At 39.4% G+C, this 72,089-nt stretch overlaps 1 long non-coding RNA gene across 1 annotated transcript; it reads left to right on the top strand.

Annotated features, from left to right (window-relative positions):
• Positions 1-62,729: 62,729 nt before the first annotated feature.
• On the top strand, positions 62,730-66,044 carry LOC138396737 (uncharacterized). The gene is made up of 3 exons (XR_011235721.1): positions 62,730-62,834; positions 65,185-65,301; positions 65,887-66,044. It is a non-coding gene; the product is annotated as an uncharacterized lncRNA (long non-coding RNA).
• Positions 66,045-72,089: the final 6,045 nt, after the last annotated feature.

Here is a 72,089-nt window from a genome sequence, read left to right as displayed (position 1 = left end):
ATTAGGCCTCCACTGACTGTCACAATTTATGGTACTGCCTCGAGCAATGATGGAAAAATGAATTCACACTCCTTAAAAACTTTTTCACCTGGGGAGGTCATGGACCTCTAAAGTGGTCTTTTGAAATGGTCTGAAGGGGCCCTTCAGGTATTTCATTCTAGAAGTTCTGGGGAAAGGGACCAACATTCCGTCTAGTACCACGGAGGGGCAAGAGTTGCTAAGTAAAGTCCTTGCAGGAAAGAATTCATGCGGGACACACACCTGAGGGGATAGGTGCTTATCAAAGGTGCCTGTGTTGCAAGGGTAGTGCCAGCACTTGACAAAACCATGAAGCTTGTTTTGGGGTGTTCCCGCAGCTGTGCAATTGTAAAGGCTGTGTTTTGCACAGTCCCAGGGGGTCCATTGTCTCGTAGGCATAGGGCAATCTGTACGTTAATACCTACAATTTTCCAGCAGATGGCAGTAAAGGGTCTTGAGGAAGGCGTTCTTTCTGAAATCGCATCAAGTTACAGTTTGGACTAGACTGGAGGCTGGTTGGCCTTCCCTTTCACAGTCCTCTGTTTTATGGGTGGTGGTGTTTGAGGAAAGGGAAGATTTTAATTGCTTAAACTAATTCCCTGCAAAGTGTTAGCAGATGAGGTTTAAATATCATCTTTATTAAGGCTGCTAGAGATTTACTAGCCACCAAGATATAAAAGAGAGAATTTAATGGTGAAATTTCATGTACCAAGACAAGCAGAAAAGTTTATTTTTTTCCCCCTTCTTTTCTTTTTTCTTCAAACCCACCTTCCCTCCAAGGCAATCCCTCAGCCAGAATGTTGGCTTTGAGGTATGGAGCTCTGCTCCCAGGATCTGTCCATGTGGCGTAGGGAGACACTTCTTATCAAAGGTTTGTTTATTATAACTTTTGGATGCGACAGAGATGGAAAAAAGCAAGCTGTAATCAGTTAACTCTTTGAAAATTATTAAGGACATCATATAAGCAAAGTAGGCCTTTTCCTGCGTGCAGGGTGGAAACAGGACTGTAGTTTTCTGAGTACCTACTGTGTCTCTCCCTTCACGGTTTTCATTCATCCCCCAGGCAGTCCGGTAAGGTGGTTCTCATTTTCCCTATTTTACAGAGAAGGGGTTGGATGGTCAGGGAAGTTAAGGGACCTACAGGAAGGCTCCCAGTTAACATGTGGACTCAAATCTTAACCCATCTGACCCCAAAGCCCGATCTTATGTCAGTAGAGTGTTCTAGCACATGACTACTAAAAATGGGACTAAAGTTGACTTCTTTTTTATTATTTTGGGGGTTTTGTTGTTGTTGTTGTTGAGTAGGGAAAATACATACATATACAATAAATTCAAACACACAGTCACAAATAGATGTCTCTCCTTCCATGCCTTGTTCCTGGCCACCCTCCCACAGGCAACCACAGTTATACTTTCCTGAGTAATCTTTCAGAAATATTTTGGACTTTTATAAGCATGTACATATATATTCTTTTTCCTTCTCACATAAATGGTAGTTCACTAAACACACTGTTGCGTCTGTCTTTTTTCACTTAATAATGTATCTTGGAGGTGAACTAAATAATTATTTTTAACAGCTTCAGAGCTGGAAATACTTTCCATTGGATGTATGTACCATAATTTTAGTTAGCTGAAATTGATTTATTTAACTGATATATTTAGTTAAATAAGCCTGATGAACCTTACAAATATTATGTTGTCAAACGACCATATTCCTGTCAGTGTAGCCAGCCTTTAAGACCTTATGATGAATAAATGCCTCAAAACTGGAATAAGCACTTGGATTCCCAGAGTGACTTCATATTGGGTGCATTTTTCAAAAAATTTCTTTTGTGCCTTAACAACGTATTATCATTTCTAACACATGCACGTGTGTACATGCACACACACACACAAACGCGTGAGTGCCACTTGAGCTAGAATTAAAGGTTATCAAAGACACCAGGGTCTCAAGATGGTCAAGAAAGGTCAGCAGTGCTCATAGGATCCTTTGCCTCTTTTACAGTAGTTAGACAATGAAATACAGTTGTGGTCTGTTTAAACCTCAACTCAACTCTTTGGAATAGGATGGGATTTGGATCAGTAAGAAAGAGGTAAGACTAGATCAGCTTTCCAGGAGAGAAAGAAAAGGAAATAACAAAAGAAGGAATTCTATAATCTCTATAGATAAAAAGAGAAATTCCTTTTTAATCCAGTAAACCTCAGGCTCCTTAGACAGAAAGAATTCTTTCATGGCTAATGTGAATATTCATCTGCTTTCTATGTTGGTGCCTTATTAAGATGAATTACAACACTAAAAGCACTCAGAAGTTCCCCAAAAGATGGACTTTATATGCCATTAACTTCGTATGCTCTCCAGAAGTTGTGAAGAGCTTGCTAGACAGAGAGAGGGAGAGAGAGAAACACAGCAATTAACCTCCTAATACACTTACATTTAAGGTCAGGCCCTGTCTAGGAATTTCCAAGATTTAGTAGGACATCCATCATGATGAGACTTTCAAATATTCCACATAGTTTCATTTTTTCCTCTATCATATGTTCTCTATTCAGATGGCAAATCTATTAAGTACCTATTAAGTATTAATATCTATCTAGTATTTCCAGTATGGTACTTTTATTTCTACATTTGTGCTATTAACTTAATTTTGCCTAATTTCCAGACCTCCACCCAATCTATTGCAAGCAGCCATTTGACCTGGAAGCAGAGGATAGGAGGCTGGCGTCTTCCAGCACCCACTGTCCCTTACTCTCCTCCCCACAGTGTGTGGTCACTCACACCACATCCCACTCCACCTCCACACTCATCTGTTTCCCCCTTATCTTAAGGCTGTAATACAGACCCTTGGAAATGCAGAGGCCTCTTGCATTTCCAGTTGCAAAGGATCTGAGAATGAATGATACTAAAGCAGAAGGGCAGAGAGTGACCTCCCCTTACCTTGAAGCAGAAGTCGCCAGAATGGAGGAGCTACATGTGAAGCGGTGAATGAATGGCATGAGCTGGATCATATAGAACCATGACATTTTAGAATTGGAAGAAATCTTAGAGGTTGTAGGGGCCGAAGGAAAACTTCCTCTTCACTCTCTGAAGGTTCACTGCAAATCACTGACAAAAGGAAGATTAATGGGAGCAAAGGCATCCAAATGTACTATATCATAGTTTTAAGCAACACAGGAGCCTTCAGAGTGAAGATCCAAAGATACAGGGGAAGCTGTCCATTTTTATGCTTAGGTTCAACAAAGTACGGACAGCCATGTGGAAACATGGCTAGACGAAAAGGTATGACCTAGTACTAATAGTCTGAGTGGAAAACCCAACAAGACCTGTCTGCTTAGATTCTTCCTGGCCTCTCCGAGCAGCATTCCTGCCTTCTGGGTGTGGGGCAGGGCCCTCCCTGGAATGGGGGTCTTATGACCTGCAGTCAAATAAGAGGGTCAGAGAATTTCTTTATGGACAGTTTTTACACAGAAAGGCAGGGGGAAAGTTAGAGAAATATTTTTAGGTTTTATGGCTGGTTTGGAGGAAAGGGGCTCTGGTTTCTCTGGCTAACCTTGGGGGAGAATGAGGAGCCAGAGATAGGAGGGCAGGAGAAGGTCAGAGAGAGCCGCTTCTAAGGCCTTCATTTTGGTGTATCGTTTTCTTCATCCCAAGAAGATTATCTAATGTAGTGCTTCCAGAGACAGACCATGAGCATCCGAACTGAGAAATATTAAAACACACACACACAGAGGCAAGAACAAGTTTTTGCCACATCATGCAGGTTCAAGAAATGTTACGTTTACTAAACCAAATGAAGGCATTTCTGACCAAGATAAGGGGCACCTCCTTCTCTTTGGGTGTTATAACTATCCCCGGGGGCTCTTGTGTGGTGATAATAGTTAGCCATTGCTGCAATGATGTTGCAGAGGAAGCTCAATGGCTTATAACAATAAGCCTGTAAGCTTATTATTGTGTTAACAGTAAGCCCAAACTCAGTGGCTTTTAAAAAATAAGCATTTCTTTCTTATGCTCACAGGTCTACGGGTTAGATGAGCCAGATAGGCTTAGGCTACAAGGTTGGTTTCAAGTGTGCCCCACGAGGTTTTCATTCTCCTTCAACCAGCAGCTACTCAGAACATGCTGTTTCCATGGAACATGCCAGGAATGCAAGAGATAAAACGAACCAAGCAAGTCCACTTGAAGCCTCTGCTCCATTCACACGTGCCGAAGCAAGTCACGTGCCCAAGCCAAGTGGGAGTGGGGGTGGGAATGTGTCTCCACCCACGGTGGGCAGGCACTGAAAAGTTACATGCCCCGTGGTATGGATGTGTGGTTTCACTATAGATGAGTGGATGTCTTAGTCTGTTTGTGCTGCTGTAACAAACTGCTGCTGAGACTTGGTAATTTATAAAGAACAGAAATTTATTTCTCATAGTTCTGGAGGCTGGGAAGAAGCCAAAATCAAGTCGCTGGCATCTGGTGTCTGGTGATGGCTGCATTCTCCAGAGGGGACAAATGCTGTGTCCTCACACTGCACAAGGTAGACAGGTGAGAGGGAATGAACTCCCTCTGTCAAGCCCCTTTATAAGGGCACCTAATCCCATTGGAGGGGACACATGCAAAGCATAGCAATGGAGAATTAGACCAATAATCCGCGTGTCTTCGTCTGGCTTCGAAGACACCTCACTCATGGGTTTCTGTCTGCCTCACTGGATATTCCCTCTCAATTTCTTCTGTGTCTCCTTCTTCTCTCCACAAATACTCAACACTGGGGAGTCCCAGGGCTCATTCCTTTGCATTCTTCTCTATTGACTCCGCTCACGGCTGTAAATATTAAGGACACCCACAGTTCCATCTCCGGCCAGCTCTCCTGAGCTCCAGATGCATAATCTTCCTGAATGCCTAACAGATGTCTCAAACTCGGTACATCTCTTCCGGAACTGCTCTACCTACAGCCTCCCCTCTTTCCACGAAGATGGAAAATCCATCTTCCTATCATTCAGGCCAACAACCTTGGAGTCGTCATTGAGTCTTCTCTTTCTCTGATATCCATATCCAGTCTCTAGGCAAATGCAATTGGTTCTACCTTCAGAAATAGAAACAGAATCTTACCACTTATTAGCACCCTGGTTACAACCTTTGTGTAAGCCCTGGTCATCTCTCACCTGGGGACCACTAAGACAGCCTCCAAAGAGGCCTCCCTGCCCTGCCTTTGCCCCCTACAGCCTATGCAGAGTGATCCTTTTGAAATACAATTCACATCATTTTATTCTGCTCGAAACCCTATTCCACCCAGACTAAAAACCCCAATCCTTAGGATGCCCTACAGGCCTTATATCATCTGTTCTCCACCTTTATGTCTTTGGCAATGGTCTCCTACCATTCTCTTCTTCACTTGCTCTGCTCCAGCCATACGGGACTCCTTGCTGTTCTTTGAGTACACCAGCTGTACTCTTGCCTTAGTAACGCACCTATCTCTTTCACAAACTCTTTTCCTCTAGATGTTTGCTTCTCTCAGATACCTGCTGCAGCTACCTCCCTCTCTTCTATCCAGTCTTTGCTCAAATGTTACTCTCCTAATGGAACCAACTCTGGCCCATATATTTAATATTGCAACCTGACACTCTCCCCAACTCTGATCCGGTACTCTTGATTCCCCTTAACCTGCTCTACTTTTTCTTTTTCTGTAACACTTATCACCTTTAGGCAATATATAATTTACTAATTTATTATCTTTATTGTTTATAGCAGGACAATTTGTCTGAAGGCAGAAGTAAGGCACATCTTTTTTGTATTCACACAAGGGTGCAACATTTGCTAGCCTTCACTTGATGCAAATTTATAAATTACTTATAGAGTCCACTTCTTTTTCTCATTAGCCAATTATAATAAAAGGAGGACTATTTGGTTTCTAAACAATTGTTAGATGTGGGCTCTGAAATTTCAAAAACAATTACAAACATGGACACTGAAATCACTCAGCTATAATATAATGTTGATAAAATTATATTAATTTTTATTGTAATTTAAATGAAAACACTGAAAAAATGATTCCAGTAAATTCTTGACTTCTAAGAATACATCTATGGACCCTAGTTTTGGGAAACACTGCAGTATGGAATGGTAATTACTAAGCAGTTTATAAGGCCACCCAAAGTAATGCACTGAACTTGAAGTTTCTGGGATGTTTCTAACACTGTTACTTGTTTACCTGGTGAAACCAAACATAAGTCTTGCTCTTCCCCTTGGCTCCCATAGATCAAGTTCAAAGTGTTAGATAAACAGGTTGAAAAGAAAAAGGAAAGTAGTATTTATCCATCATCTAATAAAGACCAAGTGTTTTCATATACACTGTCTCATTTATCATTCCAACAAAACTACTGAATTATTTTCCCAAAATAATTTCCCAAAAAACAAACTCAAAGAAGTTCAGTGACTTGCCCAAGGTCACAAAGAAAGTGGATGGATTAAAAAATTCTTTTTTTATTTGACACGTTTCAAGCTTAACAAGAATTTGTAAGAATGGTACAAAGAACTCTATATTCTTCACCTGGAGACCCCTTTCAAATTTTTCTAATTTTTCCAGCAAAAAATCCAATCCAGGGACACATATGTTATACTCTTCAGTCCCTTCATTCTGGAACAGAACCCTTAGTCTCTTCATGAAGACTGAAACATTTTTGAAGATTATACAGCCACCATTTTGTAAAGTGTCTCTCGTTTTGTGTTTTTCTCATGTTTTCTCATGATTAGACCTTGGTATGCATTTTTAGATAAGATATTATGGATACTGTGTTCTTTTCACGCATCTTACTGATAGAAGTGTGATGTTTATTTGTCCTACTACTGGTGGTGTTAACTTTGACCTCTTAGGATTGGGATGTCTGCCTGGTCTCTGTACTGTAAAGTTATTTTCCCCCTTGTTATTAATAAATATTGTATAGGTAGATACTTTGAGATCATATAAAATCTGATTCCTCACTCCATTTTCACCCATCAGTTTTGTATCCATTGATATTTCTTGCTAGAGTTAATTACTACTACAGTGGTTGCCAAATGGTGGCTTTCTAATTCCATCATTCTTTTTGTATTTTTGTCTTGCTTTCTACTTCAAGGAAGAGCTTTCTTTTCTCCTTTACTCACTCATTCATTCATTCATGCATTCATTCATTCATTAATATCAGTGTGGATTCATGAATTCCTGTTTAATAAATGGGTTATAATCTATTACTGTCATTATTTATTTTGATTCTCAGATTGTTCCACATGTGAACAGTGGGAGCTCCTATGAACTGGTTTTGAATCTATGATTTTTAAGGCTGGAATTTCTTTCCTTATACTGTTTACATTACTATAAATAGAGATAAAGGAAAAAAATACATGCAAAATTAGAAAAACGAGAAAGTAGGTACAATGCCTGATATAAGTTAAGTGCTTCGGCTTTGAAATCACCAAATTCTGGGTTAAAATTCTGACTCTGTCTTGTCTTAGTTGAATGATACTGGACAAGTTGTCTACCTGCTTTATTTACTTGTTTGTAAAGTGGCGAGGATAATATTTATCTTACTAGGTTGTAAGAATTACAAAAGATAATGTGCTGTGTTAAAAGACACGACACAGTGCCTGGCACACAATTAGTATGCAAGAAGTGTAGCTATTGCAAACTACTAGTAATTATGAGCCACAATTTTCTCATCTCTACAATGGGGCCAAAAATCTATCTCACTGAATTGTTAAAAAGATTAGATGAAGTAGCACATGTAAAACCATTTAGCACATGTAAGCACTCAAAAATGTAACTAGTATGATTGTTAATATTATTATTCTCTGAGCTTCAGTTTCATCATCTTTAAGAGGGCAACCATATGCATGTCACCAATTTGTTTTGAAGATTAAATGAAATTACACATGTAGAACTCCCAGCCCAGTGCCTGGCATTTAGAAAGCACACCATAAATAGAAATTAATGGTATTGAAAAGCAGACTTACGAACATCTGGAGAAGTTTTACAGAGGCAAAAATACCACTTCACCTGAGGAAAATCACACATGCACTTATGTGCCTGTGTGTGCGTGTGTGTGCGTGTGTGCACGCGTGCGTGCATGCGTGCACGTGACAAGCCAATGACTGTTGCTTACCTGTTTCAGAGTTTGGGTCTCTTTTCTGCGGGATCACCGTGCACGGGTCTGGATCGAGTGAGAAGGCGCACTTAAATGTAATTGGTTTGGTCAAGCGCAGTGATTTAGAGATGCACTCACATTGCCTAATCTCATTTTTATCCACTTGCCTCTAACGGGGATTCTAATCAGCCTCCCCACTGATTTACTTCACTTCCTGTAATAAAAGAGCACTCAGAAGTGACATGGAAGCCATGGCAGCGGCCACCGAAGGATCAGCACCTTAGCTGCAATGGAGAGAAGGCTGTTTTAATAGTGAAAGCAACAGATCAACATTAATGTTTGTCAGTTAATAAGTCCTGCCTGAGTTTACATTTTCTGTTTTCATTTCAAAACAAATAGCCTTCGGTGGCTCCGCAAGCCAAGCAAGTCCAACGCCACAATAAGTCTATACTTCATAACTAAGACTCGGGCCTGTGGACATTCAGGTCTTAAAACATGGGTAAATAGTGCTTAGAAAACCTCACTGCGTGGCAGTCTCAGAGAGAGGTTTCAGGGGCATGACGCCAGCCTGGTACTATCTCTTCTTATTTATTCACAATAAATGTCAAAGACGTTTCATAATGGAGCATTTTACAAAACCAAAATACAGTCAGTTCAATGCTTTAAACACCGCCAGGGGAGGGGGGGGGCGGGGGGGGCGGTGGTGAAGCTCAAATAATCCAAAGTGGGATCCAGGAACCCTCTGTGTTTGGTGTGCCGGGCACTGTGCTTCACACACTGCACAGATTATTTTATTTAATTCTCACAATATTGGCTGCTAAATACTATTAATATTTCAACTGAGGAAAGAAAACGCTTTCGCAAGGTCACCCAGTCAGTGGTTCAGTGAGGTTTCACACTGAGGCAGCCTGACCCTGGAGTTCAAGCTCTTATTCTCCCCTAAATACCAGAGGGATTAGATTTTTGTTATTCCTGCTCTTTTGTTTTTGATACTTCTATTTGATTATGGAGCTGTCGGTTGCGCTGGGAATTCACTTTGAGCCAAGGAATGACATCAGACGATGCTGAATAATGATTGCTTCTGAATTCTTTCTAGATACGGACCACTTTCTGGTACCCTGCGCCGGGTCCCAGCTCCCCCCAACTGCTAGCGCACAATGTCAGTCCATCTAAGGGGGTGCGGGTCCGGCTCTTCATTTTCACAAAGCGGCCTTTGAGAGTCTATTTGTTTGGTTACTATGACTTTTTCCAACAACAATATCTAGTTATGTGGTTTCCATCTTGTTATTTAACCTCCCTGGGCCTCTATTTCTGAATCTGTACTCTGAAGGCTTGGGCGAGATGTTCTATAATATTCCTTCCATCTCTGACCTGCTGAGTTTCTCAGTGGCTGGATAACTCTTTTATTATTTCTGTCCTTCAACCTCTCCAGGACTCTTCCTCTCCCCACCTGCCCTTTTGCTCTTTCAATTTTTTTCCTTTCCCTCTCTCTCTCTTTTTTTTTTTTTTAAAGTTAAATCAATTTAATTTTTATTTCTGAGTAAAATAATATCTAAATATTTTAAGACTTCAAAAATACATACCAGAAAAATCTTAGAATTATTCTCCAACCCTTCATCTATGGGTAATCAAGATGAAATTTAACTGAGATGTCACGTACACATTAAATTTTTCGATTATTTACATCCTGTATTTGCAAACTTAGCTTAATATAATTTCTTATCAGTTAGACTAGCTCCTACCTAGAACAGTGAAAACTACCAATCACACACACACAAAGAAACAAATGGAAGGAAGGAAATGACTTTGAACAAGTCTGATCTTGAAAAAGGCAAAATGCTACAGAGCATGAAGACTAAATCATACATTATTTAGAGCAAAAGTGAAGGCTTACTGAAATTAGCGTGGATCCTCACTCTTCACAAGTTGGGCAAAACAAAGAATGAGACTTCAGAGATTTCAAAAGGACAGGTGACTCCATGCCAAGCAATACACAAATTGACTATTTCAAGCATAAATGTGATGGTAGTGTTCACTGTTCTATTTCTCTCTTGACTTTTTTTCTCAGGTTCTATTCCCTCCCTCCTTTACTTCCTCTTCCTTCAATTTCCTTTCTCTGCCTCTCCTCCTCTCTTGCCTTTTCCCCTCATCTCTTCTTGTCTCCCTCTGTTTCTTTCTTTCTCCTTCTCTTCCCCTGTCTCTCTCTTTTCTCTGGGCCTTCGCTTTTCTCCCTCCCTTCCTCACCCTTGTCTGTACCTTTCTCTCACTGAATTCAGCAAGTCTGACTTTTCCTTTGCTGCACTGTTTAGATACAGGAGATCTTTGGAATAAAACAAGAGGATCAGCTGCAGGAAATCCAGAATGTGTGGTACATTTCTTTCAAAACAGAGCAGCGAGCACTTGGGATAGTAGGAAGTCGGGGCACTGCAAATGAATTACTTTAGTTCTCTCTGCTGCACATACGATTGAGGTTCCAGTTCAACAGAGGCATTTTTTCTTGGGTGTGCCGTGTTTCTTGGTGCTCTTGTAGAATAACCTGGGTTCCTTTTAGTAGCAAAAACAGCACTTACGAATTGTTAGTTTTGTTTAGAAAACTTGAAACAAGACAATGACCCTTAAAAGACCCAGACCAAAACCCACACCTCTGTTATGTTAGCATATAAAGTTGAAAAGTCGCAAATTTTATCAGTTGGATTTGGGCCCCAAATAGACACAGTTGAAGATGTGATCTTGTATTCTTTCTTTGTGCTTCACAAATCTGTTTTGTATCGCTTTCTTTTTGCTTAAATTATTGAAGACTAATTTTCTAAAAGAATTCTTTTGTAGTCCAGATATCTCAGGTAGAAAAACTACTGTTTTGTTTTGGGTAATGAATCCTCCATTTGCTCACTGACACATGAGACGTTAGTTGGGTTGTAGCAGGGTATCTTTGTTGTCACAAAAATCTTTCAGAACACAACCATTTTTTTCTAGGGTCTTTTCTTCTGTCAGCTGAAGCAAGCCAGGGTTTTTAAAATAAAACAATGTTTGTAAACAACCTTTATTTTTAAAATCACTCATGCTTATAGAACCTATTGTTTAAAATTTTTGTTGGGGTCCGGGAGTTTATGCTGTGTGCTCTTGGAGACACCTAGCTCCTTTCCAAGTTTGCATTTTTATTTCTCAGAGAGAGAGGCTGATTGCTAAAATGATCAGTGTACTTCTGATATTGTTGCATAAGTCATATGTGTATTTTTAAGGACATATAAGTAGACCTGTGTTTGACGTGAAGGGGTGAAGAAATTGTCTTTGATTCCTAATTTCTGCCAAATTTTTAAAATAATCCTTTTTAGAGACCTCAGGTAATCACAGCATTTTAAAGAGGCTAATTTGATATTTGAAAAGGAACCCTATTCTCCTCTCAGAATCTTGGATTCTAGCCTCAACATACATATCAGGTTTGGAAATTAATTTAATTCTTGGAAAATAGTTTCTTCATAGATTTTTTTTTTAATAAAAAAGAGATTTTAGAAGTACAATCAGGTGGTCTCCACACAGAGACCTACAGGACACTTCCTGATTTGTGGACGACCCCCTTGTGTAAAAGGACCATGGCTGCTCAGTCCCCAGCTTAAGGAACAGCTGGGGCGGCTTTGAAACCCTCCTGCTGTGGCTGAGGTGGGCTTACCTTCGAAAGCGTCCAGGCCCTTGGGAGCTGTGAACTCAGAGTAGCTCCGGAGGGGGCCAGGCAGGATGATAAATGGGCTCATTAGCGATGTGTGGAATGTCCACAAGAGCCTTTTGCACCTGAGATGCAGAAAACGTTAGCAGGGGGAACAAGCTTGGCTTCTGAAAGACAAATGCCACGAAAAGGGCATGCACTCAGTGGGAGATGATGAAGGAGGAAGACATTGGACCTGCTCTCGGAGGAGAGTCCTCAAGAGAGAACGTTCCAGAAAGTCGCTGGAGTAGGTACTCCGTCTCTTGCAGCCTGCAGCAGCCTCATGGCTCCTGAAGGGGAGGAAAAAGGTATCTTAATCGCTCTTTCCAGAGAGATAACCATTTTAGCACTGACACCCAACACCTCCCCTGTTTTCTCATCAACATCAGTCTACTGGAAACATTCTGTGCTCTTAGGTTGGTATTTCCATGAAGACACGGTAGGCCAGGCCTGCCTCCCCCCTCGATGCTCAGACAGCCCCAGACAGAGCAAAGCATCTGGCTGCAGTTAAATGACAACCTGTTGTTACTAGAGCAGAATGTAGCTCCGGCTTTGGATTATCAGAAATCTCTCTGTTCAAAAATGAGATGCCTTCTCATTCTGACAAGACTCAACAATTTGGATGTCTTTTTGTGAAAAAGGAAATCAACACAGATGGCATTATCCTAAAATTGGGCCACCAGTGGAGCTGTGAATAACTGGTAACATGGAGTTTGGTTTGTACAGAAAACAAAACTTTCCAAAGCCAGGTCTCCCAATCAAGAGTCAGTTAACAAACAGCCAGTAGATGGCACCATGAGCATCTGATTTAAGATCCAAGGCTGAGCGTATTTATCTTCACAAAGCTCTTCTCAAAATATTAAGCAAAACTTTGACTGAAACGCAACCGTATTTGGACAAGCAGGTTTATTTTACTTTAGTGCTTTGTTATTAGAAACATACATATGTGTGTATATATTTTACTATCAAACCCTAAAGTTATGGAAAATATCCTTGATGGTTAGGATGGTCTGTAAACTTTTACAGCATTATTTGCAGGCAGATTTTTCAATTTCTTATTTAAGCTAACTTTTTCTTAATATGAGGTTTAGTGGTTATGTGTCATGCTGTTGCTCAGTGAAACTCAAGAGAACATTTTTGGCCATCTAAATACCCCAGTGAAGAAAACATGCTCATATAGGAAGAAGGAGAAAAGCAGTGTGTGTGTGAGTGTGTGTGTGTGTGTTTAAAGAACAATGTAAATAAATGTTTTTATTTCTATATATGCATCCATATGGAAATATGAACACAAACACATACAGCTCTTGATCAAGATTAGCAAATATATGGAGTAGTTTAATTTAAGAATGCTACTCTATCTCAGATTCTACTCCACCCTCAAACCTGAAGACTAGAGTAGGAAATGACGTTTAGAATTCAGAGGTAGATAAAGTATTTGGAAAAGAAGCTATCCCTTAGCTAAACAAGACGTTGCCTTGGGTGGAAAGTCTGGACAAAACCTCCCACTGTCTGTGGATATTCTCTTACCGGGTAACCGGTGAAACAAGACGTGGTGGAGTACAAACAAAAACTAAAGGACACATTGGAGGATCAGAGACTCAAGTCATTTGTATTTGGGACAGAAGCAAAATTGGAGGTCAGTGATCAGAAGGGCATTCATGAGAGAAACCAAGGTTCCAGGGGTACATATAAGAGGAGAAACCGTGGGAGGATTCAAGACTCAACACTAAAGGTGCACACAAACTGTGAGCATGAGAACAAGGTTGGCTTCCTGGGATGAACGGTGTTTGCTTGTAGTTTTGTTCCGTTTGAAGACACATGTCACTTTGCTCTTCTCAACGGCACGCTTTCTTTTTGTATGTAGCGTTGGACAGACTTACGGATCTCTTTTTAATCACAAATATTGACTTCCATCATTAATTCGGAGTTTATTTAATTTCTAGCTTTGGCACAGAGTTATATCTTGCAGATAATAAAAATAAATAATCATTCTTTGAGGCAATCTGGTATCAAAGGGAAGGAGGAGTCCTGGGAATGTCCAGAGAGGGTGAGCTGGTGTTAGGTGTCTGTGGGAATTTCAATCGTTTGGGTTGCAAGCTGGTTTGAGGAAATCCTTCAGGAAGTTGAATGGGAGGGGAGGGCAGGCTGGGGCTGCAGAAGGAGAGAAATCCTGGTCACTGGCACCCGCACCCAAGGCCGGTGTTAGCTGTGATGGAGTCCCTGGTGTCACTAGGCGCTCGGACCTAAGGCGGGGAAATCCTCTGTATGTGGCATTGGGAAACATATTCAAATGTAGTCAGCCTTAGGAGTCTGTAGCACCCTTCCCTGAGGTAGACGTGTTTTCGTGCTCAGGGACCCTCCTGGTGCACAAGGATGAAAATAGTAAAAAGGAGGCCAAAAACAAAGCCATGTTAACTTCAGCTGAATTCCAAATATGAGGAGAAAGAAGGGTTTGCCAAATGGAAACAGAAACTCGTCTGTGGGAAAAGCAGTTTTATTTTCAGTCTTCCAAAGAGATATTTCAAATGGCAAACCATAAAAAGTAAATATGAAGACTATTGAGGAATTGTCTAAAATACACAAAAAGGGACCACGCTGTCGTTCCAGCAAACAGTTAATCATGAAATCAATATATTCCTGTAGCATCCACAGGAATGTTGAAGACTTTTAAGGGGAGAAAGCATAGGGAGAAAATATACCTAACTGCTTCTAAATGGCAAAAACAAGCTAAGTCTGATTCTTTCCACCTCACAGGGGAGTAAAAGATGTTGGAAAATCTGGGAGTTTACTCAGTTCATTCAACAAAGAAGATTATTGTACAGTGCTGGCTTTGGTATCAGATCTGGTTTTGAATTGTTTCTCCAATACATACTGTGTGATTTTCAGCAAGTTGCTTAACATCTCTGAGCCTTAGTTTGATTATCATGTCTACTCCAAAGATTAAATGAAAGCATGTTAGTAATGAACGTTATTAACATTACTAAATATTTATCAAGTGCCTATTATATTCTAAACACAACTCATCAATTTTTAAAAATTTTCATAATTATTTATGCCCTAGATGCTGGTTCTGGGCTTTGTGTAATGGGGAAGTAACTATTTTCCTCAAAGACTGAGGAAGTCAATGTGCCAGAGCTAATTTGCAGGGTCCTCTGAAGTCAGAGCTTATTCTTCTCTTAGCAAAAATGTGAAAAAGTAAAGGGTTATTATTACTATTTTAAAGGGAAAGAAAAGGAGAGAGAGATTGTTGGATTCTCCTTATCGGTTTTTTGTTGTTATTCTTTCTAAATGTTCATCTGGATCCATTCCTGCTACATTCTGAAATAAATTGCCTTATAGACACAAGTAGTTAGTGGGAGACTGTGGCCCAACATCCCATAGTGGAACTGCTCCTTAAAATGACTGTGTATTTGTCATTTGTCTTTACATTTTTCAGCCACTGCCTCAAATCATAGAACAGATCAATGGTCTAGACTTGGCTTTCTGCTCCAGACAACAGAAATAATCCATTCTTTAAAAGGGTGGGGGGGGGGAGGTGGGGAGAGAGAGAGAGAGAGAGAGAGAGATCCAAACCAAAGTCAGGTAAGATGCTGCTACTCGACAGAGTATTTTCCATGTTTGCACATAGGCAGTGTTTCTCTCATGTGACCTTGATTGTGCACCAACCATTAGAAATAGCTAGAAGAGTTAAAAGAATTACATGAATTCTCTCTTGGCTGAAAGAGTTATTGCTACAGAAATTTGTCAACCTGGAGGAAGGATAATGCCATAATCTGTCCTGCATCTGATATAGACATTATAGTTCTTTATGTTTGTCTGATATCTTGACTTTTATATTTTTACTATTGTGTTCTGAAATTGTAGAATTTCTATTTGTTCTTTTTCAAGTCTGCTCTGTCGCTTTTGTAGTTTCTAGTTCTCCAGTGACATTTTCTGACTTGGTTTTTATTTCCTTGTAAAAAATAAACATAATTGTTTTGTGATTGTCATCTGATAATTTCTACATTGTTAGTGTTTGTGGGTGTGTATCTGTTATTTCTTTTCAGAGGTCATTTGCAGTGTCTTGTTTTCTTGTGTGCCTGGTTATTTTTGGCTGTGTGCTGGACACCATATTTAGATAAATTATTAGTAACACTACTTTGAGGCATAAAAATCTATTTTCCTTTACAGTATATTATTTTGCTTCAACCAGGAGCTTGAGAACACTACCAGTCTAAAACCATCATAATCCACCTTCAAGGCTTGACATTTTCTGAACAATCCATATGATGCTAGCTGTAAAGCCAGGTGAAGACTGGATTACTTCTACTTCATCCTTACCTTGATCTTAAAGTAAGACAGAGTTTATCAGTCTTTGCCTTTGGTAGGCTCCAGGCTTTTACTTTCATCCTCTCAATCCTTTGAAGCCCACTCAAAGCAGTTTAGTTTCAAAACAGCTTCTTATGAATCAGCAAATGCCCTCAGAGCAAAGCCTCTTTGAATGCTGGGCTTACCTCTCTGGGGTCTTGTCTTCACCTGGATTTTGGCCCAGTAATTCTTCACTATTTTGCTAGCTTTTTGATGCTTTTAGGAAGATATTCTGTTCTTGCAGTTTGCTTCAGTGCAAAGCTTAGAGCTTGGTCTAAATGACTTATTTCTCCTAAACAGGTAGGATATAGGCGTGCAAAACCATACCCAGCTAATTTTTTTGTTTTTTGTAAAAACAGGGATCTTGCTATGTTGCTCAGGCTGAAAGCCCCAGTTTTATATCAGAGATTTCTTCAAAGGCCTAGTGATCCTTATTTTCTGCTGATATTTAATATTTGAACTTTGAAAAGCTGATTAGAATCTCTGTGCACGTGGGAGGGTCTTGAGGTATGTGGACTGGGAGCTGGCTGAGCCATTTTGTTGAGGATTTTTCTCTAAGGCTAACTAATCACATGACCTAAAGAAGACTTTTCCAATTGTTGCCTGGATCTCAGAGTTTTGGACACTCAATTGGAGAAGAAGACTATGTGGTCTCAACATAAAGAATGTCACTTTGCACTTAATCCTTATGTTTTCAACACAGTACCCTTGCCCTCAGCTGAGCCTGGTGTCCTCCAGTCTGGGGACCCTCTATCTAGAGATTGAGCCTCCTGACTTCTGCTGGGGTGGAAGCAGTGCACTCCATATGGGGTGGAGTATAGGGATCTGCTAAGGAGGTAATTACTTCTCAAACAAACTTCCAACAGATCCTTCTGTTTTCAGTTGCATCTTCATCTCTACTACCAGAGACGTTGTACCACGAATATTTGAGCCTTTTGTGGGTCCCCAGTGTCATTCAAGTTGCTGGTCAGCATTCTTAGTTGTCGGCTTAGGATTTACCTCTCAAGTCTGCCAAATGCATTTCTGTTTCTCCATCAGCTGTCTTGATTCCAAAATTTTGTTATGTTTTTTCTTTCTCTTTATACTTGGGAGTGTATGCTTTGAGATATTTTTCTCTATTGTTGTTTCAATTGAGTTTTGGGAGAGAGCAGAGGCTAACGCTATCTTTAACCAGAAGCCTATTTTACTTTTCTAAGTGAGGTTTCCCCTGCTTCCGCCTGTAATGTGTTTGTCCATAAATTTGTTCTCATTTAGGAGGCTTCTTGTTTCATGCTATGTTATCAGACAGCAATCTTGGTTTAAAGTGATAATTCCATCACTTTTGTGTCAAGGGCTACTCAGTTTCATCTTGTGTGTGCATGAACTGCAGAAATACTGCTTATTCCCCATCCCGAGTGAGGGTGGGGGCTGTAGTGTTGGGGAGTCAGTACTATAAGGCCAACTGATATGCTTAGAAATTTAATATAGATTTCTCTTTCTGAGATGAGGATGGCAAAGAAGATGCTAACATTACCTGTTTTTTCTATTAATTCAGTTATGCTGTGCTTGGAAGCCCTCTGCCTCCTCCTTACCAGGTATTACCAGTTGCACCCGAATCCCTCAGTTCTTGTCTACCCGCCATGGAGAAGGATAGCAGGCGACTAAGCCAGGGTAGAAAAAGGGCTTTATTGCAAGCTGAAAGGAGGAGAAAGCACACTCCGCAGTTCAGGGGCGGGCCTCTGTCCGCGTGGACTCTGGGCTTTTATCCTCTCCACCCAGGGAAAAAGGGCCACGTTATCTGAATTGTCCAATGGAGCGTTTGTCTCTGCCCTAGCAACTCGCAGGAGAGATTTTCTCCTTTTATGGCCTTGTCTGGAAACGTCATGGTGTCCATTCCCGGCTGGGGGTAGGAAACTGCAATGCTAACGACAGGTTAATTCTCTCGAGGTCACTTTGAGTTCTGGGGGGCAGGGATGGGGGGGTTGGAGAGGCATATATTGCAGGCACATCAAGAGAGTTCCCTGAAAAGGCCTTTTCTCTTTCTCATGCACTTGTCTCCTTGCGTCCCCTCCTCCCGCTCATATCTAACTAACCAGCCTCCTCTAACACATGGGTCTCTCTTCTCCCTCTTTCTTGCTCATTCCACTGTTTTATATATATATATATATGTGTGTGTGTGTGTGTGTGTGTGTATATATATATATATATATATATATATATACTGAATCCTCCCCTCTATCCTACCTGGGCCCCAAACACGGACCGCATATAAAGAGGGGCCCTTTGAGGTGGGGCCATCCGTGGGTCAGGGTAGGGTGGGGACATCCATCATTCTGTCACCAGGTGTTAATGAGCCTTATGTCTCTCACCGCACCACATCACCATCCTCTCCATCACCCCGGTACTTGTTGGCTTTCACTGCAGCTACAGGGTAGGGGGTAGAATTGAGCCTCCACATTGATGAGAAGTAGAGTAAGTATATGTTGAAGTCCCCTTTGTGGGGACTTACCCTGCATAAACCCACCCTCTATAGCCTGATTTTCAGTCCTCCAATCTTATAGACTGTTCAGTTTCACACTCATAGATAGAAAAACAAGGATGATGAAAAATTGGGGTGTTGATATGTTAAACCTTTAACACAATTAAGTGCATATGTTTATTTAGATGAATGATTCTAAACTGAATGAGATAAATCACCTGAGAGACTTATTCGAACCATGTCTTTCCAAATATCAGTATAACCTCTAAGAGATATGATCCTCAGGTGAAAAAACCCCGCCATAAAATGTCACTGTAATTGATGAGATACATTGTATCCCTCAGATATTTTAGGTTAGAAAAATCTTGAGAACCACTAATTCTAAGTGACTCACTTCTTGAGGTTTGAGAGGATAGTGTCCTTTTAGCTGAGAACAAATTGGTTTTAAAACACCTGGGTAAAGTTTCATTTATTTAAGTGATCAGAAAACTTCCAACTAAAATAGCCTTGCAGTATCATTTTAAGTTGGTAAATTGTAAAATGTTATTTTACAAATATAATAGAACTGGGTAGATTTCTTTGTAGATTAGTAAAATTTTCTGAAAGCAATATGGCAATTTATTAATATCATGAAGAGTCATAGGACAATAGCCCCAATATTAACTATAGCCCCAATATTAACTATAATTGTGGAGGTGTTTACTGTGTGTCAGACATTATACTAAATACTTTATGTGAATGATTCCACACAATCCTTTCAACAACGTTAGACATCTTCATGTCCATTTTACAAATAGGAAATGGAAATTCAGAAAGGTTGGGCAGGTGATATGCTTCAGGTCACACAGTAAATAACCAAGCTGAGATTTGAACTCAAAGATACCTGATTTCAAATCCCATGATTTTAACTCTCTTCATATACTTCAACTTTTTGTCCCAGTAATCCTACTCTAGGAAATGTAATCTAAGGAAGCAATTCTTAGGAAAAAACTGCATATACACAGATGTTTATTGCAGTGGGTTGTATAGTAGTAAATATTTGGAAACCACCTACATTTCTCACAATAGGCAAATGGTTAGGGAAACCATAGGAGATTTGCTCAAGGGAATATTATGCAATCACTTAACAAGATCATTAGGCTGTTTTTATAAAAATATGGAAAGATGTTTATAATTATATAACTTTTAAAAGATTGAATGCAACACGTTGTTTACCACCAAGATTTCAACTATAAAAATAAATGTGTGCATAAAAACAAGAACCTAAAGTGACAAAAAAAATAGTTATCAGGCATGGGATAATGTATATATTTTTTTCAAAATTAAAATAATTTCTTATTGAATTGGACACAAAGAAATCGATTTTAATATTTCTATCTCAAAACAACAGCAATTCATAAAAATAGTGAAGTAAAATAAGCTCTTGACAATAATTACTGTACAGATATATTTCTTTGGGGAATATTAAGAACTGCAGGACTTCACAAGGTTGGTAATTATCTGTTCGTGTGTATATTTCCCTCCCAAAACTTGGCTTCTGGGGCAAGGAGGACCCTATCTTTGTAGTGGACATCTGTTTTTGCTTTATCCACTCAATATCCATTCCTCCTTTTTCTGATAACATCTCCCCACTTTCCTAACTCCTTGTAGTTTGTGGGGCATCGACTCCACTCCTGGCTTCAGGGATAGGCCAGTGGCCCAGGCCTGACGGAGCAGAGTGTTGTGTTACTTTGGTCGTAGTGAATGATTTAGGTGGGGACATGGAACCCAATCAGATCTATAAACCTCAATTTCAGAACTTTTGACAAAGCAGCTTTAAGAAAAAAATCTCCCTTTCCACCGAGGTTGCTGAGAAGATGGGCTGTAAGCTTGGAGTCCTGGCCGCTGTATTGCCAATGTGAGGGCAGAACTTGCATGAGGATGGAGATAACATAGAGGAAACCAGAGTTAAAAGGTAAAGAGAACAAATCTCATTGATATAATCAGAGTCCCTGCATGCAACTGTGTCTGATGAGAGAATAATCTTTACTTTTATGAGCCAATGAAATGTCTTTTCTTTTTCTTAGCTAATTTGAGTGAGTTTCAGTCTTTTGTATTGAAGAGATTTATACGTTATTCATCACAGTTCATTTTAGGGTAAAGGAAACACAAGTGAACCTTCAGAATGAGGAAGGGCAGAGGAGAGGTTCAAGGTTAGGATGTAATCCTTAGGTAGAAAGGGATATTGGGGCCAGATTCTAGAGCATTTTGAAGGTCAAGCTGTAGCATGGGCTGTAGAGGATCAAAGGGCCAAAGTGATAACTCTGCCATTTAGCCTTTCAGTCAGATCCATTGTATCCTAAACCATGGAAAATTAATGACCTGGGGCTATTCTTAGCATTGCTGTTAACCCAAGAAAACTTCTTGGAACTCTCTCTTGAAGGTCTCTTGGAATCAAAATTTGCCAGGTTGCTAACAGTCTCCATCATCTTTGAATTTGCCTTATATTTGGATCAAATGGTCAACCAAGTAGCCACTAATCTGATCTATTGAAGGCCATCGTCATAAATATCCTGTAGTTTAACAAGCCTTGTGCACACAGTACAAGGACTGCAGCCCACTGTAATCCACCTTCATCAAAGACAAAGCAGGGGCATCCACCCTTGAAAGGCAGAGCCAGAAGAGAGCTCCTCAGGGCAGGGGTAAAATCACCTATTCAGTGGGTGGTCAAGTTCCTCCTGAAAGTGAAAATTCCTTTCTCATCTGGGGTACATGCTGTTACACCATGTACTCAAGACATTTAAAGAAATTTAATTTCTTTTCCTCTAAGGAAAAAAATTAGTTTTATCCTTCTGCACTATGAATTTTGTCTCTTTTTTGTCATAGGGTGCCTTGATACTACGGAGCAGTATAGACGCTTAAATAACAATGGCTCAAATATATTAGCAGGGATTTTAAAGCACTCAACATTTTTATTGAAACCCAAGATTTATTAAATATTTGCCTCAACTCATAAGGCATTTTTTTCTCTCTCTGCCTCAGCCTTCCAAATCATATTTTTTAGAGGCCATACTTTTTATTTTTAAATTTTTTGTAGAGATGAGGTCTCTACAGGTTTATCTTTATTTTATTTTTTTTTTTTTTGAGACAGAGTCTCATTTTGTTGCCCAGGCTAGAGTGAGTGCCGTGGTGTCAGCTTAGCTCATAGCAACCTCGCAACCTCAGACTCCTGGGCTTAAGCAATCCTCCTGCCTCAGCCTCCCGAGTAGCTGGGACTATAGGCATGCGCCACTATGCTCGGCTAATTTTTTCTATATATGTTTTTAGTTGTCCATATAATTTCTTTCTATTTTTAGTAGAGACAGGGTCTCGCTCTTGCTCAGGCTGGTCTCGAACTCCTGACCTTGAGCGATCCACCCGCCTCAGCCTCCCAGAGTGCTAGGATTACAGGCGTGAGCCACCGCGCCCGGCCCAGGTTTATCTTTAGATTTGCCCAGGCTGGTCTGGAACTCTTGGCCTCAAGTGATCCTCCCTCCTGGGCCTCCCAAAGTGCTGGGACTTCAGGAGTGAGTCTTCACACCTAGCCAGTTTTTATATTAATAGTTTTTTATTCACACAGATATGAAATCATCAAGTCAATTTGAATATGGGTTTTAGAGTGAGTCAGAGTCCTGGTCTAGGTTCCACAAAATAGCCACAGTGTGATCTTGCAGAAATTTCTGAGCCTTGATTTTCTTCATCTGTGAAATGAGGCTAATACGACTTACCTCAGGGACTGTTGGAGGATCAGATCACATGAAGCATCATTTGTCATTAAGCATCTGTACAAATAAGCACTAAACTAATTTAAAGATTAACTGATGTTATTGTCATATAAAATAAAAGCTCAAAATTTTCTGTAAATTTTTCCATCTACTGCAAGGGCTCTAAAAATGGGCAGCAAATTTTTCCAAGCTAAGAAGTTTTTTTGGGTTTCTTAGTTCTTTTGCAAATATTTTTAGTATTCATGGTATTTTCATTTTTTCCTTTTTTTTGTGAATAAAAAAGCTAACTAATGATTTGTATCACTCAATAGAAATATATAGCTTACTGCTAAGATCGCATTTCCAGTTCATGAAACAAGGCTTACTAAACCTTTGTTTATTTCAGATTTCAATTATGAGACTAAATTGCAAGTTCAATAGTGTGTAACTCAGGCATATGGAACCTGTGGTCTTAAGGCCACATGCGGCCTTCAAAGTCCTTACGTTTGGCCTTTTGACTGAATCCAAACTTTACAGAACAAATCCTTTTACTTTTATTAATACATTTTTGTCTTTTATATTTTTATTTTATTTTTAAAATGAATGTATTTAAAATACCAAAGAATAAAATAAGTTTCAAAAAAATAATCCTCCCAGATTGACCGGCACAATTAGAACATTAGTGAGCCACAAGGGCTAAATTGATGGCTGCTATGCTCATAATTTAATTCTAACTTCTTCCACCTGACTGGCGCCACTACCACATGAGGCTGGTTGGTGAGAGTTTATGAGGGTCCAGTACGCCAGTCTGTTATCAGCTTTTGATGACAGTGCACTGCGTTTCTGTTTGAAGTGGAATTTGTGAATAGTTGCACAGCTTGACAGCATTTTTTAATTGTCTGCTTAACAGCCCATCATGTCAAAGAAGACCAAGAGAATGCTGAAGGAAGAAAACAGATTTTTTAATGAGGTTTGGGAATTGAAATATTATCTCATTTCTGCTAAAGATAAGATGATTTGCTTGCTTTGTGCCACTGCAATGTCAACATTAAAGAAATTCAATGCTCATCAGCCTTATAACACTCATAAGGACCACAAATATTTTAGATTTGAGGGAGAGGCACAAAACGTTGTATTGCAGAAATTAAAAGATGAAAACCAAAAGCAAAGATAATTCTTTCAAGCAATGATAAGACCTGGAAATAATGCTACTGAAACAACTTAAAAAGTATCTTACATACTTGGGAAAATAGGGAAGGCACTGAGTGATGTAGAAATTGTGAAAGAATGCATTGTCACAGTTGTAGGATGTTTAGATCCTGATAACATTTCAACATACAAACAACTGCCCTTTTCAAGGAGAATGACAACTGATTGTCAGCATGAATTAGCCTTAAACTTAACAGAATAACTTCATGCAATACTTCAAAAGGAAAATACATATTATTCAATTGCTTCAGATGAATCAACTGATACTACTGACTGTGCATATTTTATACTTCATTTGGGTCATAACAAAAGATTTTCTTTTCTTTTTTTTCTTTTCTTTTCTTTTTTTGCCCTCAGCCTAGTAGAAAAAGATTTTCTTTGCTACGAAGAGTTACGTGCTTCAGGCACTCTTTCAAACAGAACACTGAGAATAGACATCTTCAACAACTTTCAAGATAAATGTTGTGAAGTTGGACTGAATTTGGTAAATGTAGTGAGTGTATGTATAGGCGGTGCACCTTCCATGACAGGAAAACATGAAGGGTTTCTTGCGCAGATTAAAACAATATTAACAGGTCCAGATGCTCTCATTTCTTTTCATTGTATCTTGTGTTAGCAAAATCTCTGTGCTAAAGCTACTATTTTAAGTGACACTTTGCAGCAAGTTATAAGTATTGTTAACTATATTTGTGCAAATGTAACACGACATTGTCAGTTTCATAGCATGCTAAAGTTGAATGATGAGGTGTCCAGTGAGGATTTGCCATATCATTCTAAAGTGTGTTGACTATCGCAGGGACAGGTGTTAGCCAAAATTTTATCTCTGCAGGAATAGATAGTTAAATTTTATGAAGAACAGAATCAGCAATGTGAATTATTGAGAGATTTCTGTAGGAATGCTACATTTCTTTGTGATATCATGTCAAATCAAAATGACTTGAACATTTCTTTGCAAGGTAAAACTAAGTCTATATATGATATGTGGCAAAAATCCAAGCATTTCAAAAGAAGCTATCTTTTTTCAAAACACTTTGTCTTCAAAAGAAAGTTTCAGATGAATATTTTCCCCAGTTAGCAAAGGTCACTGATGAGCACGATGACATATGCAAATGATTTGAAGAATACACAGCTGTTATAGATCTGTTAATTGGAGAATAGGATGAAAGTTTCACTGACTTTGAGAATCATGACATCACACTCAAATTAGCATTTCAGCCTTACCAAGTTGATATCACCAAGGCACCTGAAGAACTACAGATAGAATTGATTGAGTTTTCAGTAGATGACATTTTAAAGTCATTGTTTGATGCTAAGAAGAGCCAACAGAAAAACAGAAAAATGCAATAGAATGCCCACGCCTTCAACAACATGCCCGATAAATGTTTTCTTGTTTTCTTGCTCATTGCTGCGAATCTACATTCTCTTATCTAACCAAATCAAGATGCCCTGAAGGTCACAAATGACTGATACCCATCTAGAGGATCCACTGAAACTGTGGACCTCCATGCTGCAACCAAATATTCAAATGCTTTCCAACACAAAGCAGATACAATGAAGTCACTAAAATGTTAGTTAACCTTAAAATTAACAAATATTTTTCATTTTTTGAAGTTATAAAGTGTATAATAGATTTTTTACAAAATAATGTACATTTTTAAGTATATCTAATTGAAGTTTCTTGTATGTGGCCTTATTTGATTACAGCTAAATTAATGCACCTTTCAAAATGAAAAGATTCCTCACCCCTGGTCTAACCCATGATAAGTACCCAATAAGTATTTTTTAAAAGAAAAAATGGTTGTATTAACTACAGAGTGCATTGCAATGTATCTTTTCATAAAAAACAATTTCTACCACCTTGAAGCTCTCAGAAGAGATTCCTATATTCCTTGTCATTGCCCTCCTGTTCTCCGTTAAAAAGGAAGATTGCCTCCCATGATCAAGTGCAGGGAAACCATAGACTTCCTGGGTTAAACTTCTTTAACCCAGGATTTTGATTTTTGAATAATTGTATTTGGAGCATGGTTTGGTGATACCAAGACTGGCAGAGGTGAGAGGGATTAACAATAAAAGCCAGTTGCTGATAAGCCACGTCAAGACCCTTGCATGGTTTAGAGTATGAACCATTTCCAAAATGGAAATCATAATTGGATCTTTAACATGCCAACTCAGGGTTTATGTGAGATCAACACAGAAAAAAAAAAAAAAAACTATGTTACAACTGAAAAAAACTAGGCTTGCAAGCCAGATATATTTCATTTTCACATTTTACAACTTGTGTGACTTTAGGCAAACAAATTTCCTCACCTTCACAGCAAGATGATAATGCTGTCTTCACAGGGATGCTAAGAGACTGAAATAAGAAAAGACAAAACAGCTTGAACAGATAAATCCTAACATCCTTCTCTTTTTATTATCATTGAATACTTTTGCATGTTCAAGGTCTCAGAAAAAGAATGGATTTTTATATATTGGTCCCTCTTGCATTAGAATTTGTAGTTTGTAGATCAGCAAAACATAGGTTCAATGAACCCACCCTTATGACTTACAGAATTTGTCTTGTAACTAATCTGCCCCTACAAACTGCCCGGGCTGGAGTGCAGTGGCATGCTCATAGCTCACTGTAACTTCAAACTTCGGGGCTCAAGCCATCCTTCTGCCTCAGCCTCCTGAGTAGCAACGACTGTTAGGCGCCTGCCACCACGTCAGGCTAATATACAAATTAATTTCTTATAATAAGGCTTAAAGACAATTTCTCTTTCAGTTTGAGTGTTTCTGGGTGGTGAAGTGAAGGTGCTGGATTAGGAGGACCTTCCACCTTCCCACAACTCTCTGCGAGGAAGTTTATGCTGGTCATGTCTGAGTACTGGTACAAGCCCCGTCACAACTTCGGGTAATTTCCCCCCCTAGTCCTCACCCCTCTTGGAAACACCCTTACGCTATGTCACCAGCCCCCTCTTATCTTGATAAAACATTTAGTCAGATTGTATCTTTGAACTGTCTATATTCTCCTCAAAATAAGGGAGCCGCCAAAACACATTCCTAGAATTTAGAGATAGTAATTTGCCAGATCATTGGAACAAGTCACAATCTGTGCCAAAAAGGTCAAAAAAAAAAAAATTGTTGATTTCATTCAGGTTTTAAAAATATTTTATCCAAAAAAAATTTTTTTAACTTTTTTACCTTATTGGAAGTGAAACATAAACACTGTGAGACTGGTAAAATGTTGGGGCTTATATTTTAGGCGAAATACACTGTGGTCTCCTCAAAGTGCAGTCAAGAGCAAAATTCTTCTCCATCCAGATGTACAGACTGCGTTGTTTGCAAAGGAAAAGTCTCTGGGCCCCAGAGAAGCATGAAGTGGAAGGACTGGGATGCAGTCCCCGCCATGCAGTGGTTTCTTCTTCTTTTTCTAGTCTTAGGCTACAGCAGTCTCTGAGGGCCTGCTATTCATGTTCCTTCCTCACCAAATTCCCTGAGGAAATGGTTCTGAGGAATAATGACTCATAGCTAGGGTCTTCCACTGAGGAAAGAGAAAACCTGGAGCCAGGCCTAGCAACTAAAGAGTAAATCCGGTTCCCCCAGTACGCAGGCCGTCCCTACTCGGGTACAGTCCCATGGCCATTGATCTGAGCTTCTGCTCTGGGTTATGGGGGCAGAGAGCTAAAAGGCTTGGATTTCCAAGACTTGGTGGGTGGGGCTGAGGCCCATGATCCTTAACCTGCTCCTGTGGGTGCAGGGTCCTGGGCTGTAGCAGGGGAAAGTAGTCAGGGTAATCCACGTTACTCAGAATGACGGTGGGGACCCGGCATGGGTCGCCTACAACGTGGAGAAAGGGACCCCCATCCCCACATCTTTTGCACCATAGCCTGTTTAGACCTGTAAGTGCATTGGCCTGGACGCCGGCCTTCTGCACTGTAGCCCACCTGACAGAGCCCTGCCATATCAACATCTAAAGCCCAGGTCTCATCTTACTGTCTCCCCCTTGAAAGCTGAGATAAGACCGTCAGTAGCCAATTGTTATTTACAGAGTTAAGTACTGTCGCAGACAGTTTTCTGTTCCTATAACAGAATAGCTGAGACCGGGTAATTTATAAAGAAAGGAAGTTCCTTACAGTTCTGGAAGCTGGGAAGTCCAAGGTTGAGGGGCTGTCTCTGGTCAGTTTCTGGTGAGCCCCCCATGGTAACACAGCAAAGGCATCGCAGGGCGAGAGGGGACCAGCGTGCCTGTCAGCTCTGGTTGCATCCTCTTCTTATAAAGCCACCAGTCCCATCATGGGGGCCCCACGCTGATGACCTCATCTAATCCTAAGTACCTTCCAAAGGCCCTGCCTCCAAATAGCAACATATGAATTTGGGGGTTAAGTGGCCAACACACGAAATTAGGGGAACATATTTAAACTACTGCAAGTACTAATTTTTCAGAGCCCTCCCAAATATATTTCCAACTGGCTTTTCCTTTTGTTTCCTGCTCCTCCACTAACTATATCCTCTATTTCAAGAAACATCTTTACCTAATTCCCAGACATTATTCCCCACTTCCGGGCTTTTGCTCTTAAAGTTCTTTCCCTGTAAAATGTCCCCCTGACACTTTGGCTTATTAAAAATGTATTCTTTCTTCGTCAAACTCTTTACTGAACCTTCCAATTCTGTGGGAGGGTTTATTTCTTTTATTTATGAATTATTTTATAGTTTATGCCCTACAGTCGGAGGTTACCCTCCATGACAGGTTTTTCTTTTCATCTTTGTATACCCAGCACACATGTCGTAGGTTCTTAATGAATAGCGATGGTGAAGGGCTGAGCTGAATGTCCTTTGCTCACCACTCCTGCAGAATGGAGAAGTGTCATGCGTGATTCCTGCTCTGGTAAATCTTAGGAACATGTTGATGAGATTAGATATTCAGAAATAATGAAATATCCAATGAGAACCTGTGATAAGGGACAATTTAGTGCTATAGACAGTAAGTACTGACGAAGTTCTTGGAAGAATAAATTTCATCTGGTGATAGACTTGAATTTAGTCTTGGTGCATGGATAAGAGTTAAATAGATGCACAAAGGTGGTAGAGAAAGACATTCTAGGCCAGAGCTGGGAGGAAGCGTTTCCTCTGTTTCTTTGTGACTTCTTCCCACTGGTCCTTGTTCTTTCTGTTCTATAAACATACTATCAAGGCTATTTGTTCTTCAAATTTCATCTTTCTTTGTTTCTTTTTCTTTCTTTCTTGTTTTTTTGCCCACTTTCCCTCTGTTCTCTCACTCTTCCCTCCCTCCCTTCCTTCTTTCTTTCTTCCTTCCTTTTTGGCTAAACACCCCCAAGTTCTTTTATCTATTCCTCATATGACATCATTTCTAGACCCTTCATGATTCTGGTGGCCTCTGAGGATGTGTTCTACCCAGGTGATGTACCCCTTTTAAATGCATCTCCAGAATTGAACATACTGCTCTAGATACGATACTTCCAGGTCAGAGGGCATTGGGACTCCAATTCTAACTCCTGTGTTCTGAATTTATACTTCTATTAAAGCAGTCTAAGATCACGATGACTGCTGGCTCTTACAGGCTAATGAACATTCCTGCCACTTTGTGTACTGTGAGCACTTTTAAACTCCACATGCTTTTATGAGCACTAATTAATTAAGCGTCACTCCTCTTTGGTGAGGACTAGGGAATCACTTCTTCCAGCTTGGAATTGCAGGCTGTTCCTGCATGAAATGCTAACATCATGCCCGGCAACGCTTTGAGACAGAGGGTTGAGACTATCATATTCAATTGAAACTGCAGGGGGAATTTTAGGGAGGCAGAATGTAATTACTTTAGTTGGACTCGGGCCAGGATTCTGGAGTTAACACAACTGCTCTTAGAAAGTCTGCTGTAAGATCTCTGGTGACCACAAATGGTTAGGTCTGTGGTTTTAAGTTTCATACAAAAGGTAAACAGCTCAGTATAGCATAGTGCCCCTAACACCGCGCGGGGCACCGATTCACACGGACTCGGAGAGGAGAGGCCACCTACTGCATGTGAAACACCATTTCCTGAAGTACCTACTTGTTCCTGGGAGGTCTCTCATCCTCGCACCAAAGCAGGCCAGCCCTTACTTAGCTAGTAAGAAGTGACAGGCTCACAGCACAAAGTGGTATGGCTGCCAGACTAAATTATGTGCTTGTCATTTTTCCCTGTGTTGTCCAAGATTCCAGCAACAAAACAGTAGGGAACTCCCCATACACATTTTTGCTCAAAACATATTCATTTCTCCTCTCTGTAAAGTTCCCGGATCCCACAGTCCAAGTTAAACACAACTGGAATTTCCCTATAAGTCAAAAACAATATTAATTCTGAGCCCACATATTTTTCTTCTTGTAGGGTATGTACACATTTAAAACCAGCACATGTTGCAGACAATCTGCAAATGGTAAAAAGCTCTGGAGGAACAAACAAAAAAGGAGAAAGGCAAGGAAACATATTTTTAAGAGAGCAGAGGAGATTTGGTGGGGTGTCTGACCCAGCAATGAGAATTTTCCTCTGTGGTCTGTTGAGGGAAGAGCAAAGGCTGGCATCGTGCCGTGGATTGACGGTTGGAGGTTTCTGTACCACACAAATCTTCAATGAGGGTTACTTCTCCGTGGGAAGCAAGGAGATCCTGGTAGACTATTAGCGTGGCACACAGCAGAACTAATGAGTCTCTGTCTCTGGCTGGAGAGGAGACATTGATGTCCCTGTTTATCTGAAGTCTCAAGATTACCGTCGTCATCTTTTTCAAATTAAAACAGCAATAGAAAGTTTTGTAAATGTTAGTTTTTTTTTTAATTGTCAGTGGCTTGTATAATTAAAATAGTCACTAATATTTTCTCGTGTTTTCTTTTTTATCACTGAAAGTTCATTTTTCATTAACTCAGACAAGGTCTTCATTTTTATGACCCCAAAATATCTGATTTTTTTTTTTCAGTTAATGTTTGTGCCCATCTGGTTTGAATTTAGCATTCTTATGAGTCATTTCACTGTGATAGGAACACTCTGCTGTAGAAAACTTCTGCTAATATTTTAACATTTTAAATCAAACACCGCATAGAGCATTACCTAAGTCTCCTTGCAATTATGGAAAACCGTGCCCTCTATTTGTTCATGGTTCCTGCCTTCACGTTTATTTTCTTTCAATTGAACATAGTGTATGGTAAATACGTGCATACCCCATATGCGTGTTCAAATACTTTACCATCTTGGGCCAAACATATCCTCTTGCAGCTTCAGAGCCTTTTGGAGGCAGCATTTGCCTGGGGAAGGATGAATAATTCTATAGGAAGTCACAGGGTCTTTACTTCTCAGGGCTGACAACCCATTTAAAAGAGCTCGATTTATTTTTCGATCAACATTGACTTTATAACACACATTTTACTACCCAAATTTCCTGATTTTGAAGCTTGAACTCATTTTCCTTTTACTGCTGGGCAACATTTCTCAAGGTAGTCTTTAAGGCCAAACGAAGGAGGAAAAAAAATGCCAGGAATCTCTTCGAGAAAATACAGCAGTGTCTCCTCTACCTTCTTAAGCAAATGGATGGTTCCCAGGGAGGTTAGATTTGGTTGTGTACTTAAGTCAGTAAATTGAATCTGCACATGGGATGGACATAATTTAACTTAAAAAAATAAAAAGGGGATTTTGAAGTATTATTTGTCTATATTAAAAGTGAAGTAAGCATGCCTTAACAAGCCAAGCCATTTTTTCCTTTATTTGCTATATGTAAAATATTTCATCTTAATTTTGGAAGAAAAAAAAATATCGGTGGTTTAAATCAAGTGCTTGAGCAAGGAGCAGGCCATGTCTAAGGTATGTAAGTGTTCCACATTTAAACAAAGATAAAAATGAGCTCCCGTTCTGAATGAATAATAGGGTTTTACTCCCTTGTTCCCCCATTAAAGTTTCTTGAGTTTATTTCCTAATCTGCAGGAATAAAGCTTAACCAAACAAAGCGCTTTACCTGGGCTCTGAGCACCAATTCCTTAAGACAACTTTATTCTAATTCTCCTTCCAGTTTTGTTCACTGATGGCGCTTGGAGAGGTTTAAATCAAAAGAGGGAGAAATAATAGCCGTGGACTCACAGAGGTGGGGCCCAGTTTTTTAGTCTTTGTTCAGGCAAAACATGTGTTGGAGGCTACGAAAGCTTTACAAAAATCCCAATCTGGGGATTTTAGCAGCCACATGCTGAAACTGCGGATCCCAGGCTCTGGGCATGACGAACACGTTTGTACTTCCCATTAGCCATATTGTTGTGACTGAATAAAAAATGTAGTCTTTTTCACACAATTTAATTAGAAGTACCAGATGTGGTGTTGTATGACTGATGTCAAAATATGACACTTTTATGTAAACACTTTAACTTAATCAATCAAGTAAATAGCTTTGCCTCTTTTAAAGCATTTCAAATCTGCTTGGTACAAATACATTATTTCTGTGTTATGCTGAATAGATCACGGCCAGCTGCAGCATTATTAAGAGATTAGGGGACTAAAGTTAGATTTTACTATATTATTTTTCAAGGGCTGGCCTTTACAATTTCCTCCTCTGGGAGAGACCAAAAGAAGACAGGGTTAGAAAATCCTTTAATTTCTGTGGTGCCAAAGAAAGTTCTTCTTCTTCAAAAAAAAGTTCTTTCTCCACCCCCATCAAATACTACTATAATGTATACGTTTGGATTCTCCAGCACTTCCGGGGAAAATTGTTTTTCTCTTGTTCCCTGTGTAGTAACCAGCGCATTGCTGAGGTAGTGTACCTTCGCCGGCATATTAAGTGTTCTCGAAGTTTGATACTCCCGGGAGTCCAGCCTGGGAACAGAGCTTTCAAAAGCTAAGGCATTAGTTTCCGTGCACCTTTCCTTATCCTTCCTAGTTTGAATTCTTTGTTAGTTCAAATTGCTCCGTATCACTAGGGTAAATTTAACTTTATCAGTAAAAATTGTGCTGCTGCCCCTAGGTTGTCTGTCTTTGAAGACCAAAAGCTTGGGGGAAATAACAGGAAACTAAGTTGATGCACAAAGCTCAAGGTTTCAACTGTAAAATGAACTATAGTTATAGGTTCTGAAAGTCCTGTGAATTTTTGTGTAATATTCACAGCAAGGGTGTCTGAAATGGCACTCAGTGGAAAATACTTCAATTTAAGAAGATGCAAAAAGGGAATGGACTTTAGGCTTCTTCAGGGCAATAGTGGCTCAGAAGGATGATTGAATGTGTGTTTCTAATAAACCTGTTTCTCATCTGGCCCTACTTTCCCCATGTCCTCTTTTTTCCTCCCTTGCACAGGGCTTTTGTGACATAAAAAAGAATTATTTTTGGAGAGAGAGTAGGTAGGAGAAGCACTGTTTAAATGTAGAAGCTGATGTACATAAGGCCAATGTTCTAGAATATTCTACAGCCCCTATCCTTGATGTACTTTTGAAACAGTTCTTCCACATTGTACCATTAACACTATGGTCTATGAAAAACCGGTGTTTCCTGCAATTGGGCAATGTAGGCGGTGCTCTTGTGGAAACTGAGTGAGGACAAAATGAAAATGAGAACATGACCCTGAGGTTCTGACTTTTCCTGCTTTAAGAACTATTGACAGAAAGGAAGCCTTCTGAAGAAAAGAGAATTTGACCTATAGCTTACATGTTTTTTTCCTTTCAGGTAATATTTATTTATTTCACTGATGTCAAAACTTTTGTTTGGTTAGAACAGGGAGGTTGCTTTAAAACTCAGAACTAAGGAGAAGCTAAAACAGTACATAGTTTCTTCAGAATTCACTTTTAAAAGCCAGTCATAAACTGTGAGTGATTTTGTGTAGAGAGGTTGGCAAGATGAAATCCCCGCCCGGCCTCTTGAAAAAGGTTTGAGATTGTTGAAAAGCCCATGTGTGCTGGGAGGCCCTTACCTCATTTCTATGCCAAATTGGGACAGTTTTAGTCGGAGTAGTCTCTAGGGATTCAAAATTAGGAAAATGCTGACTGACCGGTGATTCCACCTTTTGGTAATTCCTAAGTTAAAATTTAGCAATACTTAGCCCTATGCTTCGTTACCCATACCTTGAGAGTACACTCGAGCAATCAGAAGGTTCTGGGGTTCCAGGACAATGACAGCTTCCCAACTCCCTCTTCTGCACCTCCCTGCACCCACTCCCTCCCTCCTGTACTTCCTGTACTTTATCAAGGGCTACTTGCTTTACTGACCCTACTTAGGTTGCAGGCATTACCTGGAGAAAACAATAATGGAGGAAACTGAATGAACTTGCAAAGAAGAGGTGTGGGCTTTGTCCTCTAAATGGATTGATTTTCTGGACCACACACCTTGAATGCAGTCAGTTGCTGGGTCTGCTTTTTATGCCACTTAAGCTGGGTGAGGGGGTTGTTTGTGTGTTTTGAAAAGCTACAGGAGTCAGGTTGGCATTCAGATAATTTTGCTGTGTGAATCTCAAATTGCAAGAAGTCCTGGAGGGATTTATTTCTCCTTTCTTTGCTTTTTCCTTCTTATTCTTTTCTTTTTCTGTTTAAGGCATCCCTGTTTACTTTGGCAGATGCTTAAGTCTAAGTTAAAGGTGGGTGGAGGCATTCAAGGGAAGGAAGTGTGTGGGGAAACATGGAAATGCGGTGGGCCAGCCGCCACCCTGCTTTGCTTTGCTGGGAGACCTGAATAATCATCGGATGGATGTTTTGGAAGAGATTTTTTTTAAATACCAGAGACTATAGGATTCTTGCTCTTTCTCCCCCTCTTCCTCTGTTTTCTCACACTGGATTCTGTATGCTGGGAGATGGGGCAGGTAGAGCCTGAGAGAGGCAATAGGATCTTCATGATGGACGCATGAATGCTTCAGAGGTTGCTTCTAGGATAAATAATTCCACAGAATTTTTGACACCATGGCCAATGGTGTGTGTGATTGTTTAGGGTTTGAATACTTTCTTTGGTCTGTTTTGCAGTAGCCTATTTTCTGGTGCTTAGCTTACATGATATCTAAAAGATACTACTCTATGGCCAACTAATAAAGAATTAACTGTTTAATCATGAAAACTTATACCCATACTGCATCCAGCTCCTTCCTGCCTCAGGGTCTCTGTTCCCTGCATTTGGAACATTTTATCTGTCCCTTCTCCTGCCCACCGCCCCCTCCAAACCTGCATTCATTTCCCATTCAGGTCTCAGCTTAAACATCGCGTCAGTGAAGGCTTCCTAGACTCCTCCAGGCTGGGTGGATACCACTGTTACATCTCTCATGTGTGATTTATCTCCTTGATAGCATGTATCTCAATTGTAAATTTTAAAAAAAAAATTTATTTTTTGTAAGCCCTAATACCTCTTCTCAATCAATTGTAATTTGTTAACTGCTGGGCAGTTATTTTTTTTTTTACCATAAGGCTTCGTTGTTAGGTTGTAAGATCATGAAAGCAGGACTCTGTCTTGTTCACCACCCTAGGCTGAAGGCCTGACTTTCAATAGATATTCCATGAATATCTATAGAAATGAATGAATGAACAAAGGAGCACCCAGATGACTAGATGACTGCTACTGTAAGGGCGTTGCTACCATTTATGGGAGAACAATAAACTGCTAGCTCCAAACAAAGCCCCAATCTAGATAAGGGCATCCAGATTTACTTTTCAAAGATCCTTACCCTTATGGTGTCCTTTCTCTTCAGTTCTAGCAATACGTGAATGTAGTGAACTTGTGTTCTGGGAAACCAGACTCCTACGTTGAAATGCATTCACTCATTTGTTCAAATATATATTGAGTATTGAGTATGGTATGTCAAAATGGCCAATGGGTGACATTAAGTAAAAGACTTCACTTCCATTTGCCTCAGTTTCTTAAATGTAAAATAGATGTCTTAGGATTAAATTAGATGATACTTGCAGTAATACTTTTTGCACAGTGCCTAACATATAGTAAGCTTTCCACACTGTTAGTGATTACCATTCATTGTGTATGTCAGGAAGTGTGTTAAACTCTGATCATCCAAAGATTGAAAAGTGGCAATCCTGGCTGTCCTCGTGTCCATGGCGTGTGAATGATTGGTGCGTCAATGCTCAAGAGTATTCTTCCCTTTCTTCAATCAGCCGAGTTGATAAAACGACCATCAACAGGAGTTTCTCCCTGCTCTCACTTTGCGTGATGGCTCCCACCTTTTCAAATGTTTTGGCAGAGCTACAGTATGTTCACATTGCACCACTCCCAGCAGCATTTGTTTTTCCACCTCTGTGGTCAAATGCCACAGGGAGTCCTCTGCTTCATGCCCTCGGGGAACTGCAGTGGCAGGACAGATGGTGTGTTGGCCATTTGCTGTCGTGCTCGGATAATATTGAGCTTAGGTGCCGCTGGATACATGGTTGAAGGTTTACAGAAAACTGTTCACAATTTGTGAAGCATGTGAATTATATTCCTGTGACATTTAAAAAATTCTTGACAGAGGGAGAAATGGTGAGTGAAAGGTAATAATCCACTGTTACCTTCCCCTTCATTTGCCTGCTGTAATAGCTGTTGGAAAGGCCTTGGAGAAAGCTGTTGAATTAGACTCTTGTCATTGTGCTTCCCATTCATTAGATAGCCTCCTTCTTCTGTGCCATTTCCCACTGGTGGTCTGTGATTAAAATATGTTTTGGACACAGGCGTGCAATTGATATTTGGTCCCCAAGAGATTCACTTCTTAACACAATGGGTTCTAAGTGAAATTGAGAACAAGTTTTGGGCATTATTTTTATAGGTGAACATGTTTCACAAGTGTCTGCTGTTTCTTTTAAGATGCTATCTCAGCCTTGTGGGAGATGGGTTTTTGTTTCTGGGAGAGTTTGGACGGTGATAGAGAAGGCTCTATTCAAATTTTATGGAGATTTTTGTCCAGATCTAAGAGAAAAGAAAACTCCGAAACTGCATAACTTAGAACCATGCATATACTTTCTAATTTTTCTAAGATGATTTCCACTGATACTATTTGGGAATTGCTTTCTTCCTTCTTGATTTTTCTCTCATGTTTATCTTCACACTGACTGTATTTGTGAATCTAGTTAATACTTGCAGACAATTTACTATGTATAAAGCGTTGCCTTAAGAACTTTAAAGGATTAATTTCATTGACACCTTACAACAGCCTTATGATATAGTAGAATTCTTATCCTCATCTATACAGGCAAGGCAATAGAGGCAGGAAGAACAAAATCATTCACCCAAAGTCACAAGCTAGTAAGTAGGGGACCTGGGATTTAAACACAAGCAGTCTGGCTCCAGAATAGTGCCAGCCCTTAACCACTAAGCTCCATTACCATTCATGTCCTAGTCTACAGAGAGGGCCTCGCTCCAGCCGAGGTAGAGAACCTAGCAGGACAAGCAGCGGCCTCTGGTCTCAGCGCTGGACAACACTCTGCTCACGTGCCCTTCCCTGGGCCATTCATTGAACTGAGCTCTGCTGCTTAAAGCAATAAATCTTTAAAGATAATTATCTTTGGGAAAAAAGGTTGTTAATGGAATAAAATACTAAGAGAACTTTCTTCTCAGTGATGCCCCCATTGGAGAAGACAGTTATCCTCAGTTGTATTTAAAGCATATAATCTCTTTTAGGCTTATGAATATGAATCCTGTAAATTAAAACAGACTGATGTGTGCATCTTTCTCCTTTCCCTGATTAATATTATTTTAAAGTACTGTATGTCTTAAATTGTGTTTCTGTGTTACAGACTTTCCACTTAAAAGTGGAAACTTAGAAATTCTATGATGATCCACCCAGGCTGAGCCTAGAATTCACCAATTCTATCATTTGCTTTTTCATGTCTGTTTGTTTGACTGAATTCAATTTCCTACACTCCTGTTTGGTCCAGTAGGGTGATATGTTAGACGTACATGGAATTTACTGACTTCAACATCTGGTTTTAGAAACCTCAGTACTTCTCACCTTTAGTTGGAAGCTGCTAAGTTCTACCCCTAGAAAGAGGTACACTTTGAGCAGTTAGGGTGAAGATTTTACCAGGCCCTCTTAAATATTCATACCTTTTATGCCTTCCTGAACAGAGCTCTGGGGATAGAGCAATGTGGTCTTGGCTCTTAAAGATAGTGGGCCAGGAACACCTGGTCACAATAAATATAGGCTCCTTGTTTCAGCCTTCTCTGTGGTCTTGAAATGAATCTACAAATTTAAAAATTTGTCATTTCCAGGATTATGATAATCCTAGGTAATGAGACATTTTCACAAGTCCCACATTGTAAATCTGATGCTTGCTTACTTAAAAGGCCATATCCAAATGAGATTGAATTTCGTAAATTGTACAACTTCTTGGATTCAATTCATCCCAACACCAAATAGACTTAAAAATCAAGAATATTTACAAGGTATCTAATTATAAAATCATGAAAGCAAATGAATTTATTGAATGTTATTTTAAGAAATTGTCTCCCACACTGAAAGCAGGCAAATTCCTGGACTGTAGAAATAAATTAGGGCAAAGCCTAAATATCTGTGGGCTTCAGCGAGTCTAAAATCTTATTCTCAAATAATAACATTTATTGGTATGTTTCTAATTATAAAAGTTATTCATGCTTATTTTAGAAAACTGGGCAGGGGGGAGAGAAGAAAATAAAACCATTTTCTATCTCACTCATGCCTGAAATCTTGACATCCAAGAAAAAAGCAACTGTATATTCTGTTGAGGGTCCTTTTTCAAAGTAACTACATTATTGAATTTAATATGCATTTGAATTTAAAATATAAATAAGAATATCTGATAATAGCACCAATTACAATGGCACTATACCATATTTTCTAATGGTAGAGCACCCCAACTAAAGATATACTTTTCTTTATTTTACTTTTTTAAAGTTACTTTTTCCAATTATGAAAGTTATATTTTAATTATAGAAAGCTTGAAGAGCATTAACAAATATTAATATCACACATAATCATCCCTACTTCTCAAGACAGGCACTGATATTGTTATTTTTTTGTCTAGCCCTAAATCTTTTCTTTCTTTTTTCAGCAGATGTTTTCTTACAAATGGATTGATCAGATCTTCTTAGAAGGCAGGCAAATTTGACAACATCAGACCATAGGCCAGGGTTTGGCAGACTAGAACTGTGTAAAGGAAGAGTTTACAACTACTGTGCTCGCTAGGCAGAGGATCTGTGGCGTCCAGGAAGGGAACTGAAAATGATCTGTTCTATAAAAGCAAATTCAAATATGTTGGGAGCTGAGTGATCTATTCACAGCTCATATTTGCTACTGGTGTTTTTTGATTGAGATAACTGTCATCTCATCCTCATTCCAACTTGTGCTTCACTGCAATGTGGTTTTCATTCCCCTATCAGTTTGTAAAAATAACCAATCCAGCCTTACGGAATCAAGCACATAGTAGGTCCTTTAGAAACACTTATTGAGCTCAACTGAAGAGAACTAAATTTATAATCTGGACAGCCATCTCACCTAAGAATATCAAATTGTTTTTATGCAAGACCCATAATTGAACATAGTTAATACAGATTTTAAACAAATGTGGACATAATTTAATACACACTGAATAAGATGATGATGATGACAACAGAAAAGGAGAAAATGGAGGAAAATGTGAAGGCCAGAAAGAGTTACTCATTCAGCAAAGCATTATGCTTATCTTAATGAATACACACACACACACACACACAAATGTGCACATACATGTTTCTACCTGTATACACATAAATGAAATTTTTTACCAAAATGTCTTGGGCTGTGGTGCTGATGGCCTTATGTTTAGAGAAAAAAAATAAGAAGAACTAAAAATGTCAAAAAATACAGAATGTCAGATGCCAAGAAATAGAAAACCATAATGAGAAAAATGTTACATTTACACATTAGCAGGAATCTTATTTTTGCTTTCATAAATTTTAAAGTTGCATTGATTTGACTCAACCAAATTCATTGGCATCTCATTTCTGCTTAGGACTTTTAATGCTATGCAAATGATCTATCCGACATGAAGACCAGCCACCCACATGTTTGGAGAATTTTTTTATTCCTTGGAAAATTCCTTTAATGTTTGGAAAGTGTCAGCTGTGAATATTGCCTACGTAGCATAGAAAATTGAATCAGTGAACATTCTTCTATTTCAACAGATGCTCTTTATCATCTCTGAGGTCCTGGGATTCATCGGGTCTGAATTGCTGAAAGGGTAGCCCAGAGACCACCTATGTCAGAACCACCTAGGTACTGATGATTACATGCAGATTCCTGGGCCCTACCCCAGATCTACTAGAAGAGAATATTTAGGTATGAGGCACCAGAAATTCAGGTGAGTTTTATGCACACCAAAGTTTGAAAACATGATATAGAAGAAATGTTAGAAGACATTTGTTTAAAGTTCCTAGATTGTGTAAATCCAGAAGAGAGAAGGAATGGAGTACACTGGTTCTCTCACCAATGGGGATCACTCACTCTTTAGTCTTGAATTTGGTTCAAATAGGGTGAGAGAGAGATAACAAAATCCACAAGAGGAGGGTGAACTGATATTCATCAGAGGAGAAAAGCAATGAATGAATCAGCTTTTGGCCATTGCAATAATGTTAATAATAATAACGATAAATGCCATCTTTTTATTACTATTTTGTGCTTAGCACTTTCCATGTACTCACTTGATCTCACTTGATCTTATCAGTAACCCAGTGAGACTGATACTTCTAAATAAAGATGATGGGGCCACCGAAGCTCAGAAAGATTAAATAACTTGGACCAGGTCTCCCTCCTATTAAGTTACAGAGATGGTATCTCTCTGACTCTAGAGCCTGGGATCTTAGCCCCCAAACTACAGTGTATTCACAACTTTAATAAACCACAGCTCTGAGTGCATCTCCCAGGGAAAGAGCTTTAATTGAAGTGTTTTTCCCCTAATGTTCCTTCCTCCCTTCCTCCCTTTCTCCCTTCCTCCCTTTCTCTCTTTCTTTCCTTTTTTTTCTTTTAGAGTTAGGGTCTTGCTTTGTTGCCCAGGCTGCTGGAGTGTAGTGGTACAATCATAGCTCACTGTAGCCTCCAACTCCTAGGCTCAAGCAATTCACCTGGCTCAGCCTCCAAAGTGGCTGGGACTACAGGTGCACACCACCACACCCAGCTAATTTTTTTCTTTTTCTTTTTCTTTTTGTAGAAATGAGAGCCTCACTCTGTTGCCCATGCTGGTCTCAAACTCTTGGTTTCAAGTGAGCCTCCTGTCTCAGTTTCCCAAAGTGCCAGGATTACAGGCACGAGCCCCCGTGCTCAGCCTTCGCTGCCTTTCTTGAATCTACTTTAAGCAGTTGCTGTCACACATGCCATGTTGGACATAGTAGCTCTATTAAAATCACAAGCACAGAGAAGTGAGCACTGGCTGTTGTCATTCTCTATTGCTTTCCAGATTTAGGGCTTCAATATTCTTTAAAATCATGATACAGTGCAAAATCTATTCATAAATGCCCACTGTGAGTAGAGATACATTGCTAAATTTAAAAAAAAAAATTCTAAGAGTGCTGATAACGTTCTGTTTCTTGGTCTAGGTGCTGGTTACATGGATAGATTTAGTTTGTGAAAATTCAGTAAACTGTACACTTATGAAATATGCACTCTTCTAAATGTATATTTCAAGAAAAAAATTTAAAAATAAAATGAATCTGTAGTCTTATTTTGAGTTATGAAACTTAGCTGATGGAACTCACCACATCTGGCCATCTTCCGTGGGTCCCAGCTCTCCTTTCATTTCCAAATCAACCAACAGTTTTCTGGTGAGAAAATGGTAAGGTAATTGTTCCAACAACTGCATGTATATAACTATTTGTTAGACCAAAGACTCAGAGTGGAAGTTTACCCTGGTGAAAGAAATGGGCTGTTTCCCTGTTAAATCCTTTTCATCTCTTGGTTTCAGTAATCTTAAAAGTTTAGCACATTTTTCTATTATGTTAACACATTGTGTCCTGAATAGGCAGACCTGAAGCATCTTGAATGTGCTTTAAAAATTTTTGCTTAAGTAATCTCACAAGACTCCTGCATTCTTTAGTTTTGCCTATATTGAGAATCAGCAGTTACTTTTAAGTTTTAATAAGTTTCACATGTTTTGTAGTGAAACTGTGTTTGGTTAATTCCAACCTTTAATTAGTAGCCTCTGGATTGGCGTATACCAGACACAGGGATGTTATTAGTGTGAACTGAAAGCTATGTGTGTTCCTCCATAACAGATCAAAACAAACCTTGTGTGCTCTGACAGCATTAAACCCCACTGAGACCTGACCAGGATATGGTTTTCAGTTGTAAAAGAAAATTGTAATTCACAAGTCCTTACCAGATGTTGTACCCCAATATCTCAACATCATTACATCTACCCAGAGTAGGTGGTCATAGGAGGTTCAGCCAGAGAGACCTGGTGTGGTTTTTAAAAATCATTTAAAAATTAGATTCATTTGAAATATTTAAAGTGGGAAAATTGATGCCTCCTGATTTTTTGAGCTTTTTAATTTTTAAAAAACTTTTGGGATGGCAAATTTCGGGGGATGTAGATAATGCTTTCCAATTTAGGAGAAAGCTTTGAAATCCTCACGTATGATGTACATTTTCTTGACAATGTTGAATCAAGAAGAAAATTTTCACCTACAAAATGTGAAAAGATGCTAAGATAAAATAACTGGAAACGAGCAAACTTGAATGAAAATACAGATTTGGGATCTGGTGTCTGTTTCAAGAAGTAAACAAAAGAATTCTAATATTTTTTCTTATCTCAAGCCTGTCTATACTAAGCTGTGGATGATATCAAGAAAAAAATTACAAAAAACTTTACTAGGTTGACCAAGACAAAAGGAGCTAATGTATTTTTTAAAACTATTAAATAGTTTGATTGGCAGTGGCCTCTGAAGTGTTAAAAGGTATTAGATAAAGTTCACATACTAATGTACCTGGTATATTTAGTAGTGGTTCATGTGGTTACGCCAGGATGGTGAGATTCTACCCATCTTGGAGTTTACACATGATGGTGAACCTCTGGACTTCCAGGCAATTTATGTGCTCTTTCCTGGATCATTCTGTTATATGACTTTAGCCAAATACACATTTTGTACTTTACATTTCTCATATCCTTTCTTAAACTATTAGATTTGTGAATGCTTTCATTGTGTAGACAATTGGTCTTACTCTACTTCTTATTTCAATATAACTTCAATATAATTTCACAGTAATATATAATGCAGATGGTAGGATATAGTAGTAGCTTTCACCTTACCGGCAAATCATATTTTATCTGGCTATAACTATAAAAAGTTATTCCTGAGGGAATATCATGGCAAGATTCCCCCCCAACCCCCTGCAGTGGAATTTTACTGTAGAAAAAGGGCAATATTAAATCCCAATGATTTAAAATGTAAATTATTATATTATTTTTTTCCCTATAAAGAAGTAACTACAGAAAGTTAACTCCACAGTGATCTGGATATATGCATAATTCGATGCTAAATTCCCTGCTGACTAATTTGAAAGATACCATTATGTTTCTTTGTTTTTAGAAGTTCCCGTTTGCCCATCGTTGACAGAAAGAGCAACATTTCAATATGTGCTAGAAGGATGTCCTTTTAAAGACATTCCCCTCTCTCTTTTCACCTATTCTGAACTTGTGAGGAACCAGAACCAAATAATCACTTACTATATATGAGAAAGAGTGTTTTCTTGCATCAACACCGGGAGCAAAGGATTTTTTTTTTTTTTAAACAGACTTTTAGGATCTCCAGTGTGAACTAAGCAATAGAACCATACAGGTGAACTTGAACTAGGCTCAGAGGTTGGAGAATAAATTTGAACCTTCTTTGGTATTTTTCCTTCGGACTTTTGTTTTATTCTTCAGATACAAACCACAGAAGCAGAATTTGTGTGTAAATTGTTGTTAGCACCGACGTTTTGAATGATATTATCCCCTAAACATCCTTCAGAGGGATAGATTTTTACTCTTTCCTCTCCATTTTAAATTTAAAATTTCAGCTTCAAGAATTAACAAGATCCAAAGATCTCTTCTTAATTCATTATCTTCTCAGAATTGTCATTAACCGTCCATTTTGGAAAAATCTCCTTTTTCAGATTACAACAGGTCAATATAAGTTACTCATCTTATTTTCCCACAGTGAAAAAGATTTAAAATCATCATCTATAATTCTAAAAAATCTCCAGTCTTTGAAAGGTTATTAAATAGACAAACTAAGAAAAATATACCTTATAATCAAGAAAACCTTAATATCTCATGAGGATTATACTTCTGTGATTCTTTTGGTCTTTATTGTTAGTCTTGTTAATGATTTTAATTGCTACTAAGCTTTTGTAAAAAAAAAATTAAAATTGATAAATGTTTTAATTCGAGTGTATTTGTGTTAACACAAAGGCATATAGTAGTATCTCCTTACTTGTGGTGTGTATGTGCACATGTTTGTGATGGACAAACTTTCCATAGCTTCCCTTTCTACCTCTTCGGAGTACAAAATAACCTAGTAATAATGGCCGAGGACTTGGAGTCAGAGGACACGCCTCCTAGTCTTCATTCTGCCTCATACTGATTGTGTGACTTTTTTTCTTTTAAACCTCAATTTACTTAGCTTTAGAATAAAGGAATTAATAACACCTACCTCAAGGGTTGTTGTTAGCAATTGCAAATTTTAACGTATACAACATTTTTTTTTTGGAGATGGGGTCTTGCTCTGTTGCCCGGGCTAGAGTGCCGTGGCGTCAGCCTACCTCACAGCAACCTCCAACTCCTGGGCTCAATTGATCCTCCTGTCTCAGCCTCCCGAGTAGCTGGGACTACAGGCATGTGTCACCATACTCGGCTAATTTTTCCTGCTTTTAGTAGAGATGGGGTCTCACTCTTGCTCAGGCTGGTCTTAAACTCCTGGGCTCAAGCAATCTTCCTGCCTTGGCCTCCCAGAGTGCTAAGATTACAGGCGTGAGCCACCGCACCTAGCAGTACAAAAATATTTTGTAAATTTGTAAAGTGATGTGTCGTTAGCATGTTGCCAACCAGGGATAAGTATCTGCAATAAGTAGCTCTCCTATTAGGAAATATATTACCTAAGACAAGGGAGAGATAGTGGTTAAGAGAAAAACCTTTGGAATTAGACATTCCAGAGTTCAAAATCTGGCTCTGTGTGTTATTAGCTCTAATAAACTTTGACAAATTTCTTTATCTCTCTGATTCTCAGATCACTCACCTATAAAAAGGGGGATAATGAAATTACTTCAAGGGGTTTCCAAGAGGATTAAATGAGATAATATATATATTGAACATTTAGTATGTGCCTGATATTTAGTAATTAGTCTCTATATAATAACACAATATTATTATGATTTTCCCATTGATGAATTACAATCACTACTTTTTTAAAAAAATGATATAAAAAGAATTTATATCAGTGTCTATGCAAATGAAGCAACTCAGTAATGATTTGATAAGTGAATATACATGAATTTTTTAAAAATGTGCTTTGTTACCTAGCAAATGTTCAAATTTTTAAAAATGTTTTCATAGGATAGTTAACAATTGAGGCATATCTACATACGTTTTCAATGATTATTTCCCTACAAAACTTCAAAGACCTACAACTGTTCTTTGTTCAAGGACTTTAGCCTAAGATAGGTGTTTAGCCGCAACATAATTATCTTTATATACCATAGTACTGTCTCTTGCAAATAATGTCAAAACAGCAGACTGCTTGCTATAAGGGACCTCTCCTTCTACTTAAGAAATTCAGCAGAACAGTAGCCATCCAACAATTGTGAAGACTAGTCAAAAGTCTTTTCCACTAAAAAACACTGTAAAGGAACATTTTGAGAGGAATGTCAATTTCCCATAAAATAAAACAAACATCTTAATTTTCTGTGACATAAATCACACTAAAGAAAGTCCACAGATTATTCCCAAATCTTAATGCACTCCTCTGTATTAACATCTATCACCAGACTAACTGTACCTGAAAGAGTGGAACTGCACAGCCAATTGTGTGCACAAATGCTAACCAACAGTGAAGTAGCCAAATGGTAAACAACAGAAGAAAGAGGTACTGGAGACATGGCTCATACTCATACTAAGCAACTATACCCTGAGATTTTGATGAAAAGTTATTGTTTAAGGAGACTGTTTCATGTCTGACCAAGACAACACCAACACTGATGACATATGGCTGTTTATCTGGTCTTACTGATGAAGCTCAAGGTCTTTTTTTTAACATGCTTGAGAAGTTCGAAGCAGACACTACCATTATTTGCCAGAGGAAGAAGGTGAGACGGGAGAAGTTAGAGGTGTCTCAGGGTCGGCGGGTCAGAGAAGGTGCTGGTGGCAGATTTCATGAGCTGGAGCAGTCTGGTGTCTGACTCAGCTTGCTGTGCAAAGCCCCGATAGACGCTGCCCCACTTCTCGCCCTTCTGGGGAGGTTTTCACTTGGTGGGTAGACCCCCAGGAGACTTTTAAATCATGCCATTTTGCCTTTGTGCATGTTTCTCCTTTTGCCTGGAAAAGTCCTCATCCTCTTCTCACCATGGGGACCTTCTGTTCTTTCAGAACTGCTTGAACATCACTTCCTCCATAAAGCCTTCCTTCACTCGGCACACCCCTGTGGACCACATGCTGGTGTGGCTGGTCTCTAGGCACTGGTCATATATCGTAGGTATGTCAACCAGCACTCAGCTCACGGTGTTGCAATCATTGGTTTACACGGCTCTATTCCACTGCACCACTGGGCAGTGCCATGTGCGATTCCTTTGTATATGCTCAACATATAGCGCAGGACTTGGCAGACAGGAGGCCTGAACTTAACACACAATAATGGAATGGAAATGCAAATTGAGCAGTCTTGATTTACATTTTGATGATGTAATTGTTTTATAAGGAAGCTTAAGTACAATGACCTTTTAGGGAATTCTAAACCTGAACATTGATTGAGAGATTAAAAATTAATTTTTAAATGTATAGACCTAATTATAGTGGCATTATTAGGTGCTTCTTGAAAAAAAAATCCAGGATTCAAAAAGTTAAAGTAAAATGGGGTTAAGCAAAATTAAAAATAACATATATTTAAACTCTAGGTTTTACTAGAGCCTAGTATATATAACATGTGTGTTTTGTTTCCTTACCTAAATTCTAAATTCCTTGAGGGGAAGGAGAATATTTTTGCTTCTATTTCCCAACAAATAGGCACAGTGCTTGATACATAGCTAATGCTCGGTAAACGTCTAATTGCCATAACACACGTACTTCACCACCACACACCACACACACACAAACATGCACATGTTAAGAATCATCAGGAAGCCTGGCTCTATTTTGGCTAGGATATGCATGAAAAGATATCAGCTTTTAATTGAATGCCATCAATATACAGTTATTCATGAATGAGAGAATGAAGTGTCATCGTCTGTGAATGATTTAGAGTCCTCCCAAATTCCTGGCAGTCCAGTGACTACAATTAGAGAAACATAACCTCAAGGTTGTTTTCCTAATATGAATCTTACATTCACTTATATTTTTAAAATTTTAGAAGTGCTATAGCTACGACTGTACCCCAAAGCTAATGTCACGTAAATGTGCCTCTAGTTGCAGAAATGATTTCAGCTGTGAAAACTTCCCCACAAAACCTGCTTTCTCTATTTGGGTGAGGAAAAAAGAGAGCAAATGCAAGAATTTCTCCCATGTAGTACTGACTTCCTCTGTGGCCCCAGAGAAGCCATTTGAACTCTCTTCCTTAGCTCCTCCAGTTGTAAAATGGAACTAATAATGACTAATAATGTATTTCACAAGGATACTGTGAGGATTAAAGTAGTCAGTGTTTCAAGGTGGTAGGCCCTACGTATGGAATAGTTGTATAATGTTAAACTCTGTTTGACCAGTGTTTTTCCTAGCTGAGCATTAATGTTTTCTATTAGATTGGATTTTCAAATCCCCCTGAGTTCATTTAAATACCCAGGTTAAGTTACTTTCAAGCAAGGTGCTTTATTTCTATGTTAATAATACAATTTTTTGACAAAGAATTTCTGGAAAACAACAGCACTTAGCATTAAGATAAACAATGTGAATTTTTATGCCAGCACATTGCAACCGTGGTTAGGTTACAATATTTCTTTGCTCCTCTGTTTCCTTTCGGGTCTTAAAGCAAAGTATCTATGCCCGACTCTTACAGGATTCTGAAAAGTAACGAGGTCACATATGGTGAAATGCTTTAAACTCTGTGGTAAAGATGCCAGAGAATATTATTCTACAGATGGGAAAACTGAGTCCCAGAGAAGCAAACAGTCTTGCCTTAAATCATGGGACAAGTGAGCATCAGGAAAAACACTCAATGCCCAGGGTTATAACCAGTTACTCTGGCCTTATGGCCTCCTAAGGAAACAAGTACCTACAGCGGTGGAGTTTTCTCTGAGAGGAACCACCCTCCCCACTTTCACGACAGTCGGCTTTCTCTCACCTGTTGAATTAGCTCTTGCCTCATTCTAAAACCCGAGTACATTTTTTGCTGAATTTTCTCTCTGCCTGCAGTATAGAAGAGGAGGAGGCTAGAGCTTGTTGCCAAGGAAAAGAGCCTGATTAGAGTGTCCAACTGAAGACTTATTATTGGCTGCCAAGAACGCTGTTATATGGCTTGTAGAAATAAATCAAAGTCTCGAGAGGAGGCCAGAAAGTCAAGGAAATGCTGTTAAATCTCCGGTCCTGTATGATGCCGAAGAAGTAAAGGGAAAATATAGAGTGTAAATTGAGTTGTAATTCCAACCAAGTCAATGCAGTCAGTTGTGATGGCCAAACAACAGATGCATAAAGGCTTTAAGGACGCAAAATGTTACAGACTCTGGCTGCTACCCAAACACCCTTGCAGCTGAAATCAAAGAGTCCTGTATTCTTGCAGAGACAGAGTCTTAAAGACAAAGCAACAGCCTCTCTTGACTAAAAGGGTTTGCAACGGATATATTGCCAGTAATCTTAAACCCACTCAGCAGAGACTGGGCAGGCTTGGGAAGCAAACAGGTTTTGTAGAATGACGGATTTTGTATAATGCCTAACATATTCTTGGCACTCAATGGCCTCATTATATTATTTCTTTGAGTATTAGTTATGTAGCACAACAGTATACATGAACACAGGACTCCCTGGGTGGGGAAGAAAAGAAACTGGCGTGATTTCTTCAAGTCTTCCCTGCTGGTTCTACCTCTTTGGGTATCAGCTGAAAGGACAAGGAAAGAAAGGCAAAAAATAACAGCTGACATATTTGGATTGCTTATTGTATTCCAGGCCCTGTGCTAAATACATACATGCATTATCTCAAGGCACCAGCACAATACTTCTATGAGGTGTATAGGTTGCATTTTTTAAGATGAGAAAACGGGGACTCAGATAAGGTGATAGATAGATAGTGTCATCATTTAGAACTGTGCTCTGCAACCAGACTGTCTGGATTTGAATCCCAGGTCCTCCACTTCTGAGCTGTGTGACGTTGGGCAAGTGACTTAATTGCTCTCTCAGGTATAAAATCATGTGAAGATAGTACCTATCATCATTGGGAAGATTAAATTAATAGACACAAAGCATTGAAAAGAGTACCCTGGGCCGGGCGCGGTGGCTCACGCCTGTAATCCTAGCACTCTGGGAGGCCGAGGTGGGCGGATCGTTTGAGCTCAGGAGTTCGAGACCAGCCTGAGCAAGAGCGAGACCCCATCTCTACTAAAAATAGAAAGAAATTATATGGACAGCTAAAAATATATATAGAAAAAATTAGCCGGGCATGGTGGTGCATGCCTGTAGTCCCAGCTACTCGGGAGGCTGAGACAGGAGGATCGCTTGAGCCCAGGAGTTTGAGGTTGCTGTGAGCTAGGCTGAAGCCACGGCACTCACTGTAGCCCAGGCAACAGAGTGAGACTCTGTCTCAAAAAAAAAAAAAAAAAAAAAAAAAAGGAAAGAGTACCCTGAACATAGTAAGTACTTGATAAATGTTATTTATTTTTATTACCAACCAAAGTTATAAGCACAACTATATCACAAATAGTGGGGTGGCAGCGATGGGCCTAGAACTCCCTTAACCATCTCACTCTGTTTCCTATACAAGAAAAAGAGAGAGGACATGACCCGGAAGGGCAAAGGCAATGTTCTGGAACAGTTTCTAGCTGCTCAGCAATGGGAAAGCACCAGAAAGAGAATTTCTTCCCCACTCCAACCCCAACCCACTCTTATCACCACCAACTGTATTCATTTTATTATTTCCAATTGCTACCACTGACAGCCAAAAATAAAAATAGCACGATAGCTCATATTCACTTTCATGCTGTCTCATAAATGTTGCCTGCTAGCAGTGTATCCTCCCTACCGATTCCAGCATGTCCTTTGCATCCAGTGCTGCTTGCAAACAAGAGAAAAGAAAGATGATTTTCCTGATGCTCCTTATGAACTAATAGCTTCAGGGGGGAAAATCATCAATTCTATTCAGGCTTTTAAAGGCTTGGGTGTTTGGATGTTGAAAGGGCGCTGTCTAATGTGTATTCCTTGACATAACCCTTTGGACTTGGCTTCAGTTGTGATGAAACGCACAGGAAAGCTCTCAGCAGCAGCTTGGACGCATTCCGCTTCCCTCGCAGCGCTTCCGTGTTGTCTGCACAGGGAAAGAGGGTAAATTGCATCCTCCTATGCCTGCAACCCCCACGCATGCCCTGGTGGCAGCAAAGTCCAAGGCTCTCTGCAGGTCTTAGAAAGATTTCAAGTAAGATTTGGAGGTCCCACATCTGTTAACAGCATGAGTTGTAAAACTCATGCTACTAGTTTAGAGGGCTAAGGCAGTTATTAGGTTTTTAATTTTAGTAATGATTTTACTTTTGTTTTTTAAACTTAGGACCAAAAGAGTATGTTCACATGACTGCCTTCAGAGGGTTTCCAAATTTCAATGTGAGAAATCTGAATCAATTCCGTCCTGCTGGAAGGCCTTGGCTGAAATCAGGTCCTCTTTGATTCTCCCATATGGGCTGAGAAACAGCATTATGGGAGTCTGGCTGTCAAAATGATGCAGGCAGGCAGGGGCCTGCCCCACTGTCATTGCAACATCTTCTCTGGGGCCACAAGCACCATGTTGTTCTGCTGCAGGTGGGCTCCACTTTGCCTCAGACTCCATAGGCTAGAGACCCAGCCAAGATCTCCCACCTGTTGAGTAGGAAACCTGGACTTAAAGGTTCGAGTTGCTGACGATTGCCAATTCAGACCGACTATGATTACACTTGTACTACAGCCCAACCTCTGTAAAGGGCTGGAGAATGGGTGGGTAATGTTTTAATTTTCAGGAGGAGGATATGTTCGAGAGGGGACTTCCTTGCGGATCTTCTTAGTTCAGCCAGTGGTCAGTTGTGCTATCTAGACTTCTTTGTGCTTTTCGCAACAGTATAGATTGACTGAAAATGTCTTACTATTTATTACTATTGGAGCAAATGGACCCCATATCTTATGCGTAGAGTCCAGGAACTTGGCCTTTGCTGGCAGATCGCAGAGAATGCTAGGAGAAGCTGCAGCACAGTCTCCAGGGATGTTTAGCCTCCGCTACCCACCTGCCCCCACAGAATGAATATTCACCGGAATATGCCCGGCAGCTGCTCCATATTTCCGCTTTAGAAGCCGTGTTGAAAGTGTTTCAATGTCGGTAGGTCAGGGGCAGGCTTTCCTCTGTCCTGGAATGGACCTTTTCATCTACACATTCAGCATGTTCTACCCGACACCTAGAGTCACTTAGTCCAAACCCTGCCCCATGGGGAAATCCCTTCCACAATAATTCCGGTGCTGAGCATGCCCTGGGGCAGTTCTCACCAGTCTCGGGCTTCCACAGAACAAATGATCTTTACATTGGTTCAAAGCTTCTGAAGTAAAAAATGATAGAAATGTAAAGTGGATCCACGGTTAATTTGGGGCTATTTGCTATTATTTGGGGTCTGGCTTGCTTTTTTCTGCTGTCCTTGGAGGCTCCTCCCTCTTGAGCTGGGGGTATGTGTGGAATGGTATGTATGTTAATTTTCATACTTTGTAGTAAGCTCGACCAAAGGGGATTTTTTTTGTTTGTTTGCTTGAGAGAAATTGAAACCAGTAACCTAAATGAAACAAGGGGAAAAAGTCTATGATTAGAGGCTGCTAGGAAGGTTTTCAGATCAGCAGGCTACATTTTCCCCTACCTTTTTGTCCTAGAAGTGTGAAAAGTCACTTCACATGCTGGTGGAAAAATATCTATTTGCCTCCTGGAGAAGGTCACCAAAACCTGTTACCCGCTGGCTAATCAAGACTCGTCTAAGGTAAAATTACTTCCCAGAAAACATTTTGTCTCATATCAGCGACATACTTGTGCTCATTTGCTTAAATCTGGGTGAAAGTTTCCAGGAACTTTGAATGAAGACTCCTATGTTATCATCCAAACTCTCGTTGGCGTCTCACCTCCCTAGATCTTTTAAATACTCATCTTGAATTTAGATGCTCGTGATTCTCTCCCTGAAGGAAAATGTTTTAAAACTGTTTTTCTTATCAGTGAGTGATACATCATGTAGCCCGTTTACCTGTGAAAACAATGCTGCTAGTCAAAGTTTCTCTTTGTTCCAGGGTCTCATGTTCACGTGGTCTGCGTAGTAAAATCCTTGCTGGTGAAGGCAGAGCCAGATTTGTGGCACGGCCCATAACACGCGCACATTACTGGGACCACACACAGATGGCAAAGATAAAGGCGCACATTGCTTTCGAGCAGTGACCCGCGTGCCAAAACTGAGTGAGGTTTCACCTACAAGAGACCAGAAGAATGTAAGAGTTTCGGTCTCAGGGTCTCAAGACTTTCCTTTTTGTTCTAGTCTACATTTTAAAAGGATGATAGGACAACGTTATTTAGCCCTCTTGATTGTTCTTGTTTCACTATTTACAAGTGAGAAGGGAAAAAGCACAGCATCCTTTCTCTAGCAGCCACTGTAAGGAGGAGGGCTGGGAACTTTGGCTCCGGAGCCAGACTGCCTGGGCTCAGTTCTGGATTCTTCGCTGTGTAACTCTGAGCCTCAATTTTCTGTAAAACAGAGATTATAACTGTATTTACTTCATGAGATTATTGTGAGAATTAACTGAGATAATTTATGTGCCCAGTAGAGTACCTGGGCCTTAGTAAGGTTTCAGTTGTTTGCTTTGATTACAGTAAAATCTTGCTGTAATGACATCAATGCTCCCAAAATTAAATTGCATAAAACATGGGGTCAATTTGCTCCAACATTAATAAATATTAATAATAATATATTTTCAGTTAATCTGTACTACTGCAAAAAGCACAAAGATGATTAGGTAATATAACTGGCCATTCAATGAACTAAGAAGGTCCACAAGGAGGTCACCTCTTGAATGCATCCTCTTCCGGAAAAAAACCGAAGGGCCACCCACCCACCTTCCAGCCCTTTATACAGGTTGGGCTGTATGTAGTATAGGTACAATTACAGTGTGTCCGAATTGGTGTAACGGGCAGGGGAAGCATTATGGAAGGTACAAATTATTATTATTTTACTTTATTTATTTGTTTTCTGAGACAAGGTCTTGCTCTGTCACCCAAGGTGGAATGCAGTGGCACTAACACCCACCTCCTGGACTCAAGCAATCTTCCCAACTCGGCCTCCCCAGTAGCTGGGACTACGGGCACGAGCAGCCATACCTGGCTAATTTCTTTTTAAAAACTTTTTGTAGAGATGGAGTCTCACTATGTTGTCGCTTGCTATTATTAAGGTAGCTGTCTCAAACCTGCTTTTAATCTTTCCAATCAGTGGTTCCTGACCCTTGATGCACATTAGAGTCAACCCAAGCAACTTTAAAGACATACTGGTGCCTGGCCCCAAGAAGCAGCAAAATGTAGTCATCCAGACCCAGGTTCAGATCCTGTCTTCACTATTTTTAGCCATGTGACCTTTGACAAGCTATTAACCTCTCTGTTTCCTAACCTGTGGGATGGGCCTTGTTTTAAAGACCAAAAAATAAAAATAAATAAATAAATCATGTATTTAAAACTCTGAGCACAAATCTTGGCATGTCATAGGGGACCAATAAATATTTGATATTAACAACCTATTTTCTCTAAAGATCCCAGGCTGAAAAGTGTCCTCTAACTTTACTGAACTCAATTATGGAAATTTTGCCTTGAAATATAGTCTGAGGAAGGTCAGGCATGGTGGCTCACACCTGTAATCCTAGCACTTGGGAAGCTGAGGCAGGTGGATTGTTTAAGCTCAGGAGTTCGAGACCAACCTGAGCAAGAGCGAGACCCCGCCTCTACTAAAAAAAAATAGAAAAAAAATTAGCTGGACAACTAAAAATATATAGAAAAAATTAGCTGGGCATGGCGGTGCATGCCTGTAGTCCCAGATACTCGGGAGGCTGAGGCAGGAGGATTGCTTGAGCCGAGGAATTTGAGGTTGCTGTCAGCTAGGCTGACACCACTGCACTCTAGCCCAGGCAACAGAGTGAGACTCTGTCTCAAAAAAAAAAAAAAAAAAAAAATAGTCTTGGGAAAGAACTAGTGAAGGCCTCTTATTTTACAAATGAGAAAACTAAAGCACAAAAAAGTTGTTCAAAGTTACGTAGCTAGTAATAGGCTAGAACTTGAACCCAGGTTTCGTAACTGTTCATTGTCTTCCTTTCTATTCCATAGTTCTTAATCCTATGTCCCCAGAGGCCCCAAATTCTGGCTCTGGACTCCATCTCCAGCCTCACATTTGGCCACTCCCTTCCAGCCTTAGCTTTATGGTGCAACAACACCAAATTGTTAATTTCTTGATATTCATAATCGCTGTTTCTCACCTATTTGTCTCAGTTTATGTGATCCTCCCTGCCTGAAATGTTCTCCTTGCCTTCACTTTCTAACAACTATGTTAACTTCTGCTTCTGCCCATGAAGGATTATCTGCTACAGCAATTGCCCTTCTTTTGTAAACAGTTAGAAATCAAACGAAGTGTCAGACATTGGACAACAAGATTTTGATCCCTGTGAGTAGGAAAATGAACGGGATGAGCCCTGTGATTGTCATGGGCTACATATGGATGCAGTTTCCAGGACGCTGCCCAGGTGGGATAACCAAAGCAGCCCAGTGGTCTTGCTGAGTTGAGAAGACAGAGATCAAAGTCTGATGAGACCCAGGAGGCTAGAATTCGCATGGCAGATTACCAAAAAGGAGAAACTATTATGAATAAAACAGGAGCTTCAGGGAGGGTTCATCAAGTCTTTGGCTGACTTTTATCAACCTGCACATGCATGTAAAGAAACTACCAAAACCTGGGAAAGAACTACCAGAAAACACTAGGCTGAACAATATAGAGAACTGGGAATAGTTTGTGTTTTCACCAGTCTGAGTGAAGAAACCCCAAAATATGTAGGGCATGTGATAGAGTTCTCAGAAAGGCCATACTTTAGTGGTAGGGTTACATTAGTCCTAGTATAAAAGCTTCTCTGGAGCCACCATGCAAAGCTTAAAAGCAAGACTCTCATGAATCAAATTGATCTACCACAAAATCCAACATTCTTTAAAGGAAAACAATAAAATCCAGCACCCGACAATAAAATTCATAATGTCTGCAATTCAAAAAGTAATTATTAGACATACCAGGAAGTGCAAAATATGATTTATAACAAGAGAAAAGTTAATCAATAGAAACATATCAAGATAATGGAATTAGTAGACAAGGACCTTAAAAAAGTTTATCCTTACGTTTAAGGTTGTAAAAGAGAACATGAACAGAAGAAAAAAAAAAAAGAAAAAAACCCATGATGAATATTAAATAAAATATATAAAAAGACCCAAGTAAAATATATAAAGATGAAAATACATGAAATAAAATATAGGCTAGGTAGGATTATCAACATATTACACGATGTGGAAGAAAAGGTCTCCAGACCTGAAGATGTGGCAATATAAATTCTCCAAAATCAGGCACAGGTTAAAAAGATTAAAAGCAAAACCAAAAGCAAACATACAAATACACACACAGAGCCCCAGTGAACTCTGGCACCTTCTTAAACCATGCAACATATGTGTAATTGGAGTCCTAGAAATGTGGCGTGTGGGAAACAGAAACACTACTTGAAGAAGTAGTGGCTGAAAATCATACAAATTTTGTGAAAAATGTAAACTCACAGATCCAAGAAGTTCAATAAACTCTAAACAGAAGTATCATAAAGAAAATCACACCAAGACACATCATAATTAAATTTCTGAAATCAATGCCTAAGAGAAAATCTACATAACAGCCAGAGGGAAAAAGACACATTAGGTAGAGAGGAGTAAACATGAGAATTACAGCAGACATCTCACCATAAACCACACAGGCCTAAATCCAATGGAAGGTCATCTTTAAGTGCTGAGAAAAAAAACAAACAAACCACAAAACCCAAAAAAATGCCAACCTAGAATTTTATATCTAGTGGGGATATTTGTCAAAGATAAAGGCAAAAAAACAAACAAACAAAAAAACAGGTCAATAAAAAGCAAGCGATCTTTATTATAAGAAATGAAAAGCAGAAGTTCTATTAGATGAAGGAAAATGATACTGGGTGGGAATTTTGACCTACAGAAAAGGATAAAGAGCACTCTAAATGGTAAATATGTGGGTCAATATAAAAAATATATTTTTCCCCTTGTTTTTCATTTTTTCTCACATCTATCTATCCTTCCAAGAAGAAATTCTATGCTTCTGTATCACCTGTTGTTAGGTCAGGAATGACAAATTGCATTCCCTATATAGATTTAGATTGATAAGGTAAATGAGTAAAGTGTACACAGGTACACTTGTAAAAAATAGGGGGGACAGTAATAAACTGGAGAATGTATGCCTCATTTAAAGAAAGTATCCGTTATTCAACTTCAGGTGATTGTTGCTGGGAGGGACTTGAGCCCAACTCTTTCTTTATTTAGGTGTTAGCAACTAATTTAAATCATCCAATAGCCAAGGTCCCAATATATACCATACCTATGAGTTGTTTTTAACCTTTGGGCCACTAGGGTGCAATTACTCTTTTAGGTATTCTACCCTTGGGGCCTCATAATACTCAGTGAGTATCTCTGTTATACTTGTATTCCAACATTTTGTTCCAATATATGTCTTCCCAACTAAGTTAGAACTGTTCATGGGCAAGAGCCATATATCTTATTTATTTTTATATCCCATATGACTAGTATACAGCAGGCATAGTAAGCACTCAACAATGCCTATTAAAGTGGGAGTCATTTTCATGTATTATTTTCACAAGTGAGGTCATACTATCTGCCTCTCAGGGAACTAGGAAAAGGTTTAGGAGCAAAGCACTTGACTAAAATTTGGATGGAGTACTCTGAGTATGTATCAAAATTATTTGGTTTACATTCTTTTATTCAGTTGAAAAGTTTATGCTCTCCTTATGGTGGAAATGTTCTGTGAGAATCAGAAATATGAGGGTTAAAGCAATGCAGTATTTGGGTAGCTGCAGTCTCACTTCCATGCCTTTATTTTTTGTAATAAAAAAAGAAACCACAGTGCCTGACCCTCATCTTCTCCAGGAAGTACCTTTCCCGATGTAATTTCCAAGAAGCATCTGTCAGTGGGCAAGTTTCTATCTGAGCATGAATGAAAGTATAGGTGGGGATCTCTCTTTTTATTCCTCCCACATTTGCTTCTCTTCTCACCTCCTCCACCTGCCCCACCGTACTTCACCTCATCCTGCACACCTTAGTCTTACCATTAAATAATCAAATTGACAAACGGCATCAGTTTTTGGAAGCTGCCCCACTGCCCAAAGCAGTAAAAATACGGTAGTCAATGTATTGAGTCCTTATTATGTGCCAGATAAATGACATTATGTTATTTAGTGCTCACAATAACCCAACATGAACAGCTCTAACACGCGACGTAAACAATCTCCATTTCACTGATAAAAACACTGAAGCCCAAGGGTTCACCTCTGGTATGTTCTGAAAGTGGAAAGTGTTCTGAAAGTGCGTTCTTATTTTCTACACCCTTACTCCTCAAAGCATCATCACCTGAAAGTTCATCAGAAAGGTAGTATCTCAGGCATCACCCCAGACTACTAAGTCAGAATCTGCATTTTAACAAGATGACCAGGTGATTCATATGCATATTCAAGTTTGAGAAGCACTGGTCTACACCTTCTGTTGGGTATACACCTCCCGGTAGTGTCACACTCTCTGTGGCCTGGAAGCCCTGACACACTTCCCAGGGTGGCCAACTTTCTCTTCAGGAGTGATTTATGTAGCAAGATTTTGCTCATGGAATTCCACTGTGTTGACGTGAATACTCACCCCGAGATCCCTCCCTTCTTCCTACTCTCAATCCATCATTGTCTCTCATTTTCCGTTTTTGGACAAAGCTTAGGAATGTGAGCAGAGAGGCCTGGGATTGTGGCAGTAGTGCTCCAAACAATGCATGGCCTCAACTTCTGATTGATTCTGGAGGGTCACCTAACAATTTTTCCAAGTGGTTGCTTCTGCCCCTGTGCAGGCCATCGGGCCGTACTATGGTTGAGAGGGAAGGGGAACCCTCACAGGAAACATTGACCAAGCAAAAACCTCAGCCAAACTGGAGCCATGGAAGTGGTTATGGGTGCAGAGGTACCTGTATGCTGGCAACTTTATTAAGGCTTATTTTTACATTGAAATCATCCATAAGCAAAAGTCTAACCACTGCATATGCATTTTATTGAGTCCAAAAGACTGTGGAACTGAGTTATGGTAAAAATGGGCTCTCAAAATACTGCATAAGGTCAAAGTTGTTGGCTATTCCGTGAAAAATAATTTTCCCAGTGAAAGTATCTCATACATACTTGCTCTGAAATGGCAATGGTGACAAAGGATGCTCTTATGATGTTCTTCTAAGGCCCATTATGACATTAACAGATACTTTATTATTATCTTTTTCTTCTTTTCAAGAGGTAGGGTGTCTTCAAACTTTCTGTTTGCCAGTTCTCTCTCAGGAAACCTTTTGTATTTGTCACCACCCATCTACGGGGGTCTGAGTTAAGCAGAACAGGCGGGTGTGGAGAGCCGAGGGGAATCCTTCCCTCCTGAGATGCCGCCAGTTGGGGCAGAATGCCAGCACAGGGGCAGAGCTCTCTGCCAACAGAAGAGTGTGAAACTATAAGATACTCGTCAATCTTGTTATAACTTTATTTTCCACGTTAAATTAATAAAGATGCCTCCTAGAGATTATGCTGTTTTGTAAAGGCAGCATGCCATAGCTGACCAAAGCCATTTCTTTGGTCTCTTTTCCACCTGGGTAGCCAAGGGATATTTTTCACAAGGCTCCTGCACTCATAAGATTACAAATTTATCGGAATATCTTTATCGTAGAATCAAAGTGCTCAAAGGGGGCGCTGTAAGATCATTTTTTTATGCGATCATTTTATATATTTTCTTCTTCAAAGATAGGCAGACATCCAAATTTTTAGAGATGAGAGGCAGTAAGGTATAATGAAAAGAACAAAGCTTTAGGCTGATGCCAATCTTGGAATGAATCTTAATTATATTATTTATTAACAAGACTTTGGGGGAGTTATTCAACTTTTCTGATTTTTAAGTTTCTCATATTTAAAAATGAGGAAATAAGCACTTTTGCACTTCTGATCCTGAAAATATGCCCTCAAGTTGATTGTAAGACAGGGAAACAATGGATTTAACATCAAAGGGAGGTGAAGGATCCTGTTTCCATGTAAGTTGTGCTTTTTAGATACAATATTTGAATGATTTATGTTCTAGCATCTCACACATATTTTCTAATTTTATTATTATTTCTTTTTGCAATTGAACAAATAGCCCGTTTAAGTGAGGATCTGACTGAGGTTAAAGACATCACTTTTAAAACATTATTTATTTATTTATTCTAGAGACAGAGTCTTGCTCTGTCACCCAGCCTAGAGTGCAGTGATGCCACCGCGGCTCGCTGTAACCTTGAACTCCTGGGCTCAAGGGATCCTCCCACCTTAGCCTCCCAAGTAGCTAACATTACAGGCATGCACTACCATGCCAGCTATGTCATTTTAAAATTGTATTTATTTATTTATTTATTTTTGTTTCTTGCTATGTTGCACAGGCGGATCTCCAACTCCTAGGCTCAAGGGATCCTCCTGCCTCAGCTTCCCAAAGGGTTGGGGTTACAGGCATGAGCCACTATGCCTGGCCTAAAGACATTCCTTTTAACACACCTAGTAATTTCATCTTTCCATCTTTTTCTGGATTGTATTAACTCCTTTTACTAGTATCTGTACCTTTATTTTTCTATTTATTTTTTACCACGTTAATAGAAAAATAATGACAAATAGCAATCAAATATTCAAATAGTTGCACGAATGTTGATCTTTGCTTGGATCACTCTATCCACAGAAGTTATTTGCTGGGGGTAGTTATTGTTAACTACTACTGTTTTTACAAACAACTTCCAAACCTCAGTTGTTTAGTTCGATTTTTTTCCTCACATAAGAGTTCAGTGGCGCTGACCTTGCTTGGACAGTTCGTCTTTAAGATGTTGGAGTCCCAGCATCTTTCCTCTGTGGCTCTTCTACCTATGAGGGCCTCCCTGGCAGGCCTGTGCTGGGTCTGCTATACTCAGCAGCTGATGAGCAAAGAGAGAGAATGAGGAGAGTCTCATGCGCCTTTTTAAGGACCAAGACTAGAAGTACATACATCACATCTGCTCACATTTCATTGGCTATCAATTGTCACAAGACGTCATCTAGATGCAAGAGGACTGGGAGAAGTCATTGTCCCATGTGCCCAGGGGAGAAACTAAATGGTTTGGTGAATCCTTATCATTGTTTGCCTGACAACGTTGCTGTCCAACTGAATTTAGCTCAAGCAGCCTCCAAGAAGTCTTTCAGAAAGTTTGTTCACTAACTGATGTATAGAAGGGTGGTTCTGGTGTAGAGTGAGCAGTTTATAGCTGTCCACACATGATCTGTGAAAGTTGAACGTGTCACAGTTGGAGACTACCTGTGTATCTCCCAGAGTTACATCTATTGCGGAGTTGTTGCAAAGAGTCAGAAAGATATTTATGTGAAAATGCCTAGCACTGATTTAATATTGACCAGTGGTTCTCAGTTAGAATACTACTGGCTTAGACATTGGTTTTCTTCTTTTCTTTCAAGGAAGGGGAATCCTCTTTTCAAAGAAAATAGATTCTTCCATAATCTCCTTTAATAAACTTTTCTAGAGATGGATGGGTTCCATCTTGAATATGAAATTTATAAGTTGCCAAAATTGATTTTTCTACAGTTCAATCATATTTATTTTGAATTGTTCTCATAGAAATAATAAAACATCTGATCACCACTCTTCCTATTCTTCTCCATCAATGTGAAAGCCATTTGGCCATCTCTAAGGCTTTTCTTCTTTTGGCCCACTTAAATCTTTTTTGATATGTCTACCAGTTTTCTAACATGACTCAATGTACTTTCACTGCAATTTTCTTGCAGCTCTTTGTGCATGAAAACTTGGGCATTATAATGGTTTCATACCTGAGAAACTTTCCACTGACTTTTATTTCCCAATCAAAAATGAATGTTCATTTCCCCATGTGTTTTATGTGAGCATACCCCAGGAAAACAAGAATTTCTTTACAAAATTCAGAATGTTAATTTATCCCAATGCGCCACTGTTATCTGAAATTTATCAGCCATACCCTCACAACCAAACGTTTGAAAAGAAGTAATTTTCTATTAAGAACATATGAGTGATACCTTATCCTTTTCTTTAATCTTGTCTACATCACAAAGGCAGAATTTTCCAAAACCCATTGTCTTCTGGGAATGCACCAGAATTCATCCTGGGCGGTCATACCTGATGTGCCCCCCAGGAGTCAGTTCCTTATGAATGGGCAGCCACCTCATAATGTGCACATTCAGGAACAGAGCGAGAAACAGTGTCCTCCCTGGTCTAAGCTGACGTGCTCAATTTCAGAGGTGTTGTGACCAAGAGGAAGGGGGCCACGTTTTCGTGCTTCCTTACCAATCTACTTAGCAGTTTCCTGTTCAGCTCCCTTCCTTTGCTTAGTAGGTTTCTGGGTATTCTCCTTCATTACTGTTAAAAATGCCTTTTCAGATGAATTACTCATTTACACATTCAAATTAAGATTTTCCTTTCACAGTTTTATCACAGCTGGCATAATTAACAATGTCAAGTTTTGAAACTATATTGTGACAACATTTAAACTTGTTATGCTTTGCCTGTGGATGTAATTAAGGCAGTGTGTTTGGTATTAGCTTATTCTTAAAAAGCAAAGTAAAAGCAGATGAGGTGTATTTATAGACTCATCAGCCAATGAATGGATGAAAGAGAAAAAGAAATTAATGGGGAAATGTCAGCCAGAATGGAGGAGGGACCCACTGCGAAGTTCATTTCCAGACCAACTATTTGGAATTTAGTCCAAAGACAGCTGTCCCTTGATTTACAGTAGTGGGGGAAAAAATGACATTGTGAGACTATTGGGCCTCAAGTAAAGAAGCAGGCAAAGAGTAACATACTTCAAATAAACTTCTGCAGTTGGGTGGGGGCTCAGGCACAATACTTACAGTCAGAACCCCACCTGGAGGTGCATGCCCTCCTACAAAGATTGGAGCTTAGAAAAATCTGGGAAAGAAGGAAAACCTCTAGGAAACGTAGAAGCTTTGGAACTTGGTCCTGGCCACTTGAAAGCTGTTTTGATTTGGAGCCAAAGACCCCGGGGGGCAGTAAGGGGTGGTGGGGAGAGTGGAGGGGGAGTAGAGAAAAAGGCAGAAGACAAAATTGTAGCATAAAACCCCGACCCAGGGAATTCCGTTTTCACAACAGACAAAGAAGAAAGATGAATTACAAAGCTTAAGGGATACAGATTCAGTTCTTTGTGTTTTCTCATGACCTTGGGCAGTACATTTCTTTTATTGTGAAATAAAACACATAAGTTGTCAGAGAGTCTTGGGCATGTGTCTAACATTAGACACAGGTGAGGCAGAACAAATCTGCATTGTCTTGAGTACATTTAAAGAGGCAGCGTGGTGGGAGAAAACGTGGTTGTATTGGTGTCCTATTTTTAACCACCCATATTTCAGAGTCTGGGAGAAATGACTTGGGCCGGAGGAAAGCCCTGAGCTCTGCAACAGTTCAGCTGGGGTGAGGGGAGCCACAGGGAAATGGCTTCGCCAGTTCTCTTCCCCCAAGCAGCTAAAGGAATGTTCATCTGTGACTTTTAGAAGAAATTCCTTTGGATTTTCATGAGAGAGCAATCGAGAAGAGTTCTTCAAACACTCAGATTGAAAATCCCTTTCCTAGAGAATTAAAATGTATTACTAAAAGGTAGACTTAATTCAGACCAAAGTGTCCCCTGGGAATTCATGAAGGAATGTTTCTTTTGTTTGTGTGAATACTTGTCTCTAGATCCTAATCTACCTGCATTTCCCAGCCATAGTTTTGTTTCTCCATATATCCCTAAACTCTTTTTCTCCTTCCTCCACTTCAGTGAGTTTTATTGATGCATTTTGTTAATGTGTACAAATGGGGGCTCTTGGTTTAACTCCTCAAGGGAGAGAAGAAGATGAAACAGGTACTGTCTACATACAGAAAAGAAAACAAGGAAGAAGAGAGGAAGGAAAGAAAAATGGAAGAAACGAAGGGAGAAGGGAGGGAAGGGAAGGAAGATAAAAGGAAGACAGAGGCTGGGCGCGGTGGCTCACGCCTGTAATCCTAGCACTCTGGGAGGCCAAGGCGAGTGGATCGCTTGAGGTCAGGAGTTCAAGACCAGCCTGAGCAAGAGCGAGACCCCGTCTCTACTAAAAATAGAAAGAAATTATATGGACAACTAAAAATCTATATAGAAAAAATTAGCAGGGCATAGTGGCGCATGCCTGTAGTCCCAGCTACTCGGGAGGCTGAGGCAGGAGGATCACTTAAGCCGAGGAGTCTGAGGTTGCTGTGAGCTAGGCTGACGCCACGGCACTCTAGCCTGGGCAACACAGTGAGACTCTGTCTCAAAAAAAAAAAAAAAAAAAAAAAGGAAGACAGAGAGCAAGGGAGCGAGGAGGAAAAGAAGGAAGGGAGGGAGGGAAGAGAAAAGGGAAGGGGGAAGGAAGGGAAGAAAAAAGGGAAAAAAGGAAGAAAAAGGACCAAGGCATAACAAATCCATTTGCTTCAATCATTTAATCAAACCATTCCTATTTCTGAACAATATCCTCAGCTGTGGCACATCTGGAGATACTGAGGAAGTGAGTTCACGGAGATTTGAGCTTTGTTTCTGCTGAGTTGGCTGTTCTGTTATATAGATAAGGCCTGTGTGTGTGTGTGATGTATATTTAATTCACAAAATAGTTACCTGACTATCCAGATCTCTGTAGTTTAGAGTAGAGCTTCTCAAACTATCTGTGCCAAAGGACCCCTTTTTAACCACTTTTGAAATTTCCAATCATCTATCATGAACTGATACTTTTGTAAAATATAGCAAAAATGTATTTCTAGAAAAATTTATTAAATTAAAAACACCCCAAGTCATACAAAATGCAAGTCTGTAATATTTAATATTAGATTTAACAGGTAAAAACATGACTTGTCAGGTTACTATAAAAGTTTCTATACTTAACCTACACCAGCGCGGTGACAGTGAGCTTAGGGCCAGTGTTGTACAGGGAACAGCCTTTGCATAGTGTAGCTTAGATGTTCTCTAAAGAAAAGGTCTCTAAATAAAAGGGAAAAGATAACAGTTTAGACTGTTTAAGTTCAGGGCCATTAACTTACTATTGAAATATAGACAAGATCAATTCTGGTATTTTTCAAATAGTTTGGTTTCCTTATATAATTATGTACTCTTTTCTTTTGAGAGAAAATATTTAATTGCCTGGGCAGTGTTGATTTTTTTTAAATCACTGAAGTGTTTGCTTAAGTAAAATAAACTCTATACGTGGAGTATCTCTGTTATCGTATGGGCCCTGTTTGTATTCAAACACTGGAAGAATGAATTGATTTTAACCCTGAAATAAAGAACGAAACAGTTTCTAAAATGTAAATAAGGGCATGGTATTCTGAAATACATATACAGCTGGCTGACATAATACATACATTCGCGCAAGCCATGTTATTTTTTTCAATTGATCTTTCTTTACCCAAATATAATGAATTAATGTGGACCATTGCCTAATTTAGTATTGACTGAAGTAGTTTGAATTCACATACTGAGTTGAAATGGCCAGGAATGCTGCTGAGCTCTGAAGAGATTCTAAAATGAATTGCATGTTTTCCTCTTAAACTGTAAGACATTTACCAATTCCCACTGATCCCAACTTGCCCTAACGAACTTTCCACACAGAGGCTAACAGAATTTATGTCCCTAAAAGCAGTAAGTTAAAGAAATGGAAGCTTGAGTCACAAAGAAATTCCCTGGCTATAAATTTATTATTTGTGAGAAAGAATTTCTTTTTTAACAAAAAATGCAGAGCAGAGCTATTGCATATCATCCCCACATGGAACAAGTGGTGAAAGGACTGTTGGGTTATGGAAATCATATTATTGTTATCATATGTTTTCCTTAGCTGCAGCTATTAGAGAGAAGCTTTCGGGGAGGGTATTATTTACAATGCCCTATTGTTTGACATCCAAAGTTATGATTCTGTTTCAATAGTAGTTTATGACCTTCATGTCTTTTTTCCCCCCGTTCTAGATTTTTTTAGATAAGTGTCACACTCTACTAATGAAGATTTTAAGAATTACTCAGTAATTGAACCATGTGAATTCAATGATCTATGAGCTTGGAATCTTGAGAAATTACTAATTTTGAGTGGCGAGCATGAGAAGAGTTCACGTAAATATGTAATTTAAAAAGGGAACTAAAATCCCCTGAGCAGCAGCAAACTGACATGAATGGGCTTTGTCACAGCCGACCAAGGATCCGGCTCTCTGACAGCTGAGTTAGAGGGAGGAACGGAATGTCAGATCTGGGTGGGGGCTTTTGTGGGTGCCATGTAGCCTCAAGGTACACACAAAGGTTTGGTGTTGGTGTGTGACTTTTGACTGTACACTTTGGACACTCGGGATGTGGAAACCTCTTAAAAATCGCCCTATTTAATTGTTTACCTTCCTTATGGGACCCTTCCAGTGTTCCTGGATGGCAGGAACCATCCAGTTTTGTCAAAAACAGGCATAAGTCTGAGGGATGGTGTGTTCTGTGGGAGGAGGCTTTGTGGAGGAGACCATTCTCTCTGTCTCTCAGTCGGATCCGTTTTTGACCCCAGAGTGTGATTTGCCATCTTTTGGCACATTCTGGGTCTCCGTGTTCTGTTTCTGCTCCCATTCTTGCACTTGTTAATATATGGCCCCCAGCTGGCTCCTCTCGAAGTGCCACTTATATTCTATATTTCCATAGTGATGACATTGGCTGCTTCAGTTTTAGGAACTGTCAGAAATAGCCACTAACCAAGAGAAAGAGAGCAAGGACTAGCCCTGAATAATTGGTCAGTGACGCTGGTTTTGTTGGCTTCATTCTCCTTTGGCTTCCTGGAAAACACAGACCTACAAAGCAAACATTGTGCAGCCCAGGCTGAACCTGGAAGGATGATCATGAACTCTGACACCTCGTCTTCTCTCTACAGATCCAATATTCACGTGTTTTAGGAGTCTTGAGATTAGGCTATATACTCTGACTCTGGTCTGTTCTCCAAATGGACAAAAAAGGGGAGAATTATTTCTCTTCATAACTTTCTTATAAGGTCTTAGTCTTTGGACCACTTTGGAGAAGATGGGGATATTCATTTTTCAAAGCCATGAGGACTGGTGGCCATGAGCGGGTCTATGTCAGCACATAAGACTCTGCTCTTGCTGACCTGTAAAGTTTTCAGATGATGAAAAAACTTTTCATAATCAGATGATAGTCATTGGGGGAGGGGGTCACTAGATTATAGAGGTGACAGTTATAGTAACAATGACTATTCAGTTCAAAAAGTATTATGGACTCTCTGCTTTGTGATAGGTCCTCTTCCACTGCTGGGCAGCAGTACATCTTCATTGCACTTTGAACTCTTCACAGTACTTTTTGTTATTTTATCTTATTAGCCTTTACAGGTCCACATCTAGGGAACTTGGTCAAAGAACTCAATAGAACTACCCCCAGTGGGCAAAAATCTTTTTTTTTAATTCAAATTTTTATTTTGAATTGAGAAATAATAATCATATATATTTATGGGGTACAATGTGATGTTTTGATATGTGGATATGTTGTGGAGTGATCATACCAAGCTAATTAACATGTCATCACTTCACATACTTTTCATTTTTATGTAGTGAGGACATTCAAAATCTACCCTTTGAACAATTTGGAAATAAACAAGACATTACTATTGGCTATGGTCACCACGCTGTGCAATAGATCTTGAAAACGTATTCTCCCTGCCTAACTGAAACTCTGTACCCTTCGGCCAATATTTCCCATTCCACCCCTCAGCCCACACCAGCCTCTGGCAACCACTAGTCTACTCTCTACTTCTGTGAGCTTGGCTGTTTTAGATTCCAAATGTTACGTGAGATCATGTGACATTCGTCTTTCTGTGCCTGGCTTATTTCACTCAGCATAATGTCCTCCAGATTCATCTGTGTTGTTGCAAATGACGGAATTTTCTTCTTGTTTAAGGCTGAATAGTATTCTAGTGTGTATGTATATACACACACACACACACACACACACCATATTTTCCTTATCCATTCATCTGTTGATGGACATTTAGGTTGATTCCACATCCCGGCTGTTGTGAATAATGCCGCAATGAGCATGGGGGTGCAGATATCTCTTTGTCATACTGTCATATTTCCTTCGGATATATACCCAGAAGTGAGATTACTGAATTGTGTACTAATCCTGTGTTTAGCTTTTTGAGGCACCTCCACGCTATTTGCCATAATGGCTGTAATAAATTACATTTCCATCAACAGTGTACAAGGGTTCCCTTTTCTCCACGTCGTCGGCAACATTTCTTATCTTTTATCTCTTTGATAATAGCTGTTCTGACAGGCATGAAGTTATATTTCATTGTGGTTTTAATTTGCATTTCCCTGATAATTGGTGATGTTGAGCATTTTTTCATAAGCTTGTTGGCCATTTGTATGTTTTCAGATAGCAAAATCTTGATCTGACTAATGATCTACACTCTCTCTCCTCCCCGCCCCCATTTTTTCTCTTTCTCGTGCACACAGGCTTCATTATAAATATTTATTGAAGTTGCAATGGCAAAGATAATAATATAGCTTTACCACTATTTGAGTAAATTTTTTAATTCTTATTTGCAAGACTTCTTCAATTCATGTCCAGATAAACAGAAATATTTTGATCTAGACTCGGTTGAATGTTTCAAGGTGGGAAATATTGGTTATTGTTTTCAAAAGCAGTCATAAGTAACACATGTGTTTTATTCCTGAGGTGTGTAAGATATAGAATTGTAGAACTCCAAAGAAGGAAATATCTTTAAGGGAAGCTCTCCATGGAAACCTATCAAGCCATGAATTTGAAGCATGCTAAGTGGCTTCTGGTAAAGCCACATCAATGCAAAAGTTTATCACTTAACAGTGTTAGCACATGGAGTGCTATGGTTCTGTGGTAACTAACGACAGCCGACAACTCCTAGGTTTTCTGGACAACTACACAAATGTTTTCTTTTGGTGTGATACTTAGCGTGTTCGACCTTAGTTCTGAAGGTTTCTGTCATGCCTCCACATCTGAAAGAATTCAATGCTATCTTTATTTGAAGTCTCTCTTGGTTAACAAGCTGGCTGTTGGTGATGTATCACATACAGTGGTCTCTGTGATGTGGGTTGCTGACCGTGGAAAGATGAATGAGGATCACAATCACATTAAGTTTGAGAACTATGGTTAGACTTAAACCGTTATCCTCGAGGTGTATGGCTGTTGATTTATCAATGTCCTCATTTTTAAGAAGGAAATCTTCTCAAGGTTGCCATACACTCTCTGTATGTTGTACATCAAATAAAGTATAATGTTATATTCTCTCATAACTTCATAAATAAGAATGTATTGCTTTGAGGGATGGAATAAAATGACAAGCTTTATTTGGCATCTATATATTTAAAAGGTCATGAAGAGATGAATGGTTTTTGGCAGCTGATCAAATTTCTTTGATGTACACTACTTTTTTTTCCACTGGAATTCTGCACTTGCCACCCGCTGGATGAGTTGCCCACACATTTATGTACATAAATTATGGTGCGTTTATTACATCACTTCCAACCTAGCTGGATAAAAGCATGGTGGGATTTTTTCCCTGTGTGTGATTTCCATTTTGGTGGCATTTCTGCTTCCTAATAAATTCCAGACAGTCAAAGTAGATAGATACTAAAGCCTGTTTTTAGGTATTTCAGCTGTGTTCAGCCACACTTTGTTTGAGAGATGTCCTAGTAGGAAGTTACTTAGATTTATGAATATTTAGACAGCTATTTGCAGAAATGGGGGTCTGGAGATTCATATAATCCCACTGTATATATGGTATACCTTTTCTTTTTTTAAAACTCTGTATTTCAACTTATGGTAACTTGGAGGTGATATTTAATAACCTATAGACTTAATTTCATTATTTAGTAATAATTTCAACTGCGATCTCTTTCTAATCTATTATCAGAAGGATGTAAAAAAAATCCAAAATGAACTCTGAAGCAGATATAAAAGGTACCTCCTCTACTCGTACTGCTTTTTTTTTGTTTTTTGAACTTCAAAGACAGGTCAACTTTTTAACTTTCAGCACTTTATAGCATGGAATGTAAAAGTGCCCAAATGCCCTCAAGTGGCCTCAGCCCACACTAAACTCCTTCTGTTACTTCTTTTCTTCATTTCCCTGAATTCTATGTTCCAAAGGCAGCTTTTTCTGTTACTTAAAATCAACGTCTAAAAGAGGAATGTCTAAGCATTTTTATCCTGGTGTTTCTAATGTTTTAATATTAACATAGCACTGGATAAATATTTGCTGGGCAAATAAAAATTTAAACAAATGCCATATTGATAAGCAGTAATTTTTTGATTTTGTTTAAACAACAAACACAACAAGAAATATGTTAAAATCTAAACATGCAACCTCCCAAAATAAAAAATTGTTATGCTCAGCATATCAAGGATATAGCAATATACTTTTTATTAGATTGAGGGAGAAATCATTCTACCATCGGCAAAGATGTATATAGTCATACGCTTAATTATCCAGCTCAGTGGGTTAGGGTCCCAGGTTCATGGAAATCCACAGAGAAATATCAGAGCATAATATTTTTGGCCAATGGTTTTAACTACCAACCCCATGTGATTTTTACTTACCTGGACTTAGTCAATTGATTTGCATTGCTCCCCGGTAGGAATTCTCATGAGCATACTCGGAGGCTGGCAATGGGTGGGGTTGGGGGCAGGTGTGGGAGGATAAAAGCCCCTGGACCAATAGACAGGCAATTATCTGAAAAGTGACTCTCATGTATACGACACAGCTGATTCCAGTATTAAACTGTCTACTCTAAGAAAATCACTTACATACAAAAAAAAAAAAAAGAAAAGAAAGCCAACAAACAAAGGAATACTACCCCAACTCTCAGGATTAATTAAGGGATAATTATTTGTAGATAGAGTTTCTGTTTTACACAAGGCTTCTTCTCAATCTTTGTTTTAAAACCCAGTAATCTTTATTGCATTAAAAAATAGTTCACTTAAAAATTAAGTATTAGAACAAAGTTTTGGTAGATCTACTTTGTGTGTTTTATACAGATTGTGAAATGCATTACTACGTTTTTTGGTAACATTTTCCCATTCTGCCATGTAGGAAATTCTGAGTTTTCTTATTCCCAAAGATAAAAATATGGTGGCTTTGGCATTTGAACTGATTTGAACACTATGCTCAGAGCCAAGCAGAATAAGGAAAGCCTGTTTACAGAATCACAGGATACTTATAATGGGCTACATAGAAGAGTTTCAGATTTTCTGCTATGTTAGCAAAGGTGGAAAAGTTTTGGGCATAAATGAAAAGAAAAAGGAATAGTAGCTGAGGTTGAGGAAATGAATAAATGAGTTATGTAATGAAGAAATCCAATATTATTACATCAATACCTCCGAAGAGGCTCTGAACAAGAGATGACATTGTCTTAGCTCAGTTATACCAGATTCCTGAAAGGGTGAAGCTACATATTTGCTGAGACCATGTGGACTTTTGGAACCTGACAAGACTGAATGGAAGCCCACAAACGTGAGTGGCCTTGCCCTAAGAGATACAGTCACATGATATAATAATGGACGACTAATTATTAATGATTAAATGGGATTTCAATAATTGGCTAATACCTTTTGAGTTGTATATCCTTTCATAAGGGATCCATGGTGGAAGACTGGGGGTGGTGGACTGTATTACTGTGAAATATGTATTTGGTCCCCATTTCCTGGCACACAACTCCTAAAATCCTTGAAACCCAAATAAGTGTCTTTTTGTTTGCTAATGAGATGACCTGGCAGCACCTAGGTAGCTTCAGGTTGGGGGCTGGTCCCAGGAAAGACCAAGGCAGGATTAGAGGGTTGGGACTTTCAATCCCAACCACCAGCCTCTGGGGAAGGGAGAGGGTCTGAAGGTTAACTGATCACCAATGTCAATGATTTAATCAATCGTGCCCATGTAATGATGCATCCATAAAAGCCTAAAAGGGTAGAGTTCAGATGAGCTCCCACATAGCTCATGGGGAGGTTCCTGGAGTGTGGTGCACCCAGGGAGGTCATGGGAGCTCCTTGACCCTTCCCACATGCCTTGCCCTACGCATCTCTTCATCTGTAGCCTTTGTAATATCTCTTATAATAAACCGACAAATGTTTAAAAAAAAAAAGAATTCATTCAATTAAGTCTGCACATATTTACTGAGAGTCTCTTCCAAGTCAGGCATTGTTCTAGGTGCTAGCAGCACATATGACCCTGCTTGCGACGAGCTGTGATATTTCCAGACGAAGAAAAACCTTTTCATGATCAGACAATAGAAATAAGGGGGCACTAGATCATGGAGTTGATGGTTATGGTAACATGAACTATTCAGTTTGAAAGATAATTATCGAACCTTCACTTGGTGACAGGCCCTCTGCCAGGTGCTGGGTGGTAGTACCTCCGCATTGCATTTTGAACTCATTTTTTTTTTTTTTTTTTGAGACAGAGTCTCGCTCTGTTGCCCGGGCTAGAGTGCTGTGGTGTCAACCTAGCTCACAGCAACCTCAAACTCCTGGGCTCAAGCAATCCTCCTGCCTCAGCCTCCCAAGTAGCTGGGACTACAGGCATGTGCCACCATGCCCGGCTAATTTTTTCTATATATTTTTAGTTGTCCAGTTAATTTATTTCTATTTTTTTTTTAGTAGAGACAGGGTCTCACTCTTACTCAGGTTGGTCTCGAACTCCTGACCTCGAGCGATCCTCCCGCCTCGGCCTCCCAGAGCACTAGGATTACAGGTGTGAGCCACCGTGCCCAGCCCTACTTTGAATTCTTTAAAGTATTTTTTGTTATTTTATTTTTATTAGCATTTATACATCCATATCTAGGAAATTTGGTCAAAGAAGTCAAAAGAAC

This window comes from Eulemur rufifrons, chromosome 16 (genome assembly GCF_041146395.1).
Source record: "Eulemur rufifrons isolate Redbay chromosome 16, OSU_ERuf_1, whole genome shotgun sequence".
Classification (NCBI taxonomy): domain Eukaryota; kingdom Metazoa; phylum Chordata; class Mammalia; order Primates; family Lemuridae; genus Eulemur; species Eulemur rufifrons.
Note: the sequence above shows the minus strand (reverse complement) of the source record. Positions and strands in the feature narration are given on the sequence as shown.